The sequence below is a fragment of the Triturus cristatus genome, chromosome 12 (genome assembly GCF_964204655.1).
Source record: "Triturus cristatus chromosome 12, aTriCri1.1, whole genome shotgun sequence".
In the NCBI taxonomy this organism is placed as follows: Eukaryota; Metazoa; Chordata; class Amphibia; order Caudata; family Salamandridae; genus Triturus; species Triturus cristatus.
The window spans coordinates 173,432,107-173,502,499 of record NC_140595.1 but is presented as its reverse complement, the minus strand read 5'-3'; the positions used below and the strand labels follow the sequence as shown (position 1 = coordinate 173,502,499).

Here is a 70,393-nt window from a genome sequence, read left to right as displayed (position 1 = left end):
ATAACTAAGTCATTGGTTCCCAAATAATACAGGAGACTCAACCCTCTCCTATCCGATCGGTTATGGGCTGGCAACAAAATTTCAGGGATAAACCATACATCTTCCGAATCTCGGTTGCTAAAGAACAGTTTGAGATTTTAGCATTAAAGTTACCTACCACGATTATCAATGTGCAATCTTCAGAGTGACTGTATCTATGCACAAAAGAAAAGATGGAATCAACAAGAAAATTAGACTCTCTACCAGGAGGAAAATACACATTTACCATTAAAAGGTATGAATACTGACCTTGTGTTACATTATCTAAGGTCAATTTTAAACACATACAGAGTTTTGACGGGTGAACAAAAACCAAAGGGTTCCAATTTATACTGTTACTAAGTAGGCTAGGTAAACCCCCACTTGCGTGATTTTTTACTGAAGGTTTTGCTGCACAACAAAAGACAATAAAATGCCCAAAACTAAAATCTACGCAAGTTCATGTTTCCTGAAGACAGATTTTCTTTGGATCATAAATCATTAGGGTACGTAATTTAAAACTTGGTTTTCCTACACCTGCCGCATTCCAGGACAGGATCTTTCCCGGGGGCTACCTCTGCAACATGGGAAGTTTTTTATTTTTTAGGAGCATTCAAGGAACCCACTACTCAACTCCATTGTGCCAATCGAGCTTCCCCGCTAGATTTGGTAGCCCTTTGAGCCTCAAGTCCCGCAATATTAAGCACTCTTTCCCCAGTGTTGCTACCAACCGAGATTGTGATAATATCTTTCAGGTTTACGACCCCCTGCTATTCATAGTTGTTCTGTATAAGGCCTGGTGATCTCTTCTACAGGATTCAAACAGAACAGCTACTGGCTCCTCATGCAAAAATATATAAATCCCATTTTTCCTAAAATGATCGAAATTCGCCAAGACTAACATTGCAATTATCCCAGGGCTAAAAGTAACTTTGGAATTCGGGAGCCCATTTCAATGGAGCAATAAAACCTGCTGAATATCTCCACTTGTTTTCAATCTCAAGTCCTCAATTTCGGTTAGTAACTGCAGGATGCAACTTCTATTAAGTGGGCCCAGTTCTTTATGAAGGGAGGCAAAGATCAGGGTTCTAGATACTTGTCCTGACTTTCACCTTATTAATGCCTTTTTCACTATACTTTTGTTCTGCCCCCTGTTCCATTATCTTTGCTGATGGTGAAGGATAGGAGGAAAAAGAGGAAACGGAGGAAAAACCAGCCCCCTTTGTACATTTCTCCATGAATAGAGACTATCCGTCCATGGAGAGTATCTGTACGGGAAAGGTTTAAGGGAGGACTATCCACCATCTGCCCTACCTCTGACAATGTATTATATGATTTTACTCCTGTGTTCTCCTTAACTTCCGGATCTGACCCTGGCTTTTGTTTCTCCCGTTCAGATCTCTGTCCTCCTCCTTTATTATAGACCACTATTCTCAAATCCTTATAGCCCTCCACTTGTCCTACCCCCCCCCCCCCCAATATGGGCACTTCTATCATAATTGAGGAGGAGCTGGGAGGATTTTCATCCGGACAGTCCAATTCTCGGCCACCATAGGGCCCAACAGCCTTAGACTTGTCCAATCTTTTGGGCAAAATAGCATTATCAGGTTCTCCCAGGCCTCAAAAACCTCCATTGTTTGGGTTTATGATTTGTAATACGCTGGTACTTTTTCTTCTTTCCCTTCTGTGCTTTTACCCCTTTACACTCAGATTGAGAGGCACCCTACCCAGGGAGATCAAATACAGTTTCAGCCTTAGACTGTTTAATAAAAGAAGGGGAATATGTAAAGGCTTGGTCACCAGAGATACTGGAGTTTCCTTTTTTTAAATTGGGAAAATAGATGCGGAATTCTTAAGTGCTGAACCCTTTGAATTTTCACTTGCAACAACGAACGGGTAATTATCCTCAGATAACTGTTTTTGGGGGGCAGTGCAACACATAATATTTAATGCTATGATAGCCCCAACCTGTCCAACGGAGGGAACTCCTGTGTCCTCACAAGTTCCCACTTGGACTTCCATTTCCCTCACCACTATGTTAGTCTAGGAAGCCTGAGCATTCAAATCAATACCCATTTTGACTTTTCCTAGGCGGCTACTGGTAGAAGTAAAGTGCTGCACACCTACCAAAATTGAGGACAGTACATCCAGCACTTGATCAGCGTTAATAGTACATTTTTCTAATAAAGTTAAAATTGATGACAGAATCCTCGCTAAGGCACTTAATGTATCAGAATTGTCCCTCCCTCCCCTAATCTCATTTACACCCTCATTTCCATTTACACCCTTGGTCATTAGCTGCCATATGTCATGTGCTCCTTTACTTAGGGTCGACTCAGAATTCGATAGCCCAAATGAACGACAGAGAAAAACACTTGGAGTACTGCTATACAAGGTTGGCATTCTTGGGCAACTAGCAGGACAATCCATTGACAGTCTCAAAGCTAATTCTTGAGCAGTCAGTGATTTTAAGTTGGCATCCATTACTTGGTCTTTCCCAATGGGTATAGCAATATCCGGTAGTGTAATGTCGTCTAAATCCCCAGGGTCCAAACTGCATTCAACCTCACAGTGGTCGTTCTGGGGCATCTGAGACAACTCTGAGTGAAGACAATCCTGAATTTGCGTGCCAGATTTGGCAGGTATAACCACCGAGCTCATTGGCTTCAGCAAAACCGCAGATTCAGGCAATGGCTTTTTACCAGCGTCTCTTATTTCAAAATTAGTCTTCGCATCTTCCATGTCCGATTCCATATCTTAAACCAATGTATTTGATGGATGGTGTTCAATAGGCTGGATTTGTTGAATTAAAATGGAGGCTTCTACCAAGTTCAAGCAATAAACTCTGGTGCGTAACTAACTATTGTGAGATGACCATATCTGTGCTCAACTCATCCACATTAGCCACACTAGGGGACATCCCCTCTTCGTTAGTCCGTAATGTTTTGCTCCTCAAACCCTTGGTGAACATAGCTAATACTATAGGATGAGATTTCAAAAGGGACTGATGGTTTTGGGGCTTCTTTCACTTGATGTTTTTAAATAATGTAGGGGATCTAAAGCGATATGCTTCTAACTAATCCAGAGGTAGGCTTTAATTCTGGCCCTGTGGATGTAATTCGCCGACCAGATCGCAAGCATCTAGATGGCATCTTCAGTCTATGAAGACTATTCTTAATCACACTCCAGTCCAGGAGAAATGAACATTTGGCGCAGGCTTCTGATGTGTCAAAAAAACAATGGGAGCAAGTAACATGATAACACAAGAGCTCTGTTAAACAAAGACCTGGACCTGTATGAGGTCAACACAGGAGGGTGCAAAACTCCGGTCGTGGATGCAAATGGGGCCAAATATCATACTCCGCAAGCTGCACCCAGTGGGCTACTTAAGTGGGGTCACAGGTTACGCTCCCTGCAACCAGCTGCGATTGCAATGCTCATGCCAATCTGGAGATGATTACAGTAGGTCAAGGTCAGGATTAGAGCTCGAATTCAAGGCCAGGAACGAGGCCACTTACGCACTTTTGCACCTCTTTTGCCCAGTTTGGCCAACTATTTTCAGATTAAAACTGTGGTGAAAGAGCTGCTATGCTTAAACAGCAGTAGTGAATCATGGGCTATGGCTGAGGCTGTAAACTGTGAATGTATTGGCTGTAGCCGATGAATGCTGTAAAAAAAATGAATAAATAAATAGGTCTAGATTAGGGCTGAGGCACTTTGATTCTGAGGCAGTTCTAAGGTAGTTCTAAGGCTGTTCTGAGGAAGAGGGACAGAGGAACAGTGGACTGAGCGGGAGCGCACTAGGACACCCACAAGCTGCACTCCGACTTAGCTGGGCCACCTCTGCCGGAGCCCGTGCTAGCACTCGGTGTGCGGTATCTACCACCGCTGTGCTTGGCCCCCACTCTGGGCAGGAGGAAAAGTAAAATCTTGCTGGAACTCACCTGGACCAGTCCAGGCCGAGATGCAATGAAGCGCTGTTAGAAATGGGATTTCTGGTTGGCTAAGGCTTGCGCCAAAGTCAGGCAGAAACCACCACTCTAGTCAGGGCAAGGGAGTTACACGCCAAAGATAACCCCTGCTCACCCCCCTGGTAGCTTGGCACGAGCAGTCAGGCTTATCTCTGAGGCGATGTGTAAAGCGTTTGCGCGCGCACCCAGCAACAACACCCAAGGCCCACCACAAAGGAAACTCCACACAAGGTATTATATAAAAATAGCCTTTGTATTATAGGAAAACACATTAGATAATAAATACACACTTTACAATGTGCCACTGGCATGGGGAGAATTTACAAGGGAATTATTAACAGGGGACAGGGCCTCATGGACCACTGTCGGGAATAAGCACTTGTAGAACTAGCACTTTTGTAGGAATAATACTTTAGAGCCTAGCACATACAATCACTGTAGCACCAACTTAGAAGATATAGCACACAACCAGGAACTACTGGTAACAGGTAAGTACCACCTACGCAACCCTAACCACCTTAGGAAAATATCACGCAGGGAAACATGAACACACTAGCATGACTACTACTAGTAAAACAATCTCCAATGTATAAACACCGTTAGGAAGGAAAATATCATGAAGACATTGCGCAGGCGCAAAAGTACATATATGCAAATCACCAGGTACCCTAGGGGAGGGCACAATACAGAAAACTGTCCCCGGGCCAACTGGCCTCTCAGGGGTGCAGAAATAACCAATCCAATAATGTCAGGGCGCGACTGCGCAGGCTGCGCAAGCCAGGCGCACAATGTACAACCTAAACGTTGCAGCTGCCCACTAAGTGCTGGGCAGCTGGACAAAATGAGGGAGGGCACTACTGTGCCTTTGGAGCCCTCTCTGAGCTACGACAATGGGGCTGCCTTGTGGGCTTCAATCAAACAAATACGGCGTTGTTGGAGACCTGCTCAGGGGCTCAAGATCATCAAAGAAATGCCCCCGTCGTCGGAGCCTTTGTGCTCTACACAACCTCTGCCCCCGTGGAGCCTCGTGGGCTCGTGAACAAGGAATGTCGCCCAACGATGGAGTTCCGCTTTGGGGGGAACTCGTGAGCCTCGCCGGCTTTAAAAGAGCGACGTGCCCCTTCGTTGGAGCCTCTCGGGGCTCAAGGACAAGGCCCCCTAGGTTGGAGTGCACCAGCGCTTGAAGAAAACAATGAGGGGTGTCGAAGCCCCATGAGCGCTCTAAAATAATATGCCCCCACGATGGAGCACGCAGGCTCTCTTGACCACGAAATGCGGGCCACGTTGGAGCCTCTCGGGGCTCGGAAATACTCACGGCGCCGCGTGGGAGCCTCGTGGGTTCAACCCACAACAGAAAATGCCCCCGGACCTTTGAGAGCTGAGCGAGGCTTTCACTACAACGGGCCCGCGCTGGAGGCGGGGGCCGCGTGAAGAATCAGCCGGTCTGGGACCGGCACCCACAGTACCCGTGCGGAGTCCCCAGCCCTTCCCTACTCACCGGGCTGTTCTGTGGGGACTCCGCTCCTCTGCCGCACTCCTCTCTTCGGTCCAGCGCGGGGTGGGCTCCCGCCTGGATCTTCACTCTTGGGCAGAGTGCCCCGGGGCGCAGGGTAGGCTCCTGCCTGCTCTGGGGCTCGGAGCAGCCGCGACGCTGCAGTAGGAGGCAGGGTAGGCTCCCGCCCTCCTTCCCTAAGTTCCGGTTGTCCCGGAGGCCCGCCCTCAGCCGCCTGACTTCCGGCTGACGCCCGGCCGCGGCGGTGAATTCCTCGGCAATGAGAGGGGTAGGCTCTCTCGCCAACGAGCACAACGGCGGGGTGGGCACCCGCCGAACCTGGCAGATATCAGCGGAATCGCGGGGTGGGCACCCGCTATAGAAATCCAAGCGCACACAGGGCTATAAAGTCAGACAGCGCTCACAGCGCTATAAAGCCCATAAAAGCGCACCCAGGCGCTTTAGAAATAGCAGGTCCAGCAAAACAGTGCTCCCCGCGCTCTAAAGCCCATAAAGCGCTCCCAGGCGCTGCAAGTCAAAAAAAAGGTCCAGCAGAAAGTCCTCCAAGAGCAGGGGGGGCAAAAGACTGGGCCCAGAGCCAGCTCACAGGGCCCTCCAGCAGGGAGGCAGTCCCCAGTGGCGGTCTCTCCTGGTGCCCAGCAGCAGCAGGCCCCCCTCAAGTTGATCCTAGAAGAGAGAACAACATGTAAGGGGACACAGCTCCTTTTTATACAGTAAATTCTTTGTCTGCAAGGTGCAGGGAAGGGGCGAACCAGTTACATCTGGTTCCTGAGCACTTTGTTTTGCTCAGCCCCTCTCCCTATTCACTGGCAGGCCAGGGTCATCAGACGCACCACAATCAATCAATCAATCAGTGACACTTATAGAGCGCGCTACATACCCGTAGGGTCTCAAGGCGCTGGGGGAGGGGGGTGCCGCTACTGCTCGAACAGCCAGGTCTTCAGCTTCTTCCTGAAGGAGAGGTGGTCTTGGGTCAGGCGCAGGTCGGCCGGGAGGGAGTTCCAGGTCTTGGCGGCCAGGTAGGAGAAGGACCTTCCTCCTGTAGTCGCTCTTCGGATGCGGGGGACGGCGGCGAGGGCGTGGTTGGCTGATCGGAGGTGGCTTTTGGGAGCGTAGAAGTTGATCCGGCTGTTGAGGTAGCTCGGGCCTTGGTCGTGTAGGGCTTTGTGTGCGTGGGTGAGGAGGCGGAAGGTGATTCTTTTGTTGACGGGGAGCCAGTGAAGGTCTCTCAGATGTCCGGAGATGTGGCTGGTTCGTGGGATGTCGAGGATGAGTCTGGCTGAGGCGTTCTGGATCCGCTGGAGTCTCTTCTGGAGCTTGGCGGTGGTACCGGCGTAGAGGGCGTTGCCGTAGTCCAGTCGGCTGGTGACGAGGGCCTGGCTGACGGTCTTCCTGGTCTCGGTGGGGATCCACCAGAAGATCTTCCGTAGCATGCGTAGGATGTTGAAGCACGCCGAGGAGACGTTGTTGACTTGCCTGGTCATGGAGAGGGAGGAGTCCAGGATGAAGCCCAGGTTGCGTGCATGGTCTGTCGGTTTGGGTGCGGTGCCCAGGGCGGGAGGCCACCAGGAGTCGTCCCAGGCGGAGGGTGAAGAGCCCAGGATGAGGACCTCCGTCTTGTCAGAGTTCAGTTTCAGGCGGCTGGTCGTCATCCACTCGGCTACCTCTTTCATCCCTTCGTGTAGGTTGGCTCTGGCGGTGGCGGGGTCGTTGGTCAGGGAGAGGATCAGCTGGGTGTCGTCGGCGTAGGAGATTATGCTGAGGTTGTGTTGGCGTGCGATGGCCGCGAGGGGGCTCATGTAGACGTTGAAGAGGGTGGGGGCTCAGAGAGGATCCTTGAGGGACGCCGCAGATGACTTCGGAGGCCTCTGACTTGTACGGTGGTAGGCGGACTCTCTGAGTTCTTCCGTCGAGGAAGGAGATGATCCATTCCAGCGCCTTGTCCTGGATTCCGATGTTGCTGAGGCGCTGTACTAGGGTGCGGTGGCAGACAGTGTCGAATGCCGCGGAGAGGTCTAGGAGGATGAGGGCCGCTGTTTCTCCGTTGTCCATCAGGGCTCGGATGTCATCGGTGGCGGCGATGAGGGCGGTCTCGGTGCTGTGATTGGCTCGGAAGCCGGACTGTGAGGGGTCGAGGGATCCATTCGTCTCGAGGAAGGCGGCCATCTGCTTGTTGACGGTCTTCTCGATGACTTTGGCTGGAAACGGGAGGAGCGAGATGGGGCGGTAGTTCTTGAGTTCGGTGGGGTCTGCTGTTGGTTTTTTGAGTAGAGCGCTGAGTTCGGCGTGCTTCCAGCTCTCAGGGAAGGTGGCGGTGTCGAAGGATGTGTTGATGATGTCTCGCAGGTGGGGTGCGATGACAGCGTCGGCCTTGTTGAAGACGTGGTGAGGGCAGGGGTCGGTTGGTGATCCGGAGTGGATGGAGTTCATCGTGCGGATGGTGTCTTCGGTGCTGATCGGGGTCCAGGCGTGGAGGGTGGTGGTGGGGGGTGGTTGTTCGGTCATGGTGTGCGTTGGTTGGTTGTTGAAGCTGTTGTGTATGTCCGCGATCTTGTTGTGGAAGTATGAAGCGAGGGAGTTGCAGAGGTCTTGCGATGGGGTGATGTCGTTGTTTCCTGCGCTGGGGTTGGATAGCTCTTTCACGATGTTGAAGAGTTCCTTGCTGTTGTGTGCGTTGTTGTCCAGCCGGTCCTTGAATGCAGTTTTCTTGGCGGCGCGGATCAGCTGGTGGTGCTTCCGGGTGGCCCGCTTGAGGGTGGTCCTGTTGTCCGGTGTAGGTTCCCTTCTCCAGACTTTCTCGAGGGCTCGGCAGTTCTTCTTGGAGCTCTTGAGTTCGTCGGTGAACCACGGGGCTTTCTTGCTGCCGGGTCTGCTGGGCGGGGTCCTCAGCGGGGCGAGCTCGTCCGCGCAGTTGCTGATCCACTTCGTGAGGTTGTTGGCGGTCTGGCTGGGGTTCGCTGAGCTGGCAGGAGGGTGCTGGCTCAGGGAGGTGGCGAGCTGGTCTGCTGTGATCTTGTTCCAGCTTCTGCGGGCGGCCTGTTGCTGGTGGTGGTGGGTCGTCGTTCTCTTGAAGGTGAAGTGGACGCAGCTGTGGTCCGTCCATTGAAGCTCTGTGGCGTGGCTGAAGTTGATGTCTGTGCTGGAGGAGAAGACTGCGTCGAGTGTGTGTCCGGCGAGGTGGGTGGGGGTGGACACCAGCTGCTTGAGTCCAAGATTGGCGAGGTTGTCGAGCAGGGTGCTGGTGTTGCGGTCGTTGTTGTTCTCCAGATGGAAGTTGAGGTCTCCCAGGAGGATGTAGTCAGCGGAGGGGAGGGCATGCGGGCTGACGAAGTCGGCGATGTCCTCGCTGAATGGGGTGCGTGGTCCCGGGGGTCGGTAGATCAGGGTGCCTCTGAGGGTGGTGTTCGGGTTGGTGTGGATCTGGAAATGCAGGTGTTCGGCGCTGGTCAGGGTGTCGTCGGTGCTGGTCGTGAGACGGATGGTGTTCCTGTGGATGATGGCGATGCCTCCTCCCATCTGGTTGGCGTTGCGGTCCCTCCGGACGATCTTGTAGCCCTCTGGGATGGCGATGGCGATGTCGGGAGCTGAAGAGGCGTTCATCCAGGTCTCCGTGAGGAAGGCAACGTCAGGGGCTGTGGCATCTAGGAGGTTCCAGAGTTCGATGGCGTGTCTGTGGACGGAGCGGGTGTTGAGCAGGATGCACTTGAGGTGGGTGCTGCTGGTGTTTGACTTGGCGGGTGCTGGTGCGAGGCAGGTCCGGATGCAGGTGAATTTGCAGGCGTGGCAGCTGAAAGGTCCGTGGGTGCGTCGTGGTGTGGCTTGGTGGCATTCTGGGAGTCGGCCGGTGTTGAGTGCGATGAGGGTGGCGGCGGAGTACGTCAGGCGGGTAGGTCGGGGTCTTCGTGGGCCAGGGGTCCTGGCGCTGGGCGCGGTCCGGTCGCGGACGGGCGCAGACGGGCTTACCTTTGGCGCGCCTTCGGCGCACAATCGGCGCGCCCGCTGCGCGTGACCGCTGCGCGTTCGCACGGTCGCCATTTAAGGCCAAGTGCGCGGGTGGGCGGAGCTGCTGGGAGGCGGGAGCGGGGAGGGAACAGAAGAGAAAAGGGGCGGGGCAAATGGCGGTGGCGGGAAGCGGGGAGGGAGAGCGGAGGGCGGCGAGGTAGGCGGACAAACAGGAAGGAAACTGAAACACGGTACAGAGATTACATTAAATGAAACCGGCACAAATGGAGGGCAAAATAAATGGCAAAAACAGGAAGGAAAACGATGTCACGGCACAAAAAATACAAGCACAAATGGAGGGCAAAACAATGGCGAAAACAGCAAGAGAAACGATCACACGGCACAAAAAATACAAGCACAAATGTAGGGCAAAACAAATGGCGAAAACCAATGGGGAGCGACCAAGGCGGCAGCGAGGCCGGCGGCGAGGCAGTAAGGCAGGCAATGGGGCACACGCAGCAGCTGGTGGCCGTGCGGCGCGGGGGTGTCCCACAAGTGGGTCACACTCACCTGCGTCGCACGGTCGCCATTTAAGGCCAAGTGCACGGGTGGGCGGAGCAGCTGGGAGGCGGGAGCGGGGAGGGAACAGAAGAGAAAAGGGGCGGGGCAAATGGCGATGGCGGGAAGCGGGAAGCGGGGAGGGAGAGCGGAGGGCGGCGAGGTAGGCGGGCAAACAGGAAGGAAACTGAAACACGGTACAGAGATTACATTAAATGAAACAGGCACAAATGGAGGGCAAAATAAATGGCAAACACAGGAAGGAAAACGATGTCACGGCACAAAAAATACAAGCACAAATGGAGGGCAAAACAATGGCGAAAACAGCAAGAGAAATGATCACACGGCACAAAAAATACAAGCACAAATGTAGGGCAAAACAAATGGCGAAAACCAATGGGGAGCGACCAAGGCGGCAGCGAGGCCGGCGGCGAGGCAGTAAGGCAGGCAATGGGGCACACGCAGCAGCTGGTGGCCGTGCGGCGCGGGGGTGTCCCACAAGTGGGTCACACTCACCTGCGTCGCACGGTCGCCATTTAAGGCCAAGTGCGCGGGTGGGCGGAGCAGCTGGGAGGCGGGAGCGGGGAGGGAACAGAAGAGAAAAGGGGCGGGGCAAATGGCAGTGGCGGGAAGCGGGAAGCGGGGAGGGAGAGCGGAGGGCGGCGAGGTAGGCGGGCAAACAGGAAGGAAACTGAAACACGGTACAGAGATTACATTAAATGAAACAGGCACAAATGGAGGGCAAAATAAATGGCAAAAACAGGAAGGAAAACGATGTCACGGCACAAAAAATACAAGCACAAATGGAGGGCAAAACAATGGCGAAAACAGCAAGAGAAACGATCACACGGCACAAAAAATACAAGCACAAATGTAGGGCAAAACAAATGGCGAAAACCAATGGGGAGCGACCAAGGCGGCAGCGAGGCCGGCGGCGAGGCAGTAAGGCAGGCAATGGGGCACACGCAGCAGCTGGTGGCCGTGCGGCGCGGGGGTGTCCCACAGGGGCCGGAGCCAGCAGTGTGTGGGGAAAGCCCTGTCCTATTCAGGACCCAGGTATACTCCTCCCCAGCCATCAGTATGCTAAACTCCCATTCACCACTGGGTGACTCCTCCTGACTCTGGGGATTTCCCTAGTCCGTCACATGACCTCCACCAGCCAATCGCCAGACAACCCACCCATTTCATACTGCACACTGAAGTGCCCACTTCTAGAAGTGGCACTTCCACACTAGGTACATGCACGCCACACACATCATCGCGCAGCATTCAATCACACGAGTCCGCACATACCAAACTCGGGCCTGCACACCCCACGCATCAGGAACTACCAGGACACATACATTCCCCCATGCATTCCTATGGGAGGGCAGGCCAACCTCACAACACGCACGCACTTTACCCTGGGACACAGCGGTAAAGTGCGCAGAACCCAAAAACCATTACACCAAGTCACCAATAAAAAGCAAAAAGTCTTGGGGGTGAACCTGCCAGAAGGGCCAAGTCCACACAACCCCCTTCCAGCCAAAACGCAGGGTAGACCAATCACCACCGTGATGGTCTTCCCTGCTTGGGGCGATAAAACACGGACGCAGGCCCGCAACGGCAGGGACACTCTCCGGTTTTATCCCATTCTGAACTCACATGGTATCCTCTGAAAAAACTTGGCGGACCAACTGGGCTACCCCCCGGGTACTCCTCAGCTGTCCGTGACCAGGACCAGGCCCTAGACCACCTAGGCCCCACTGGTCCTTGCCTAACCACAGAGTGGGGGGTAGTAACCCCTGGCACATAGTGACCATTCTCCACTCGACCCCTCATCAGGGCAGTTCTAAACTGCCACTGATCCTCCAGCCTAGGGTCCGTACCCTCAGGCTGACCAAAAGTCACGGGTGAGGCTCTCCTCCCCCTACCTCTTCTCCTAGGGTTCCGCCCTCTCTTCCTCTGAGAGGCGACCCCGTAACATAACTCACCAACCAGCTCAGGACCCTTCCCTGAGAACTGGTCTCCCAACCTAGGGTTTAACCCCTTAGGTTGCACCGGGGTCAGAGGTGGGCTCTCCCACCCTCTGCACCCCCTTCCAGAGTCCTGCTCCCTACCAACTGGGGCGGTACCTCTGGAAGAAGAACCGGTCAGGATACTGGTTACAGTAGTCCGACCCTTCAGGTCAGGCTGCTCCTGAACCTGGCCTCCCAACCTCTGGTCTAGAACCTTCGGTGGAATAATTGCTTGGCACTCCAGGACTTCTGGGGACTTACACACCATCCCCCTGAGGCTGACACATGACCCATGTGTCGTGTGACTGTCTGTCTGGCGCAGATCTCCCGTCCCCTGTCCACCTGACAGTGCGTGAAGATCCCCCAGAGCAGAAGTGGCGCCACCCGGGTCCCCCCAAGAAGATCTAGCCCAACTGGCTAGTCCCTGGTCCACTGGTGCATCCACTGCGAAACTCATCCCCCAATCACTCCTCAGGCTGGACTTCCGTCCCCTCCCTACTGGAGCGGTACTGCCTGACACCAGAACCACTGGAGCTCTATTTACAGAGACTCCAGGTTCGCCATACACTAGGCGATTCTCCTCAAGTGGCCTAACAGGACAGCCTAGGCCCCCAACCTGGTGTTCCCAGAAGAAACCATCCAGGCCCTGAGACTGGGTTTCGGGCCTCTGGGGACTCAAAGTCACCCACTCACTCCTACTCCACTGAGATAGGCCGTGAGTCCCTACACCCCTCTCACTACTCTGGGACCTAGCTGGGCTACTCTGAGCCTCTTCCCCAATACTGGACGGGAAGATACCTGAGCCACTACTATTGGACGTACTCTCCCATGCTTCATCAGAACCTTGGGCACTTTCCCAACGGTCCGCTTCTACTACCAATGGCCATATATCAGAAAACCCACACTCCAACAGGTGTTGGCGCAACTCCGGCACACAACAACTGAGCAGGTGCTCTTTTAGAATCAGATCAAACATTTCGGAATAATCAGGTTCCGTGTTAACCGTCACCCAATTAGTCAGTGCCTCCTCACATTCTTCTGAAAAATCATCCCAAGTCTGGTGAGACAGTTTCCTACTGCTCCTAAACTTTAACCTGTACTCCTCCTCTCTGGAACAAGGTACCATACTTGGGGAACTGGGAATGGGACGTCCTGCACTGGACTCTATCTCGCTGCCACCACTGGACTCTACCCTCCCTGGGGAATCCAGACAACTACAACTGCGCCCCGGGGACAACTTACCCTCCAGAGCTAATTTCTCCCTGGCGAAGGCCCTCTCAGCCTCCGCCATCCTCTCCTGCGCTAAGACCCTCTCGGCCTCCAGCTTGGCATGCTCTAACCTGAGCTTCTCCATGGCCAGCTGATGCTCCCTTTCTTCCCTCCTATCCTCCCACTCCTCTGGGGACAGGGAAAGGGATTGGGTGCTGCTCCTGACACTGGACCCAGCAAGGGACTCCCTATCTATGGGGTCTTCTCTCTCTACTGGCGTCCCTGTCAGGTCACATTCTTCCTCCTCTTCAGATTCCTCAGGGCTTCCCTCAGACCCACCACCCTCTTGGCGTGCGGCCCGGGCCCTATCTTCCTCACTGCGCTCACGTTCCCATTCATCCTTCTGCCAATGGATCAAGTTTTCCTTGAGTTTTGACTGGGAGTCTGACACACTCACTGCTATGTCTCTCTCCTCACAAAACTCAACCAACTCCCCCATACTGTATCTAAACAGACCACAGAAATTAAAAGCAGACTCCATATTGGCAGGACGCTCAGGGACACGTGTAACACAAGGGACCTAGGTATCTGAGCTGAACAGAAGTACACAATTCACAAAGGTTTCAGCAAGCTCTCTATCCCAGAGAACTCACTCACTTGCCTAGTGCCACACACCATCCATCCACACACAACCCTCCCCTCGGACCGGTAAGGCAGTTTCTACCACCCCTGATTCCTCAACCTGACCACCACGTGACACAGGTACCAACTCTGGGCGCAGGGCGGGGGACAAATGTACTGGACACTATTACGCTGCCACCACTGGATCCCACCCTCTGGTGAATCCAGAAAACACAATGCACTTGGGGGGATGATCTACCCTCCAGAGCTAGGGACACCTAACTCACAGTGCACAAAAACACATTTCCAAAGAAATGACAATTAAAAACAAACTTAGAACAATAATCCCTATACCGTGTGATTTATCTAAATGCAGAGTTTTATAGTGCGGCCAGTTGCCGCTGCGGTACAGCGCAAACGCAAGTCCAAATCCCACCGCTGATCACCAATGTTAGAAATGGGATTTCTGGTTGGCTAAGGCTTGCGCCAAAGTCAGGCAGAAACCACCACTCTAGTCAGGGCAAGGGAGTTACACGCCAAAGATAACCCCTGCTCACCCCCCTGGTAGCTTGGCACGAGCAGTCAGGCTTATCTCTGAGGCGATGTGTAAAGCGTTTGCGCGCGCACCCAGCAACAACACCCAAGGCCCACCACAAAGGAAACTCCACACAAGGTATTATATAAAAATAGCCTTTGTATTATAGGAAAACACATTAGATAATAAATACACACTTTACAATGTGCCACTGGCACGGGGAGAATTTAAAAGGGAATTATTTACAGGGGATAGGGCCTCATGGACCACTGTCGGGAATAAGCACTTGTAGAACTAGCACTTTTGTAGGAATAATACTTTAGAGCCTAGCACATAAAATCACTGTAGCACCAACTTAGAAGATATAGCGCACAACCAGGAACTACTGGTAACAGGTAAGTACCACCTACGCAACCCTAACCACCTTAGGAAAATATCACGCAGGGAAACATGAACACACTAGCATGACTACTACTAGTAAAACAATCTCCAATGTATAAACACCGTTAGGAAGGAAAATATCATGAAGACATTGCGCAGGCGCAAAAGTACATATATGCAAATCACCAGGTACCCTAGGGGAGGGCACAATACAGAAAACTGTCCCCGGGCCAACTGGCCTCTCAGGGGTGCAGAAATAACCAATCCAATAATGTCAGGGCGCGACTGCGCAGGCTGCGCAAGCCAGGCGCACAATGTACAACCTAAACGTTGCAGCTGCCCACTAAGTGCTGGGCAGCTGGACAAAATGAGGGAGGGCACTACTGTGCCTTTGGAGCCCTCTCTGAGCTACGACAATGGGGCTGCCTTGTGGGCTTCAATCAAACAAATACGGCGTTGTTGGAGTCCTGCTCAGGGGCTCAAGATCATCAAAGAAATGCCCCCGTCGTCGGAGCCTTTGTGCTCTACACAACCTCTGCCCCCGTGGAGCCTCGTGGGCTCGTGAACAAGGAATGTCGCCCAACGATGGAGTTCCGCTTTGGGGGGAACTCGTGAGCCTCGCCGGCTTTAAAAGAGTGACGTGCCCCTTCGTTGGAGCCTCTCGGGGCTCAAGGACAATGCCCCCTAGGTTGGAGTGCACCAGCGCTTGAAGAAAACAATGCGGGGTGTCGAAGCCCCATGAGCGCTCTAAAATAATATGCCCCCACGATGGAGCACGCAGGCTCTCTTGACCACGAAATGCGGGCCACGTTGGAGCCTCTCGGGGCTCGGAAATACTCGCGGCACCGCGTGGGAGCCTCGTGGGTTCAACCCACAACAGAAAATGCCCCCGGACCTTTGAGAGCTGAGCGAGGCTTTCACCACAACGGGCCCGCGCTGGAGGCGGGGGCGGCGTGAAGAATCAGCCGGTCTGGGACCGGCACCCACAGTACCCGTGCGGAGTCCCCAGCCCTTCCCTACTCACCGGGCTGTTCTGTGGGGACTCCGCTCCTCTGCCGCACTCCTCTCTTCGGTCCAGCGCGGGGTGGGCTCCCGCCTGGATCTTCACTCTTGGGCAGAGTGCCCCGGGGCGCAGGGTAGGCTCCTGCCTGCTCCGGGGCTCGGAGCTGCCGCTGCAGTAGGAGGCGGGGTAGGCTCCCGCCCTCCTTCCCTAAGTTCCGGTTGTCCCGGAGGCCCGCCCTCAGCCGCCTGACTTCCGGCTGACGCCCGGCCGCGGCGGTGAATTCCACGGCAATGAGAGGGGTAGGCTCCCTCGCCAACGAGCACAACGGCGGGGTGGGCACCCGCCGAACCTGGCAGATATCAGCGGAATCGCGGGGTGGGCACCCGCTATCGAAATCCAAGCGCACACAGCGCTATAAAGTCAGACAGCGCTCACAGCGCTATAAAGCCCATAAAAGCGCTCCCAGGCGCTTTAGAAATAGCAGGTCGAGCAAAACAGCGCTCCCCGCGCTCTAAAGCCCATAAAGCGCTCCCAGGTGCTGCAAGTCAAAAAAAAGGTCCAGCAGAAAGTCCTCCAAGAGCAGGGGGGGCAAAAGACTGGGCCCAGAGCCAGCTCACAGGGCCCTCCAGCAGGGAGGCAGTCCCCAGTGGCGGTCTCTCCTGGTGCCCAGCAGCAGCAGGCCCCCCTCAAGTTGATCCTAGAAGAGAGAACAACATGTAAGGGGACACAGCCCCTTTTTATACAGTAAATTCTTTGTCTGCAAGGTACAGGGAAGGGGCGAACCAGTTACATCTGGTTCCTGAGCACTTTGTTTTGCTCAGCCCCTCTCCCTATTCACTGGCAGGCCAGGGTCATCAGACGCACCACAGGGGCCGGAGCCAGCAGTGTGTGGGGAAAGCCCTGTCCTATTCAGGACCCAGGTATACTCCTCCCCAGCCATCAGTATGCTAAACTCCCATTCACCACTGGGTGACTCCTCCTGACTCTTGGGATTTCCCTAGTCCGTCACATGACCTCCACCAGCCAATCGCCAGACAAGCCACACATTTCATACTGCACACTGAAGTGCCCACTTCTAGAAGTGGCCCTTCCACACTAGGTACATGCACGCCGCACACATCATCGCGCAGCATTCAATCACACGAGTCCGCACATACCAAACTCCGGCCTGCACACCCCACGCATCAGGAACTACCAGGACACATACATTCCCCCATGCATTCCTATGGGAGGGCAGGCCAACCTCACAACACGCACGCACTTTACCCTGGGACACAGCGGTAAAGTGCGCAGAAACCAAAAACCATTACACCAAGTCACCAATAAAAAGCAAAAAGTCTCGGGGGTGAACCTGCCAGAAGGGCCAAGTCCAACAAGCGCCAGGTTCGCAAATTACAACTGAGGTTGATCCGCTGAACCAATACTCCAATGCAGCCTCGTCCTCGTCCAGTGCCAGCGTTCCCAGCAGACATGGAATGTTTGCGTTCACATTCCACATCCATTCACATCTCAAGCCCTCCTTTGCAATGGACACTTTCCCTGAAGACAACGCTGAAATGGAAGTCTGCTCCTTGAAGCACACGCTCCACCCCACTCCTTTGTGTGGTGATGAATGTTGAATAGCATTTGGAGCAGAAGCACAATTACAGAAATAGAGAACAAGTCCCAATGCGCTAGGAAGATTATTTCTGCAGCAGCATAGAGGATAAAATGTGGACAGGACAAAATGGGCTCGAATATAACAGGTACCAGCTCTCCCAAGATGCGAGTCACACCGACCTTGCCCCGGCCTCCTCTGTAGGCCCGAAAAGCACTGCGGCTTCGCCCGCCCACTCCCTGCCATCTGCACTTGCCTTAAGGAACCTATGATGGTCCTTATAAGCTTCCCCTACCTCTGCCTTGCCTCAACGTGGCCCGCGAGCGCAGCTGCTCTCAGCTCCGCTTGGGCTCAAGCCGCGTCTGTAGCATTTAGGCTAAAATATGAATCTCACATTACATAGAACAGTGCAATATTCCTCTAAATAGCATATTAATATCACTTCAATATAATTTGCAATTAATTGAGGTAAGTATAGGGTATTCATAACATTTGTTTTCATACTCACTATCATTTCACATATAAGTTTGTGAGTCTCTTCCACGTTATTTGTTAAAACATCATACAGGATTTAAAGCACACCAGAAATTAACTTTTTTGAAGAGCAAATCATCACATAACTTTGTATAACACCTACTTATCTTGTCCATGTCAGTGCTCAAGTTACACATTCTAGTGTTATCTCTTTTCCTAACACATGAAGCAACTTTATTCTTACATAGAAATGGTTTGTGTTATCGTTTATTTGTCTCATTTATCTAAGCATAAGAACACTTGTCAGTGAAATGTCAAATTGCACATTAACTGTTAGGTTTGATTGGATTTTGAGTTAAATAAAGCGCAAACAATTACCCGGAGGCATATTGGCACTAAAGAAGGGAGCACAGAAGGAAGGAGAGTACATTTTATTAAAAAGCCAAGTCTTTAGAAGCTTGCGGGAACTCCTGAGAGAGGTGTTTGATTAATTGCCAAAGGAACATTTTATCACAAATCTACTACTAACATTCCGCATGCAGTATGTAAATCAGAACTTCATCTGTGTGTTTCTTGAAACATGGAAACCTAATACACACATTGTCATTATCATGTATCACAATCCATTTTCTGTGTAGAATTGTCATGAATAGATGAATGATAACATCTCTGCCCCTACTGTATAGACTCCCAAGGAGAGAGAAAAAGGAGATACACAACTGCGGTTAATGTGGTTCAACCAAAGCATAGCCTTTTTTTCACAAAGCCACACAGTATAATTGAGAAATGATAACTACAGTTAAGCAGACATTATTGTCAATAGAATACAGGATGAAAGATCAGCAAAACAGCTCAAAGATTGTACAAGCAATACAGCAGTTGTCTCCACTTTCCATCACAGTACAACAGTCAGGATGCAAAGTGTCAGAAGGTCCCTTTTCGTTAACCATCTCCCATGCCGCCCATGTCCTTACCAAGGTCATCTTGAAAATTATTGACAAGCATACCTTAGTATTAACTTCCCTCCATCACACAGGGGGATGACCAATACCCACAGTTCCTTACCAACACATACACCAGGGCACCGCATAGCGCTCCTTCCCTGCTGGGGTACCTGTCACCAGGCAACTCCCCACAAAATGCATCATGGGGTTAGGGCATTAAGGTCCAGGACCACCAGCAGGTTAGTCGTCCTCCCCTTCTTGCCTGCCCACTGCCCACACAAATCAATGCCCCTTCAAGGGTCAGATCAGGAAATCAGTACAAACTTGTGAGTAGCCCCCTTAATCTGCAGCTAGAAATGTTTCTGTATTTCTTCGGGGTTGGGTCGGTGGGTGTGTGATCCAGTAGCTGAGAGATGGTGTGTGGTGGAGACACAAAGAGGCAAATGACCCAACTCTTGAAGCCTTAAATAATGTCCCAGGCACCTCTTGACATCACAGCCCTCCTTCACTCTGTGGCAAAACAGACGACGATTTCCACACCATGACTCCTGCCCATGGAGCGACTAATGGCACTCCTTCGCTATTTGTGGGGGGCACATGGCCAAGATCCCAAGTTCACCATTTCCATCACTAGGGTTTGGTGTGTGATGACCAGGAGGGTTTGTTCTAGGTCAGCACTGGGCAGGCTTTATGAAATGATTCAAGAATCCAGAAAGAACCTGGAAAGAGCAAATGAGAATCTGTTTTTTGTAAGTAGGATTGAAAGTAGATTCTCCAACATTTTTGTGTGGAATTAACTGATGAATCTTGGGAGAATCAAAACACCATTAAATACCTGAGAGTCAGAATCACTAACGAAATGTGATTCCATTTGAATCATATGCCACAAGCTGAATAGTTAAACAAATAATACTATCACACAAGACGTGGTCAATGGTTAGAAAATATAATTTTTTTTCCTCAGTATTCAAGTACCCCAGATTCATGGCTGTGGTCAGAATCAGCGGTAAAACATCAGTACCGCTGCCTCCGTCAGCTCCTTGCTGGCACTCCAGCCCACATGAGTTCCATGGCCATCCCAGTCGAAAGCAGAAAAGTCCCCGCACTGCCTTGGATCACCTTCGGGAACATACCCTCCACTGCCAATGCAATACTGCAAAAAGAAAGCGATGAGGCAAAAATGGTGTTCAGAACTAAAATAAAGTAAATCACATGGAGTAGTCTCATCAATAAATGTCGAGTATTCATATAATGTTTATCGGTGAACATGGACATAAAGCAGTTGACCTAGACTCACACAGTTGTCTCTTAGAGAAGCTAAGATTACATCTCTAGGCTCCTAGATCCAGAATCAGCAACTTCCTCACTAGACTAAAACTCCTGAAAACACCACATGGTCCTTCATCAAACTATTGGTTCTTACTATAAATGAAGTTGTTCATTAACCCTTTTATTGGATATGTTATTGATTCTACATGATGTCTGCATAGGTGTTATTTACCGTTTAAGTGATCTCTTCGGCTCAGTAAGTATTAACTGGGCTTTTGATTTCGGAATGCACAGGCTCTTTTGGACACCGTATAGCTTATTATATGCTTCTTCTTTCTCTCTTTCTTTCCCTATTTTTTACTATCTTTGCATTAGGATTGTGCCTATTTATGCACAATTTTTCCTATTATAAATCCCCATCATTGAATGGGTGAATTATTGACATCAATATTGCAGTCTCTTCTTACTCTCTGGTTGGTATTTTTTGATCAATGCTTTTTGCATATTCTATTCCCTGTTTGTGATTTAAAAAACCTTTTAACTCTGGATCATTTTATTCCTTTCCATTTGAGCACTTTTTCTTTTTATCCTTCATTTTGTGTACTTGGTCCTACTGGCACCTTGGTTTGTTGGGAACCTTCGGGACACCTATTGTTTTTTATGGTTCGGTTGGTCGTTTTGGTGTATTGTTTGCACTCTCAGGTGTCTTAAGGTACTACTAGGGGCTTGTGGTATTATTCTGCATCTTTGGGATCATCATGATAGTCACATATGATATTATACTTTTTGTTCCTGTGTTCAATGTATTTAATTTGATGTCCCTTGGTACATTGGTTTTAAGATGCTCTGTACGTTCACTATTGTTTAGTGATATAAACTTTTGTAAATATACACAACGTGTGTACACATGCTGTTTGGTTTGTTTCATGATTTTTGTATCCCTTTTGTTTGTCTTGACGGTCTGTATATGTCACTAGTTGAATATCAGTAGTTGAACATATTGTTTAATGTGTCCGGTTTTTCGTAAAGATTATTGTGCTTTAATGTATACATATGGTATCTAATGTTACAGGATGGTATGTCTTTTGTTCTGTTTTCATGTATATGTATTTTTTATTTATATATGTGTATTTACGTTACTTTGCAGCCCTGAGAAGTCCAGTGTTTTGGACAAAACTTGTTGGCTTTTTTTTCACTGTATATACATCCCACATCTGAAATAGTTCTGAATAAAGAGAAGATTTTAAATACAACTTTGGAAACTGAATTGTACTTCCTGGTCATTGAAATGTATAATTACTACGTGGTGCACAGGATGAACTTTGTGTAGTCCTGTCTGGACCGCACCTTGACAGTAGGTGCTTGATCTGCGAGCACGTAGCTATTGCTTTAATTAGAAAAATGTTAGGGAAATCATTATAGGTGCGATTGTTGACAAGGGTTTTCACTGTCGTTTTTAGATTTGTATTAACCCTAAAGCAGAAGAGAAGTGATCACCTTACAATGCAAGACTAAAACTGGTTCTCAGCCCCCTTCTGGACCGCTCTTGTTGGTATCAGTGAATGAAGGAGCCATTCTCAAAGGGTAATGCCAGCCTTTTGTCACAGCTTCGAATCTTCTTGGTAACTGACTTAAACACACATCAATCATCTCATCACAACAACCATGCTAACTTCAGACCCCTGGCCCATCCCTTCTCTCAAGTCCCTCTTCATTGCAAGCATTGCTCCACTCTGAACACTGAACAGGCGCCCCCCTCGTTTAGAGGAGGGGCGCGTTTAGTCGTGCCATGAAAACCGAAGCCCGTGGGGGTGCCAGTGGGGGATGGTCCTTCCTCCCGATGACGTAGGGGGGCATGTTGGAAAACCGAAACTGAAAGTGGTCGGTTACATAAGGCAGCGCCCCTGGGGTGGTCTCCTCTTTGTCTCCTGGGACCCCGGGGAAGCCGCGAGAACGTCTGAAGCAGCGAGGCGTGTGGCACGGTGGGTCTAGGGAGGCCTGGCGTAGCTTTTCTTGGGGCTGTTAGCTCACCGCGATGAGCGCTACTCTCGTGTGTTCTAGTCTCTGCAGTGGGGGGGGGTTCGATCCTCACGTTTTCTTAAAATAAATAAATAATTGAATAATAGTTAAGTTACGTTATACGGTGCTATGTAAAGCGCTCCAATACCTTCCATACGTTTTGTAGAGGGTTCATCAGCGGGATACAAGTTGCTCTTTTGCTAAAGCTTTCAGCGCTAGGTATCGCGGGTGGGCGTTGGGCTCGGGCGAACGCCTCAGCGTGCCCGTCTCGTAAAAGCTGTCGGGGGAAGGTGGCTCTGCGATGCTAGGGGCCGTTGCGGTAAGTGCTCTTGTTGGTATCAGTGAATGAAGGAGCCATTCTCAAAGGGTAATGCCAGGCTTTTGTCACAGCTTTGAATCTTCTTGGTAACTGACTTAAACACACATCAATCATCTCATCACAACAACCATGCTAACTTCAGACCCCTGGCCCATCCCTTCTCTCAAGTCCCTCTTCATTGCAAGCATTGCTCCACTCTGTTTTTCTCTGTCCCCACCTCTTTTCCTGTCTCCCACGTGCTGTTCAGTTTCAGAAAACTTAGTTAACTTCTTTCACAGCTTCTTTCCTATAAAAGATTGACTTGCCCCCCCCCCCCCACACACACACTTTACTCCACTCCCTTTAGGCCACAGATCCCGTAAACTAATTTATAGGTTTCCGGTGTTTATATGGTCCATTTCAAACACTGGGCTTTTCAATTAAACTAAGTCACGCTCTCGCGAAATAGGCAGAATAATTCACTAGAGTTTCCAAAACAATCTGAAGAACACATTTTTGAAACTTTGGTGAGGTTAGAACTTTGATGATATTGATTTGCTTAGGAGTATGTTTGGATTACTCAACCGAATGCATTCCCTCCAGTACTTACCGTCTCAGGGTTGCAGCCATTTGGTTTGACTCCAGAGCAGAGGGCAAATACAGCCTTCTCGTAGTTAAAGGCGCGGAATCCAACAAAGCCTGCAAAAATTTCCGCTGTTGAAATAATAGACAACAATGTGGTTAGACAGGAGAGTGCTGGAAAGCACGTGCTGCATTACTTACAATATATTCACACTCGTGCTCAACATGTGTTCTCTCAATTTCTCTTAAAGAAGCAATTATGAAAAGGGGTAAGCTTGCACCCTGTGCTGTTGCTGTACCCTGGCCATGCTGCCCTCTGAACTGGTCAGCCATTTTTCCCCTTTGCCCAGTACCATGCATTATTTTATCTGTATTTTTGTTTTTTATTGTTGTTCTTGTGGTCTGTCACTCTTTTTATCACACATGGTCATGTTTAGGAAAGACATCACTTTCAAGCAGACTACTGCACCAGAATATACGTTTTATACAGAAAATACATACTGGGTTCATAGATAGACGAGTAAAGTGTGCAATTGACAGTATCTCGTAGATTTCCAAAATCTAGTCCCAACCTGGGAGTAAAGGAATAGATTACAAACTCTTTCCAAAGCATGTCTAAGCAAATTAGGAACTCTGTGAAGAGTATGGTGAAGAAGCTGACGATGATGTGATCTAACCTTGGAATAAAGCCTTCCCAGCGACTAGAGCTGGGAGTTAATATATCGGAATGAATGACATCTCAGCAAGTGGTAAGAAAAATTTAAGCTAGATGTAGAGTTAATTCAAGATATTGTGGTATAGCCTGAAACTATGGGAAAACTGGTCTGGAAAGCCTACAAAATGAACTGAGTAGCTACTTCGAAAGAAATCCATTAAAAATAAGAATTGGCTACGGTCAATTCAGAGACAATTACTAAATTTAATTAAGGGTGACAGGATGAAAGAAAGAAAATACATAATCAGCCACACCCTCTTCCCAAGAACATACAGAGGTATATTTTCGAATTTTTCCCACAACACTGAAGTTTTTGTGCAGAAAGGGACACTTTCCTGCACAAAAATAATCCTTATTGGTGTTTTCCTATTTCTACGTGTGTTGAAAAATGCAGCACACATGGAAAAGGAAATAACGAAGTGAAATAAAGATATTTCTTCTCTTTACGCCTCACTGGGGAAGGCGTAGTATTTTAAAGTATTCCCAGTTTTATAAGTCTTTGTAAATCTAGGAATGCACCGAACATCCATGTATAGGACACCAAATATCTACCTTTGGAACGCCCCCAAGATGCAAGCTAACACAAGACAGCACAATGCTCTGGATTGCATTACTTTGCATTTACTAAACAACACACAGACATGAAAAGGGTCCCTGTGTAGCTTAGTAAATCTCAGATGAGGACTTGTGTTGCTTACGATGATTTGTGTCAAGGAAGAACAATGCAAGACCTTACTGAATCTGGGCCACGGTTACCTGCCATTTATTGTCTCAGTTAGTACCTGTACTTTTCTCAAGAGATGGTGAAACCTCAAAGCAGATGGGTATTTATGAGTCTGATAGACAGACCTTTAAAAACGTGGTATTAAATTAGGCTGCTTGTAAATATTGTGCTTGGTTACATTTCCAGTTTGATATGATTTTTTTGTTTTGGGAAAAAAAGATAATACATAGTTTACCTTTTATGGTTATATAATACTAACCTCCATAAAACAAAATTGTGAATTTATACAGCAATTAATTTTTCGTTTGCCAAAACATAAGCTCATCTTGTCATAGAAATGATTTTATATGCTTTAAAATGTAGATCTTAGTACAAATATTTATGAAGAGGATCAAAGTATGACATCGGAATCCTAATAACGACAACGCTGCATGTCTAATACTTAAAGCAATTTTATTTATCAAATTAGGAACTTTTTAAAATGCATTGCCTGGGGTGAAGAAGAGGGTAATGTTAAATGAACTTATCAGTCCTAGCGGCTAGGTTGGTAAATTGAGGGAAGCGTCACATTTAACCAGCAAACACTTACCTTTAGAATTTGGTGAATAAAGTTTTGTGGTGATCTCAGTATTGCCAAAGTCGTAGACAATAGGAATTGCTGGGCCATTGTCGTTTGGGCAGCTTCCACCGTTGTATTTTAATGGATATTTCTAAACAAATAAGCGCAAAGCTCTTTAAATACCTTGGGGAGTTTGCAGGAGGATATAAATAGTTGTTTAGAGTTAATTCAAATGGCTATTACCTTGTAAAGGGTCATGAGATTGCCACCTTCTGATGCCAAGAACCCGGTCTCCGTGTGGTATCGCAGTATCGATGCATTCCTCCAGTCATGCAGTGGAGTCTCGTTTGGTACATGCCAGATTGCCAAATTCTTGGCATGGATATCAAAATATCCAGGGTTCTATTTAAAAAAAGAAAACATGACCTGCTCAATACATTAAGCATGAAGCTTGTCAAATGTTCTATACTTGAAACTGAACACTGATAGAATCAATTCAGATATCACACAAAGAGCCCTCAAGTCCGGGGATTAATTCAAACCCAGAAAACAAAAAAAAGTTATTACTTGGATTTTGTCAGCAGGTGAACATGGAGATATAGTGGTAATTAAGTAGTCCATTCAACTAATCCAATAAAGATCATCAAGCACTGCTTCAGTCTTTTGTCCTCTGTTGTGTTGGTGCCTTATGGCAGGTATTTGCCTTGAATCTCAAATACAATCACCCACTTACATGAAGAGACCTTCTCTCACATATATCAAATTTCATACCATCACTTCCCTTCAAACACATTGTGGTACTGTTCATTCACGGTTACCTCAAAGTGCTACGATGCCCTACGATTCCATTAACAATCGGAGGGTCTCTAGAGAGCACGGCTTGAAATCATTGGTGCTGAGAGAATACATGAAGTCAAAACGGGGGACACTGTTCCTGAGGAGTGGTGCAGCGTGTCACCCACTCACTAAGAAAGGGGGCAGAAGGAAGGAAGGAAGGGATCCTAGGCCTAGAACCCAGTAGTAAGAGGGATGAGCAAGTCTTGCCTCTTGTTGCCCTCACACACCCCGAAGGCTGTCATGCTTCATCATCGGGCGTTTGCTCCTCGTCGGGCCGGCGCTGCAATGCCCTACGAGTCCCCCGAAGTGTCACTTAAGCAGAGATGTTTTGATAACTGCTGTTTGATGCATGCGGGTGTGTGGGGGGAGTCCTATGTGGAGGGTGTTGAAGTGCGTGCAATGGTTTAAAACTGACTAAGGGTTACCGGAAAAGGTGTGTTTAATGTGACTGTACCCTTGTCAGAGTAAAAAACTTGTAGGTTAAATGTTACCCCAATAGGCGTAATGTGCCCAGGTAACTAGAAGGTCAACATGTTTCGCACCTGTGTGGGCACAGAGATCCGTGGCACTTCATCAGGACCAGGAAAACATGGTGAGGTGTGATGTGCACTTGAGTAGTGAGTAAAAGGGATAAAAAAACTTTCGGGCAGGAGTATGGCCGGGTTATGTACTAATGAGCCGGCACCCGAGGTAAACTCCCAATAAGGTGTGGGTACCCTGCGCAACTAGCCCTTGGAGCACTTCTCCTCCTCTCATTAAGTCATGATCAGGAGCGTTATCAACTAATTAGTTGTAGCCTAACTGTAGGGTTCACAGTTTTGGCCTGCCCTGATATTATAGAGGGGTTTATCCCTTTTAGTCACTACTGACGGGCACATCATACCACACCATGTTTACCCGGTCCTGATGAAGCGCCACGGATCCCTGTGACCACACAGGCGCAAAACATGTTGACCTTCTAGTTACCTGGGCACACACATTACGCCTATTGGGGTAACATTTAACATAGAGGATTTTTACTCTGACAAGGGTACCGTCACATTAAACACACCTTTTCTGGTAACCCTTAGTTTTAAACCACTGCATGCACTTCAACACCCTCCACATAGGACTCACCCCACACACCGGCATGCATCAAACGGCAGTCCTTCGGGGGACCTGTAGGGCATTGCAGCGCCGGCCCTACAAGGAGCAAACGCCCGATGATGAAGCACAACATCCTTCGGGGTCTGTGAGGGCAACAAGAGGCAAGACTTGCTCTTCCCTCTTACTAGTGGGTGGGTTCTAGGCCTAGGATCCCTTCCTTCCTTCTTCCCCCTTTCTAAGTGAGTGGGTGACACGCTGCACCACTCCTCAGGAACAGTGTCCCCCGTTTTGACTTCAAGTCTAGCGCTTGGAGCTCGGGCATTGGACCATAACTGGCTCCTGTTCCCCCCTCTCTTTATTGATATAGCTGAGAGGATACAGACAACATTGTGGAATGATGTTTCTTTTTTCGTATAACTTTGTTTGTCCAACATCATTCTTCACCACATCATGTGACTAAGATGAAGGAATGATGAGGGACTCTGAAAGCATTGCTTGATGTCATAATTCTTGCTGATCTGATACGTTATGTTATTTCTACCCACAGTAATTTCACATTTGGTTTGCACGGTAGTGTGAAATAGTTCATATAAGTGACTACTGATGTTGGATTCACCTATAGTAATCCTTGTATACGTTTAAGAAAGGATAGAGTTCAGCAACCTGAAGTATTTGTGGAAAGGTATCTTTATCAAGAAAGAGAATACCCAGCTTGGGAGTGGGAACACCGGTCCTTGCAATTAAATTCCAATTAAACTGTGACAGGATGCACCAGAACATATACTGTTGGTATGCAATAAAAATTATTTCAGGATGTGGATGAGTTGTGCAACACTGTTTGTTTTCAGAGGAGTTGGGGAAGGTCAAAGGCTTTATTCAAAAAAGTAAAGTACGTTTGGGAGTTACCTTATAGTACAAAAAGTAAGAAATATACCTGCAAGTATCCTATTTGCTGCTGGTATGGAATCTGTCAGGCATCAATGTGGTCACCACTGCTAGCCATTGTCTTGAAACTTGATGGCTCAGCCATCATATGTGTTGACTTAGGAAGCTGAATGCAAACATATGGGTTTATAAGATCCCTTACTGAATACAATTGCAAATCCTGCAATAATGGGGATAGTGAAATGGTTCTGCATCTATGATCTCTACCCAGCCCATTATCAGATTCAGCGGCAACCATCATCTGGTACTTTCTTGGTGTTTGGCACAACATATAGGGCCTGGCATTTCTCTTTGCCATATACACTGCCACTCAGTTCCTTGACATCAACTTGTATTCCCTTTTTTATTATTCCTCATTAGTGGTTAAAATATCCTTGTTGCAACATTAAGAGTTATTTATCATCAGTGAACTTTGTAGCCTTTGTTTTAAGTGTTGGTCTTTCTAACTGAATGATGATTCGTTCCATAGATCATTTTCTGTATCAAAGGAATACATTAGCTGAAACACTCAAATGAATCATAGGTTTGCCCTAGAGAATCTATTTGAATTTAATATTACTTTCATGAACCACTGTTTTTCCCCGAAATCGATGCAAAAGAAGTGCACAATAACTTACCTTGTAGTCATCACTGGTTGCGCCTTCAGGGGCCCCAAATGTGGCATAGTTCTCCCAGCTGCGATCACCGTCTGGGTTTTTAGGGTTGTTGCCCTGCTGGCTACTCCAGCGATCCCCCACGGTACATTTTCCAGCCATGTTGTTTTCATGCACGCTGCCCACCAAGGTCCAGCCACCTCCATTAGTGGTCATGTCACAGAAGGTCTGGTACACCACTCCATTTTCAGTGATGAGAGAGTATATTCCATCTAGTCATAAACAAAGCCAAACGTCTATTAGCCGACTAAGAAGATGAGCCATAGCAGCAGCAGACAGAAGGCTATTGGCCAGCAGCAAAGCTATTGATATAGGTAAAATAATATAAAGAAGGCTACACAATCAAGTGCTTACATGTTTGAATTAGAAGGCAGTCTTGAATATATTACTCATTCTATGAAGTCTTACAATGTGACACTTATGACGCACCATCAATTATAGTTTTCTCATAGATACACTACTATTTCGTCTTCAACTGTTAATAAATCTTGAAACTGCTACATTTACCTGCTATCGCTACATCTACTAATTCCACTGACATTTCTATTGCACACACTACCAGGCTAGTAACACGTTTTGGCATCTTTCTCCTTTGAAATTAGTTTTGGTGGTGCTATATCCACTGAGTTGTCTCTTCACCAAGGACTAGATTCTGTTATAGTTATCAATTAGCGAAAATAAAGCCGCAACAAACCACACAATAACGAAAGGTAGCAGGCCCTGTAAGGCTACAAGTAAAATTCTATCCAACGATTGTACTGTACTAGAAAACCTTCCTTATTTGCTCACTTTCAGGAAACTGCATTATAGTCCAACATGGAAGGTACATTTAAAGAAGGCTGGGTTTAGAATGGTGCCCAGAAAAGGACCTAGTTGTTTGTGTCAAAGTAGCACACTTAATTACTCATTAATAAGTAAATAACTCATAAAAAAGTGAATCTTAGCTGACTGATTTTCCTTTATTGGGATTTTGGTGCTCCTCTAGGACAAGGCAGATGGTCTCCGAAATACCCTGTAAAAACTGAATACAAGTTCATGAAGTAACTGAGGGGTTGAGGGCAGGTCATCATTTTTGCCTCCTCTCACTCGATTTCGACATGTTTTCAATAAAATTAAATTGATAATATTTGTTCGGTTGTTAGAGTTTTAGAAACAAGATCTCATCACTCTACTCCAATCAAAAGGAAAATCATTAGGTTTTATCTACACCATTCTTCCTGCTGAGAGATATACAACAAGGCTGTCCTTCAGCTACCATGCTTCCTATCACACGAGAATCCCTTGCAGCAACCATCAAAAACACCAAAGCCCTAATGGTCTAGACAAGCAAAATCATACTGTCTGCTTAGTCTGACAATGTCTTCTTATCCATTACAGAGCCATTCACTTCCCCTGAATAGTGTTATTTTCTTTGGCCTAAGAGAGAGTAGAGACTCTAAACTACTTGTGGATGTTCTTTGCCAGGGTTATAGCCCAACCATCTCATTGATCTTGAGCCTTCGTCCTCTCAATGTTGGACTAAGATAATGTAATAAAATAATATAATCTATTTTGGGCTCCCAAAAGTTCTATTCAATGGATTGTCAAATTAAAGATTTAGGGTCCAGGAGGTATCTCATCCCCAGAAAGTTTGAGCCCTTCACCCCTGCCTAAAGGACTTGTGTTTGCTTACTGTACAGCAGAGGAGCAGGCCCAAGGTTTTATGTGACATGCACAAGGGATTCATGCGAAAACCACCTTTATTTATGAAATCGGCTCATATATTAGTGCTCGAAGAGGAACTTGAGATCTTGTAATTCATCATGCATCTGCCCAAGCGAACACTGTAACTTAAAGGTTGGCGGCGACCCGTTGATGAGTTGAGCACTTGCCTCTAGAAATGAACTTGATTCATATTGAAGAGGTGATCAATTTTATTCTCAATTTAAACTAGGTGGTTTCAGAGTTGCTTAACGCACATTGTTGCTTTCACTTGACTGAACCCGGTCTCACAAGGACCAGGCCCTAGCTCCCACTAAGTTCTCCCGAGCTTACCTTACATCTCCTGGGTAGACCTAGATTCCTTGCTTTGATGTGTGCCTGTACCTGAAAGGCAACTAACGTTTTCCCGATCTGTTATGCTTCACAGATTCAGAATCTGTACTTACCTTAACTATTACCATCACCACCTACTGCTTTGAAGTGTTCCCAAGCTGGCGCATCAATGGTATTTAAGACACTAATTGCATCGTTTAATACCTAAACGATGAAATGTAATGCTAGTTATAATTATCTTTATTCAATGTTGTTTTTGCATTTTGTAGAATAGGTCACATTATTTACATCATCCCCTTGGAGCAATAAAATGATGCACCTTGAGTAGAATCTGCTTTAGAGCCAGAATGTTTAATGCTACAAAGAGTTGCTTTATATTGGGTTAGAGGAGTACATCACCCCTGTCTATGTCTATTAATGTCCTCCTCTTCTGGTGCAATGGATGCTTGAGCCTGAGTTTCTTCTTCTGAGTGGCCTTGCTTAAGCTGTTTCAAAGCCTTCTTCTAATTCCCCTTTAAGCCTAATTGTTGTACAAAGTGTTCACAGGGCCCTTCTCTTAGCCCTATCTTGTTTAATCTCTGTGTTGCCCCCCTGTGGATCCTGTTGCATCCTTTGTCCAGGCATTTTTTGCTGATGCTAACAACACACAAGTTATTAAAGTCAAAGGCTCCATTCCTGTTTCGAAGACACATGGTCAAAAGTGTCTACAATCGTTAGCCACTTGTATGAAAACCAACTCTCTATGTATAAACGGGGAGAAAATGAAGGTTTTCATTTTCTGCAAACCCGATATCTGTTCCTTTTGCTGGTGTCCCACCTCTTTACATGTCTTCTACCCCAGTTGCAGCTACTGGCAATTTGGGAGTGATTTTTGACCATGGCGTAGGTATAAAATTCATACACCTCCACTCGTCATCCTGTTTTTTCAAGCTTCAGGTTTTAAGAAAAATAACCCCTCTTTCCTCCTGTTACTAGGAAGATATAAGTTCAGTCTCTCATCTTGAGCAGATTGGACTATTGCACTTCACTATATGTTGGCTGTTAGAAATTGGGCTATTATGTGCGAAGGATGTGAGCCCTTTACAAGTAATACGTCTATAATTGGCTCTTTACTGGGAACCCAGTACACCCCGTTGTAGCAGTTGACTCTGAGTAGTGAAGCTGAGCAGTTCAAGTCCTATTTACATGAGGTGCTGTGGGCTAGCAATTCCAATTTCCTGCCATACAATACCCAATACTTCATTGTCCATTCAGCGATTTTCTCTTAAAAAGGGAAAGTACGTTTATCACACACACAATACTCAATACTACGCACAAATTAATTAAATACTACTACGCTAGTTATCAAAAGTAGATTTTCTCCCTACTCCTTAGTTTCCTAGGAAGTTGGCGCATCACCGTTAATTGTCCTTTTCTGTGGGGCAGCCTTTGGTCCTTCTGCTTGGGAGCAAAGTAATTAACTTGCATCATTAGGATAGGCAAAGGCCTGCAAACCCCTCCCAAGGGTGAGTCTCCCTCTCCCCCCTTTGCCCATTCAACTGCGTCCCTTTACCTTCAATTACCCCATGAACAACATGATTTGGTGCCTTAAAAGGTTGCAGTTTATTAAACATATATATAACATGGCTGTACATTTCGCAATTAACTTGGTCATTCGTAAACATCCATGTTATTACATACTTTATTGTCTTTATCATTGTCTTTGTACCCACACTACTTGTGGTCATGTGTTCCCGGACAGTGTCTTTCTGCGGGGTGCCACATTGTCCGGGCCTCTGTGTTTGCGGATCCAGGCATCAACTTGCTGCTAAATTTGGTGGGTGTCCGTCAGGAGCTGCCTGGGATGCAAGTGCCGTTCTGCTTGCCCTGGATCCTTTGTTGGCCCCTCCCTGCTCCTCAGGGGTCTGCCTTGTGGCATCCCAAGGCCCCCTATGTGAGCATTTCATCTGCTCTGCCTGTTGCTGTGTCCAGCCATTTCGCTCCCTCAGTGCCCCTGCCGTGAGGCATCCCAAGGGCCCTGTGGGAGCATCACATCTAATCTGTTTGTGGCTGTGTGCCGTCCTTAGCTCCCTTAGTGCCCCTGCAGTGAGGCATCCAAAGGACACTGTGTGAGCCTTCCATCTACCTCTAGTGTTTTTTCTCTTTTATCTATCTTTCCTGGGTTTCTTCCGACCCCCCCCTTCCACTTTACGGCTGCGACGCCTGCGTCCTTTGGTGTGGGTGGGATTTCACTTTCTCCTGGCGGGGGGGGGGGGGGAGGGGGGTAAATGTGATTGCTCAGGGCCCTGTGCCCTATTTAACCCCCCGCTGCTTGTCAACTCTCCGCCTGATTGGGGTGGGCAGTTGGCTACCTTGGGCGGCCAATCCCATTTCGTGGGCTTCGCAACGGGGGGGGGGGCGGTTTCCCGCCTCTGGGCGGCATTTGCCTCGGGCCCCTATCGGGTCCGACTGTGCCTTCACCTGCCCAGGCTTCATCTGATCATGAGCTCACCAGGCAAAGATGACCAATGCAGAAGTGACATGAGGGGTTTGTGTTGATTTTTGGGGACTGTAAATTCAAAATCAAAGTCATGTTTCTTCCCAAATAGAGATTTTGCTGAACTTTTTAGGCCTATGTGTGGGTGAAAGTCTACTTTTGGGAAGATTTTGATTATAATGTGCAAACAGTGAAAGCACTAGAGAACTTGAAACACATCCTTGGTATGAACTATTGGATGACTAACTTTTGACATTGCCACTGGTACAGGTATCCTTTCCCCAAAGAAGGTCGCAAAATATTCAGAAAAAATGGAGTTAGGCCAAAAGTAACTTCCTGCTCTTGCTCTTAGTGGAAGCAAATGCACGCAAGACCCTTACAGTATTCACCACACTCATATTTGTTTCCCTTCACCCAATCTATGGATATGCGAGAAAGAAAAAAGACCTCTCTCCAAGCAACATGTTATTTGTAAATTAATGACTTTGTCTAACAGTTAAAATAATTTCTCACTTTACATTTGACAGGAGACAAATCTTCATTGCAGGCCACAGCAGGCCTTACAGAGGCAGGGTTACTTCTCAAATAACCACCAAGAATATTTCCCACCTAAAAATGGTGGATCCACCCCATGATCTTCTGCGCATTTTAAAATGGAGGCTTCTTCGTGTTGAATGAGACCCTAAGCTGGAACATCCAAACCACTCCATGGTCTTCCCACAGCAGTGGGATATGACATCTGTGTCTCAGGCCAGTGCCAGAGTTACCTCCCTTTGTCACTAGCCAGTCCAAGTGTCAACTCCAAAAGGTATTCCGTGTTGGCATTGCCTGGAAGCTAAAGTCTTCACCAGCTCGCAGATTCATGGTCAAATTCCTATGGGAATTATAAAGCAAATTCCTATGGGAATAATAAAAAAGCAAATTCCTATAGGAATAATTAAAAAAAGCAAATTCCTATGGGAATAATAAAAAAAACACTGCGTAGTTAACTACTCCCTGAAGCTCCAGCAAGTAATAAATACATAATAATAATTCTGCATTTGTAAAGCACAAACTTGTCGCCCCTGAGGGTATGCAGGCGCTGGGGGCCATCGTGAGCTATTGCCCAGAGTCACAAGTTGCTGAGCTGGTGCCGGGGATGAACTGTGAGCCCAGTGCTCCTGAGTCAGTCGCTCTCGCCACTGCGCCACACCTCTCCCTCACTCTCCCTCATTTGACAATCTGCTGAATCCATTTGGAAGACAATGCAATGATCTTTGGCATAAGGGAAAAGTCGCACCAATAGTAGCATTGTCTACACACAGGGAAAACGAGGAGGCTGATCAGGCAATGTGTTGAAAAAGATTGAACGATTTATTATTAACACTGACAATATTAGATTGATAAACACAGGAAAGAAAAGTATTGTGAAACGACTTGTGATTGAGTAACCCTCTTCGATAAAGAACACGCTCGCAGGCAAATTTCAAACTAAAATGTGAGAGGTTCAGAACCCTGAAAGCCGAATTGTGGCGGAGAAGACTGCTCAGAAAAGAGCATGCTGACTGCTGGGTATGTGGAGGGAGAGAGACCCCGTTGATAGCGAATCGTGATTGCTTTATGAAGAGGCAGCTGAGGAAGCGAACACACGTCATAACCTGCAGAGTCATTTGCCTGTGCAGTTCATACTATGAGTGAAGTTTATGTTACGTTCTTAGGCCCTGCCCATAGAGTTTTGTGTTTATTTGAAGTTTATTTTCCTGCTTTGGAACGCCCACCCTGCATACAGTATACCTGTCGCAGGTATAATGTGACTCAGGGCTTTAGAGCGAGTCACGTTGTAAATTGGCCGCATTTTTTACGCCACCGCTGAGTCACAAAAGTGTCTCAAGAGGCTTGTAAATCTGCCCCTTAGTCTTAGTTTTTCTGAGTTAATGTGTGTGCTAACAGCAACAGAGTTTCAGCAAAACCAGTTAATGAACCTCTTCTGGGCCTACGCACAGGCACATTGATTTTGAAGGCAGTTGTATGCACAGTGATCTTTGTTGCCACACTACTGACACCAGAGTTTTCAAAAAACAAAACTCACTAACCATCTCAGTGAAGGAGGATGACACCATGGAGGTGCCGTTCATCCTGGTCTGAGACAGTGTTCAGAGCTCAACTGCCTAACCTGCTAGCTAGTACATAGCAAAAAACACAGAATTGATGGGCGGAATGCAGAACAAATCAAAACATTCACCCCCAATCAAGAGATATGGGTTAAATCCATCATTCTTTTGCTCCGCATGCCACCCCAGTTCAAACCCAGCCTCTATGCAAATCAGTCTTGACCTTGTTCCTTATGGGAACAGCCCAGCCCGAGCTGCCAAGCCAGGTCCTCCTTGGACCAGAAACAAGCTTCCTAGGACCGGTTTCAGGGTTTCACCCCTCATCAGCCAGGATAGCTTGATTCCAGTGGCACATAGCAACTACTACATAGCAACATGCAGCGAACAGTGAGCTGAAGCCACATGAAGTGAGCCAGGCTCCCAAAATAGGAGTGAAATAGGTCCTAGGGGTCCCAGTACCTTGCAGATGGTCACATGGTTTATCATGGCCCAGCTGGATCACAGTAGGAGCACTCAACACAGAAAAGAGCTTAGAGGTAGAAGCTGCAGTTATACTGTTTGGCACCAGAGAGCACCAAAGCAGTAAAAGTGCAACAAAATCCAGTGTTTTCCAGTTTCTACTGTAAATCAAATACTTTGATACTGTTTTATCTGTTACAATCAGTCTTCAATAAAAACGGGAAACTATAAAAATAATACTAATCAAAGAGATCCTTAGAGGCCGTGTTGCACCTACCTGATCCTGCTTGTAGAAACCATCGGCCACTGAAATGCTCCATACTTTTAAAGTGTCACCTCCTCTTGTCCTGCGTGTTTTTGAGCTTTGCCTTTGCTTCTTCGAAATATTGGCAACAAACTACTTTGGATTATATTCAAGTTTGCCCTTTACTTTTATGGTTTTCAAATTGGACCAAGAAGGAATTAGAGTTTAACAGAAGGATTTTAGGTGATTTTCTTGCCCTGGATCATGCGCTTTACATTCCCTGGTTACATTATGTGAAATGTTCTTTGAGTATTCTAGGTAAACCAGAGCTATACTCTCATCCAAGGTCAATTTCTAAGGCTGATATTACCTGGGTTAAGAAAGCATTTTTTCAACGTGCCCAGGGAAAAAGGACTACAATGGGTTTGCTAAAAAATCTCTAATATGGTCAAATCCCCGAACCCTATTGAATTATATTTGCTGCTTGATATGCCAGTTCACCATAGGCGACTTTTGACCTATTTGCGCTTGATCCTTTTTTCCCGGCTGGTAGCGGGCTGAGACATGCCTTCTGGGTCTCCACCTTGTTTGTGTGATTTTGCTGCTATGTTTGATACTTTGCACATTGTTTTTATATGCCCTAAATTCTCTAATTTGCGTTTTAAAGTATATTTGTCCATTGTTTTTAGCACAGAATTTTAGGCAAGTTCACCCAGCCTTACTCTATCTTCAATTCTTAAGGACACCTACTGTCTGTTCTGTTTCGTGGTTTTTATCGGGGGGCTTCATTCCTGTGTATGAATTGCTATATGTTTTTCTCCTCTTATCGAGGGTGAATGTTGCTCAGATATTATTGTAAATTGTGTTTCGATTAACTTTTGTGATTTGTTTTATTCAAATCGAATAAAAATTAATGATGATGAACAAACGATTGGTTTAATCTCATCAGTTCTATGGGAGGACATTGTGGGCAGGTGAAACTTTAAATCCACCCAATAGACAATGAAGGGTGTGCCTGAGAAAGTATAGGGCAGGAATGTGGAAGAATTTGTTGAAAATGTGCTCCAGTACTTTCTCCAACCACAGCCCCTTTCAGGCCATTTTGCAGTAGAGAAAGCCCATCTGGTTCCGGGTGTGCTGCCTAGGCCATCGCAAGACTTTTGAACTATATGGACCGGGAGGCAGTATTGTGAGTTTCCAAAATGCATGGGACACTCCGGGTGGGACAATACTGTCTTGATATTTTCAGATTTCACACAGGGGGTACAGGCACAACACAAAACTTTTGACAATGCTTAAGCAGAGCTGTGGAAAAGGAATCTACAATAAATGATGCTCTTCCCCGCAAAGCTGAAAGTCGCGGCCGAAGGGAAATCCTGTTTTTTCCAAACTCCGAGTGACATGTGGGATTGGCTGGGGGGCTGGAGACCAGGCATCTGGAACCGGAGAGTAGCAGAGATGCCCGGGAGAGACCAGATCAACAGCACCCAATCCCAAACCATGGACATTAAGGACCAGCAGAGGCAGTCAGGGGATGGAGAGACGAAGACTGGTGCCCTTGAGGCAGGCACTTAAGACAGCTCGCCAAATGGGGAGACAGAAAGGAGGGTTCCATGGAGGTGGGGGACTCTAAGCAGGTGACACACAAACCCCACACACTAACACACCTAAAGGGTTAGAGTTTGTTCACTTTGTTATTGTTCTTTAGTAGTTTATGGGAAAGGGGTGACAGACACCTCAAGCATTGGGGGTGGGTAATTCAGAATGCACCGCATGAGGTAGTAGGAAGAGGGGAGTTTGGTGGGGATAGATGTTTGTAATGGTATCTGAGGGAAGATCAATAGTTGTGATGGGCACAGGTGGGTTGGCTCATATGGGATGACAGGCACAACAGATAGGCCAGAATGGTCAGTGGGAGAGACTGGGTCTTTTGGCTTGTCCTTTTCTATCCTGGAATGTGAATGAATTGGGCAACAATGGCCAACAAGGTATGGTGCGTAGATTTGTTAATAGCGCAACCCTGATGTACTGCTCCTACAAGAAACACATCTGAAGGGCAACAATTGAGTGTTCCTGGGTCAGGGTCAATACAGGACTGTGGCCCGCTCTGGATTTCATCTGATGCCAGGGGAGTGGGTATCCATGTCTTTCCATATCTGGGTATTCATGTCTTTCCACATCTGTGTCACCCTAACGGTGACACAGATATGGAAAGACATGGAGGGTTGCTATGCAGCACCCCTGGGGAGGTGGAATGGGGAGATAATTTTGATGGTGTCCAGGTTCCCAGGTATAGTGACACCACGTTCCTGCCGAGAGGGATAACTGATCATGCACCACTCTATATGCGACTGACAACGCAGACCAAGGTCTGCCGATCCCCGTTGCACCTAGATCCCTGGTATCTCAAGGATTGGGACACTAGAGAGGGCTCGTGGACGGCTATGGAGAATTACTTTACAGACAACAGGGACTCTGTGGCGTCAGAGGCAACGATGTGTGATACGGGAAGTTACTTGATTTCGAGGATCTCAGGGAGTAGAAAGGAGGCAACGAAAAAAACTGGAGGACATGGAGTAATGCTTGCTGTTTTCAGAGGAGGACTACCTGGCCACTCCGAGTCATGTGCAGGTGCATTGCCCTGCACTCATGTGGGAGGAATTCAGGCAGCTAGAGGAGGAGGCAGCGTGGAAACAGCTTAGGGCCATGCAACATAGATTATACAAGGTCGAATTAAGGAAGGGAAGCTCCTGGCTTTGTTAGCTCATCAGGAGGAGTGTCAGAGTTGGGTTCGTGAGGTGGTCTTGGCAACTGGGCACACTGTAGACATGGCCCTGGAAATCTCTGAGAGGATTGCAGAGTATTTGGAGGCCCTATACTCTCCCAGGCGGCAATGCGCACATGAGGAACTGCTGAGTTCTGTAGGTGATATCCCTACTCCGCTCCTGACAGGTATCTTGAGGTGACAGAGATTTTGGATGCCATACGCCCCCCATACGCACACATGGCCTGTCAGCAGAATGTTTCAAATGTTTAGGGGGACAGTTGGGGAGTCGCTCCTTGGAATGTATCATGTGCCTTGGTGGTAGAGTCTGGCAGCATGGACTCTACCACCTGACATTTGAACGCCCCACATTGCTCCCCATACACATGGTGGGGAAGAAGCTGGAAGACTGTGCCTCTTATAGACCTATCTTGTTATTAAATGTAGAGGCAAAATGATTGCCAAGGGTACTTTTAACCCACCTATACGAGGTGAGCGACCAATTGATACATACGGACCAGTCTGGGTTTATGCCGCTTCGAGCTACAGACACAATCTGAGACATCTGAATGGCGTTCTTGCAAGAGTGAGCAGTATTTGGGAGCTGGTGGTGCTCTTGTCCCTAGCTTCCGAAAATACATTTGATTCTCGTGAATGGCCATACCTCATTGTGGTGCTGGAAAAGAAAGGATTTTAGACTGTGTTTCTGGCTTGGGTACGCCTGCTTTACACAGCACCTTTGGCTAAGGTGCGTGTTAATGGGACATTGTCTGGAGAATTTCAGCTGGGGAGGGGTACCAGGCAGGGATGCCAGCTATTGCCCCTGCTGTTTGCCTTGGCTATCGAGCCACTAGCGCAGTGGTCCAGGAGGGCTGCCCTGCTGTGGGGCCTGCATTGGGACCCTGACTAAGAGGATGTGATTGCCCTTTAGGCTGATGACCTGTTGTTATACCTGGCTGACTCACTACAATCCGTTATCTGAGTATTGAGAATCCTCAATGTCTTTGAAAGGTACTCTGGGATGAAGATAAATTGCCATGAGTCAGTGGCATATTCGCCTACAGGTTGGCGTCTGCCTGAGAATTAGGATTGCACCCCTCAGTGGTCCCAGTCTGGTTTTTAGTATTTGGACATCTTTATTACTAAAGACTCTAGCGACTTCTATGCTCGGAATCTGGAGGGGTTATTTGGTTGCTAAAGAGATAATGTGGCCAGATGCAGGAAGCTGCCCTGATTCTTGATGGGTAAAGCAGCGTGCTACAAAATGATCTATTTACCTAAATTCCTCTATGTCTTACAGAGTACACCGTACAATATGCCTGATGGTTTTCTTTGGGCTGTGCAATCGACTACTAAGACATTGTTAAGGGACGGGGGTTGCCCTAGGATAACGTTGAACACCCTCATGCAAGTTTATTGTGTCTTAGTGGCATATTTCAGCTCTAGTCATGTCTACAAGGCTTTATGTAACATTCTCAGTGCCTACATGTATCAATTAATAATATTGCTTACCCACTTCAATCAATCAAACATTTGTGAAGCGCGCTACTCACCCGCGAGGGTCTCAAGGCGCTGGGGGGGTGGGGGGAAGGAGCAGCTACTGATCAAACAGCCAGGTCTTGAGGAGTCTCCTGAAGGACAGCAGATCCTGGGTCTGTCTAAGGTGGATGGGGAGGGTGTTCCATGTCTTGGCGGCGAGGTGGGAGAAGGATCTGCCGCCGGTGGATGCGCGGGACTGTGGCAAGGGCCAGGTCGGCAGAGCGGAGCTGGTGGTTGGGGGTGTAGAAGGTGAGTCGCTAGTTGAGGTATGCTGGTCCGGCATGGTGGAGTGCTTTATGAGCGTGGGTGAGGAGCTTGAAGGTGATTCTCTTATTGACGGAAAGCCAGTGCAGGTCCTTCAGGTGGGCGGTGATGTGGCTGTTGCGGGGGATGTCGAGGATGAGGCGTGCGGAGGCATTTTGTATGCGTTGGAGTCTCTTCTGGAGTTTGGCCGTGGTTCCCGCATAGAGGGCATTGCTGTAGTCCATCCTGCTGGTGACGAGGGCCTGGGCGACCGTTCTTCTGGTTTCGGAGGGGATCCATCTGTAGATCTTGCAAAGCATGTGGAGGGTGTTGAAGCAGGAGGAGGAGACGGCGTTGACTTGTTGGGTCATTGACAGGGAAGAGTCCAGGATGAAACCCAGGTTCGCGTGCGTGGTCAGTGGGTGTCGGCGCAGTTCCCAGCGAGGCTGGCCAGAGTTGTCCCAGTCCGAAGGGGTGGAGCCGAGAATGAGGACCTCCGTCTTGTCCGAGTTCAGTTTCAGGCGACTGCTCTTCATCCATTCGGCGACGGCCTTCATCCCTGCGTGGAAGTTGGTTTTGGCGGTGGCGGGTCTTTGGTGAGGGAGAGGATCAGCTGGGTGTTGTCGGCGTATGAGATGATGTTGAGGTTGTGTGATCGGATGATGTTGGCGAACGGTGTCATGTAGACGTTGAAGAGGGTCAGGCTGAGGGATGATCCTTGGGATACGTCGCAGGTGATCTTGGTGGCTTCGGATAGGAATGGAGGGAGGCGGACTCTCTGGGTTCTGTCGATGAGGAAGGAGGTGATCCAGTCCAGGGCTATGTCATGGATCCCCGCGTTGTAGAGGCATGTGTGTAGGGTGTGGTGGCAGACGGTGTCGAAGGTGGCTGAGAGGTCCAGGGGGGTGAAGGCTGCGGTTTTGCCGTTGTCCAGCAGGGTCCTGATGTTGTCGGTGGCGGCGATGAGGGCGGTTTCGGTGCTGTGGTTGCTGTGGAATCCGGATTGGGACGTGTCCAGGGTGTTGTTCTCTGCGAGGAATTGGGTCAGTTGTCTGTTGACGATCTTCTCAATGACTTTCTCCGGGAACGGGAGCAGGGAGATGGGCCGGACGTTTTTGAGGTCCTTTGGGTCTGCTTTGGGTTTCTTGAGTAGGGCGTTGATCTCTGCGTGTTTCCAGTCTCCCGGGAAGGTGGCGGTCTCGAATGAGCTGTTGAAGATCTTACGGAGTTGGGGTGCGATGACGGAGCTCGCTTTGTTGAAGATGTGGTGGGGGCAGGGGTCTGATGGTGAGCCGGAGTTCATGGTCTTGATGGTGTCTTCATCGTTGACTTGGTTCTAGGAGCTCAGGTGGCCGGTGTGACTGGGGGGCGGTGATTCTGGGGTGTCGGCGGCTGACGGAGAGGTCTGGGTGTTGAAGCTGTCGTGGATATCTGCGATCTTGCGGTGAAAGAAGGAGGCTAGGGAGTCGCAGAGGTCTTGTGTCGATGGGATGTCGTTGGAGCTGGAGCTGGGGTTGGTGAGTTCCTTCACGATGTTGAAGAGCTCTTTGCTATTGTGTTCGTTGTTCTCGATGCGTTCCTTGAAGGAGGTCCTTTTGGTCGTTTGGATGAGTTGGTGGTGTCCGCGGCTGGCGCCATTTCTTCTCTAGTCTCCGGCAGGTGTGCTTGAATGTCTGGAGGTCGGCGGTGAACCAGATGGCTCTTCTGTCGGTGCGTCTGTTTGTGGGTTTCATGATCGGGGCGAGAGTGTTGGCGCAGTCGTTGATCCATTGCTGGAGGTTGCGGGCGGCTGTGTCAGTGTTGGTGTGGTCGGTCGGTGGGTCTCGGGCGAGGGTGGTGATTAGCTGGAATATACACACTGATTTATCCTATAGTCCAGGCTAAGAATTGATTACTGTGTGACACTGAAAATATATGGAATCCTAGATGTCACCTACTGCTATGTCAGTGTTTGCCACTCATCCGTTTCAGTGCTCTTGAAGGGGTATTTTCCACCTTCACTCGAGGAGTGGAGGCTGGTGTCTTCACTCTGGATATCCGAGTGACTCCAGCAGAGAATTACTTCTGAAATGTCCTTCCTTGTGGCATCTCTTCAGAGAAAAGCCTCAATATGCCTGGTCTGGTCATGTGTTGCTGCTCCTGAGAACAGCTGAAACTGAACACCTCTATATATGTCAATAGCAGAGATTAATTTCCTCCCCTGTGTTAGACAAGTTTTGTCTTCCCAGAATGATTGCCCGGGGTGTTGTACCACAGTACCTCAGCTGAAATATTGACCCACAGATATATCAAGGCCATAATATTGACTCCCAAGACCCACAAAGGAAAGTACACCGGGTGGATGGGCCGGGAAATTATGGAATGGGCAGGTTAGCACAAGCTAGATGCATAGATGAGGCTGCAGGCAAAAATCCAAAGGTAAAAAGTGACTGTAATACAACAGTTTCGAAATAAGCGAATCTCCAATGCTCTGATTCAAAGGACAGTCAAGAACTCCTAGAGTTTATGGATCACTTCCATTGAAAATAATATAACCCTACGTGGACAGACTGATAAGCGTTCCCAGGGGGCACTGACTGGCAAAGTATAAGTAAATTACAACATAGTTAAGACATCTTTATGCACTGCAACCACAAAGAAATTGGTTTTGGAGCAGCACAAATATAAGACCACACTCAGTAGGGATTTCCAGTTCAGATCCAGTGGAGTGGTATTCATCACACTTGAACCCCAGGAGTATTATACTTTCTCTTGACACTTTTCAGTCTTAAGGCCAGGCTACTGTCACATGGGGTTGTTGAGGCCCAGTTAAGACATCACCGTTTACACGTGCACTTTCTTAAGTTACCTTCTCTCCTGAAACGCAATGACTTTTAAAACACATTCATTTGCATGCGCATATAGGATGACTTTCTTCGAACTCGGTTTGTGTACAACGCCGTTTTATAGGCACTATCAATACACCTTGAACATTCTGTGCAAGGGCTAGGTTCAGCATGCACGATGTTCTTTGTCCTCGGCCTCTCAGTGACATAATTATCATGATAGAATAAACAAATACTGGCCAAACTGGGGCTTTCAGCATGACAACGTGGAGGATGTTATAACGTATATGACATCAAGCCTTTGTTTATTTAGAGGAGCATTTAGCTGACACTGCGAGGTCAGTACATGCCAGAATTCCAGCTCAGCTGATTCCTGTCATCTCATGCGAGGGATGCTGTCCAACTCTACACCAAGACGGGCAGCTCACGGACATTGTCCCACAGGTAATGAGGAGTTAGACCACTGGGCAGGGATTTGTCACATTGTCCACCCTACACAAGACTAGGTTAGGGAAGTGCTAGGTAGGAATACACAATTATACAGTGCTTATATGCCTGTATATATTCACTGGTATGGCACAATGGGTGAGCTATTCATTTTATTCACCATAAGCCCGCAACCGATTAATGCAGTCATGGGTAATGTTCCATCCGATGGGAGGAATTTCCGTTCTGGCTTCCACTAAAAACAAGTGAGCTTGAAGCAGTGTTTCCCATATGGGACCACAGTAAAAGCACAGGATTCTTACAATATGCTTGCCGATGGGGATGGCTTCTTCTTTGGAAGACTGCACAACTGGGAGTAAAGTTTTTTGCTGCAGTATATGACAGAACTCACGGTGCTTCTTTATTAGCTGTTTTGCCAGAGGTGCTTAAACAGATTTAAAATTAGTACGGGGGAGCCCCTGCCCTGGATTTGGGGATGAAACTGATGGGCAACTTGGCTGCAGTGTCTTACATAATGATGAGTAAGATTTAAAGGGAAGCAGCAGAGTTTGCGGTACACCAATGACTCACCAACTTGACCTAGTAAACAACAAATTAAGAGCAATTCTCAAAAGGATAACTCAAAGTGAGCACCTGAATCTAAAAAGAAGTTGGATTATACGAAACATAAAGAAAAGACTAAGTCACAGGGTAGATCTCCGCCTCACAAGGCCACCGAAAAGCGCTACAACCTGTGCAATCGTGACAATGTCAAGATACCCGACGGGTATCAGGAAACTGATATATGTTCATTTTGTTCCTTTCAGGATTCATTCAAAAAATGCTCGGAGGGAGGAGGACGGTCAGAGCGCAGATCAGAGGAGTACATGAAACAAAGAAGGACTAACCACGCTCTTCTGTCTACATAGTAAAAAAACAGAAGCTAAACCTAAACAGTCAAAACCTCAATTCACAAAGAAGAAGGTGGCTGGACTGAAAGTCATACATGCCACGGATATTGAGGAAACTGCTTCTGAGTGGGGGACTGGACTCTGTCCATGCTGGACAACATGGCAGAAGTTACAATAGCTGGCCAGAACCTGATGAATTGTCTGGTGGAAGTAGCATTGAGTGACTATATCCCGATGGAAACACCAGATATTAGGGGGAGTGCGCTTCATCGTTTATACGAGATGCAAGTCCAATTGGAGGGGGACATACCAAGATACATTAATGTTCTCTTTTGGAAGAACTTGCCATTCGGCTATGACATTCTCTTGGATGAAAAAGATTGGCCACCTGAATTTGTGATGGATTGCCCAGAGGGGAAATGGTAATTTTACCAGCTTTTTCCGACCTCACTCGATAATCAGTAAAAGATTCATATGCAAAGAGTGAGCATTAGTGCTGGCTCCTGTGTTATCTGCAACCATGTAAGATGGGATGATTGTTCCCCCCCTTATCATGTAATACCAGTGAGATCAACGCACAACCTCAAAGACAATAACCCATTACAAATTAGGCTAAAAACCAAGTTAGAGAGAGACTCACGCATCTTGAATACCAAAGTGTAATAGAAAGTTGCACACCCCCTATGAATAATCCTTAGTTTCCAGTAATGAAACCCGACCATTCATATTGTCTAGTATTTAATTACAGACACCTGAACACAACTACACGTACATTTGCTGTACAAAACATACATAGCTCGGGGGTAATGAACAACATAGTGAGAAAGAAATACAAAACAACACTGCATATCTCGAATAGATTTTTCTGCCAAACTATAGCACCTGAAAGCAGAAACTTGACCACATTTAGCATGATGAGTTCTCAAAGCAGGACTGTTTTTGAGAACCCAGCGTGCTAAATGCGGTCAAGATCCCCAGGGGTATAAGAACAGTCCAGGTCTGTTTTAAGCTTGGGTTACTGAACTCTTACAACATTTTGATGACCAGGCATTGTCCTACGTTAATGACATTTACTTAACAGATGATTATCTTTCTATGCACTTGACAAGAGGGGATCGCATTGTTTTGGGATTCGCTCACATGGGCAACAAATTGAATTTAAAAACAAAACAAAAATTACCCACCTCAGTATCCTGTTTCTATGATACAAGCTGTCAAGTGAAGGCAAAAGCCTGCAGCACATTTCTAAGAGAGGTGTACACTCTTACAACCACCAAACACATTGAAGAAACTTGTGTTCATATGGGGATTCCAACATTTTGGCAGAATTTACATTCCAGATTATGCAGAACGAATTAAACTGTTCTACGACTTAATACATACAAATTTTTCAAGCATACACTGGACAGCTGAACTCACACATCTTACGTTCAGTACAAGCTGACATGCTGGCCTGAAAACACTTACACACACGTGTAAACACCACCAAACTGGTGATATGTATCTTTGCGGGTGCATCAGGCTATACGTATGTCACACTAATGGAGTTGACTCTTTACCTATTGCATTCAAATCACATTTAAACACCAATGCTGAGATGCGTTCTGCCCAACAGAGAAGATTCTGATGGTGGTACAAACGGCATTAGTGAGAGAAAGATCTTTGGCTCAGCGGAAATGCATTATTGTTGTGACTCCAGTTCCAGCCCTTGACTCTGTCACGAAGGCCCGCATTCTTAACGATAACGCTTTACATTCACGATGGATACAGTGGGACAACTCTCTCACCGCAACAGATGTAGACTACAGATTAGACTCTAGACTACAGACACAAGCATATCTGCAATACAAAAATGAATATCCACTGCCTAATGAAGTTATGCCTCTTGAATAGTATGATACACCATCTATTTTGATAGTTCTGTACAGCCTGTCATATGGACAAAACACCAATACTTGGCAGCATGCGCCGCTGTTAAGGATAGAATTGAGGATGGTGAATTCCACCAGCACAAGACCTGCACACAGTCACTACTTGGTTGCACAGCACAGCTTGCAGAACTCAGGGCTCTAATACTGGCACTGGAGTATACAGATCCCAGATTTCCAATACAATTGTGTGTGATTTGTATTATTGTGTCCAGTCTTACAATGGGTACTTACCCTAATGGAGCCAGAATGGATTTAGAGATTCCAAAGGGTACACCATAACGCACAAAAACGCTTTGGGGGTAGGTGTTAAAACTCAGAGAGTTAGCCACAGACTCATCTGTGACTGGGGGTGAGGTTCTGAAAAGTTTCAGCGCACCGTTCATCATCTCCTTGTGTTTGCTTTGTCATATAGCATTCCCATGTAACCCTGGAACTGGACTGAAGTCTCCCCTTTCCTCGAGGGCCCTTGTTGTGTACCTGGCCACAGGTCAAGTTGTTCCACTGCACATTCATGCGCGTACTTCCCCCATACCGAGGTGTTTGGCCTCATCTGTGTCAGGTCTGAGTCTGTGTGTGTTGTCTCTCCAGAGGTGCGGGCTAGGAGCTTATCTCCCAGAGCACGTTATGTATTTATCGTGCCGTCTACCTTGTCGTCCTTTCTACTCATGCGTATGTGTACCTCTTCTGCTAGGGCCCACTCAGCTATGTCCCTGTGCCAGAGTTCCATCATTGGGGTGTGTGGGGCCAGCCACGTGATAACTCTAAGCCGGGCCAGTAGCATTGCCAATTGGCCAAATTTATAAGTCATTTTTAGGGCCACTCTGGCATCTAAAACCCCCCCAAAAAGCAGCATTGGGAGGGCCAGCTCAATATGCACCCATCTGGCTTGCATCGATTCACCAACTACCAGCTGCCAGAAGGAATGTATTGTGTTGTGTGACGAGGCCAAATGTAGGAAATTCGCCCCACTTGTGTTACATCGTGTACATGTGTCTGGGCGAGACCAATCCATTCTGTGAAGTTTCATGGGTGTTAAATAGGTTCTTTTCAGGAAATTATTGTTTATCAGCTGAAAGATGGCAATGCCCGAGACTGTGTGTGTGTGTGAGTTTGCATGCTCACTGCCAATCCGCATCCCCAATTGGAGTATCAGGGTCTAAGTTCCATGCCTCTGGATACCGATGGTGGACGTCTATTGCATCTGAGCGCATTGCCCTGTAAAAATGTGTAATTAAATGTCTGCTTGCACCGCATGTGAGAAGTATCTTGAGAGTGCGGGTAGTCAGCGGGACCGCTGGATAGCTTGGCCAGGCTTGCTTAGCTATTTCTGCTAACCCTGTGTGTTGTAAAAATTGCCTTTGACCCGGATCGAATGCTTCTCGAGCATTTTCAATAGTCCAACTCATTGCTTGCAATTCCCCTCCCTCCAGGCCTGGAAGCACAAACTGAGTGCCATCTCCCTGACTGGTTTGAGATTCCAGACTGGGAGCTCTCTATGTAACAGTGCGTGCTTAAGGACTGTGGTTACAAACCACTGTTATAGATCTGTCTGTCACACAATGTAAGAGTTGTCCCTCAGTGTGCCCTTACCCTCCATTAATAACTGGGAGATATTCTGCATCCACCCTTCCCTTCAATAGATGCGTATTTTAGTTAGGGTCTGTGTCAAGCCATCAAGCTGCGTGCTGCAGCTGGCTAGCATAGTAATAGAAGTCCAAACATGGGACCTCCAATCCTCCCAAAGAATAGGGTCTAGTTACCGTGGTCAAAGCTACTGTGCTGCTCCTACAAGCCCAAAAGAGAACTGTAAGGAGTGAGTTAAGGTGACAAAACATTTGTGTTGGAATGGAGCATAGGGTATTTTGCAACGTGTACAGTCATCTGCACAAATGTACTATCTTAGAGATGGCCAGCCTGCCCATCTAAGGACAAGGGTAATGTGTCCTAGAAATGTATTGACTTTTTAAGAGAGTCAAGTACTCTGCCCATATTGAGTCTCAGTTGTTGTGCCCCACTGTGAGCTATCTCTATTCACAGGTATCGCAATGCTACCAGTTCCCATCGTAACCCCAAGAGAGGGAGGCTGTCTATCTGGGTCCCAACCAAGGAGGAAAGCGGGAATATAAGATTTTGTTTGATTAATGCGGAGGCCAGAGATGCTGCTGAATTACTCTAGGAGATTCAGGAGCTCTGGCAATGCTGTGCAAGGCGACGAGATATAAAATAGCACGCCATCTGCATACAACAATATGACGTGGTGTATGTCACCTAAATGGATACTATATGGCCACAATTGCTGTCTGGCTTTGATGACTAATGGTTCGATCACCAGGGCAAACAGTGGGTATAGTGGGCAACCTTGTCTAGTGCCGCTGCCCAATGCCCAGGTGTCCAAGTGAACCTGACCCACCCTGACCCTGGCTACAGGGTCCAAGTAAAGCAGTTTGATCCATTCCCAATATTGAGGGCCAAAACCTATTAGTCGGAGAACCTCCAACAGGTATCCCCAGTCGACTGTGTCAAATGCATTGGCTAGGTCGAAAGAGACCAATGCCATCTCATCATCCAGATCTCCGGTTTCATGTAATACATGTGCAAGTCTCCTAAGGTTCATTCCTGTATGTCTGCCTGGAATTAAATCACACTGGTCTTCATGGACTAGGGTAGACATATGAGGGGCCAGTCGGTTTGCTAGTAATTTACATAAGATTTTAACATCGGAGTTGATTATCGTAATTGGCCAGTATGCTGCTGGGTTCAATTTGTCTGCCCCCCCCTTGTTTCAGGAGCATACAGATCTCCCCCTTCCGTATAATTGGTGGGAGGGTCTCTGCATCTGTTGCTTAAAGAAAGACTTCAAGCAAGTACTGGGTCGTCTCCGCCAGGTAGTCCTGGTAGAATTCAACCGGAAATCCATCACCTCCTGGAGATTTCAGATGAGGGAGCATGCCCAAAGCTGCTCTTAGTTCCTCGAGTGTCAGGTGAGACTCCAGCTTCTCTATGGCCTCCTATGACAACTGCGGGACATCCATACTATCCAGGAATGCGATTTATCTGGCTGGGAGACGACAGGGTCCATTGTATACACTTCCTGCAAGTGAGATCTAAACGTTTCTGCTAAACCTTGTCGTGTGGCCACTGACCTGCCATCCGGGGTGAGTAAGTGCTTTATTGTTTGGGAGGGGAGGGGGCTCCCTGCTCAATATCCAGGCAAAGAGGTGCCCTGTTTTGTCTTTCTCCCTTTGTAGCCGCTGTCTGCACTGTTTCAGGGTGTACCTGTTGAAACGGGCCCAGGGATCCTCTATGCGCCTACAGAGATCTAATTCTGCTTGCTGTATGTCCAGGGGTGTCATGTACCCAGACTGTACCAAGGCCAAACTAGTTTCCTCCCTTTGCAGATCTAGCTGTAATTGGTAGCTTACTCCGCATGTCAGCCCTATACAGGTTCTTAGAGAAATGTGCGCTGCTTCAACCTCCAACGACATTGAAAAGACTACAATCCATATTGGTATTCTTACATGTTGGCAGAACATACATTCCAGATTAAGCAAAATGGGTTAAACCATTCTATGACTTGAAATGTCCGGACTTCTAAAGCACACATTGGACACAGGAACACACAAATAGTTTACATTCCGTACAAGTTTACATGATAGCTTCCAAACATTTACACACACAAACCTGGTGATCCACGTCATTGCGGGACCATCAAAGTACACATGTCATATGTTTAATAAAAGTGACACAGTACCAATTACATATCAATCGCATTTGTACACTAATGCTGAAATGCTTTTTGCACCTACTGAAAAAATGCTCACAGCAGTGCAGGGTGCTGTGGTGAGATAGCGAGCCCTGATTCAGGATAAACGTATAATTCTTGTGACCCCGGTGCCGACCTTAGAGGCCATCACCAAAGCAAGCGTTCCAAATGCTAAAGCTCTACATCCATGATTGATAAAATAGGATAACTCACTCACCGCAACAGATGTAGACTACAGATTTGATTCTACACTATAAACACAAGTGTTTCTACAGTACAAACAAGAATATCCTCTGCCTAATGAAATAAGGCCTTTAGATTGCTATGAATATATCATATGTACTGGTGGTTCTGACCAGCCTGCCGTAGGACCTAAGCACCAATACTCAGAAGTGTGCGCAATTGTGAAAGGGCGCATACACAATGGAGAATTCCATCCTGAGAAAACCTACACACAGTCACTTGGTGACTGCACAGCACAGCTGGCAGAACAGGAGGCTCTAATTTTGGCACTAGGAAATACTGATTTTGTAGTCCTCACACTTATAGAGTGCTATTCATATTACTGTGTCCAGTCCTATAATGAATACCTCATCTATTGTAGGCGGAATGGATTCAGATATTCAAAGGGTTGCACAATAAAGCACAAGATGCTTTGGGAACAGGCGGCAAAGCTGAAAGACTGCTTTCCATGGACTCATGTACTCTACACATTGAGGCATCAACGTGCTGGGTTTCATATAGCAGGGAATTCCATGGCTGATGAAGCCACAAAAGGAGCAGTTCGCACTGCTGCGTTAGCTGCACTCACTCGTTCTAGCACGAGGATAGACCGAGACATTATGGTGGCCATCAATGCTGCTCGCAAACACACCTATCTGCCGAAAGGCTTTCAACTCAAGTACTCATACAACTTAGATGCACAAAACATACCATATGCTCACATTCCTGTAGTGGGGGATAGAGTAATACCAAAGACTAATCACAGATTGAAGCTAATACTAGCTGAATATGAGGGTCTGCCTTCTGCACATGCGGGGTGGCTGCTACAATTTAAGTACTGCAGCAGCGCTATTGGTGGCCAGGTCTTTATAAACAGACCAAGGATTTTGTCCTTAGATGCAACATCTGCCAGCAGATTAGAAGCTTCACCATAGTACGCCCACCCCGGACACCTCTACTGATTTCAAACAAGCCTCAGGCTTGTGTCAATTTGGACCAATCCAGCCTCTGTCATCTGATGGGGCTTACAAGTACGTCTTGGTACCAATTGATTCCTGCTCTCAATTCCTGTGGGTATGGCCACAGCAGTCGGCTGACTCCCGAACTGTTACAAAGGATCTGCAAGTCTTTATCAGGACTTGCGCAGTTGCCACAGTACATTCCGACCAGGGTCTGACATTTAGCACTAGGGCTCACAAAGAGGCCATGGGAAGTTTTGGGGTGACCCTGCGTCTCTTATCTCCATATCATCATGAAGGAAATGTGGATGTGGAGAGGAAAAACCATGACTTAAAGCAGTCTTTAATAGCGAGAGTACTAGGCTAAGGTCACAGTTGGGTCCATCGCCTATATAGGAACCAGAGGGAACTCAATAACATGTCAAGAAAATGCCTGGGTGGTCAGATTCCCTATGAAATTCTGGTTGGGTTTAAGGTGTGGGTTCCAGACCTCGACAATCCCAGCACAGTGGTGCCAGAAACACCATTTGACATCAATGAATGTTTGGCTGTTTTACAGGAAAGGAACAGCTTCTGGACGAACAAAGCAACGGTCAAGTAAAATGCACCTCCACAAAGGTATTCCCGATGAGGCATGGCTGGATCCCAAGGTTGGGGATCTGGTCAGAGAAAACATTTGGACAAGAAAGAGTTTGAGCATCCTTCAGAGCACCTGTACCTGTCCTGGCTGTTGAAAGTACCAGAACCGTACTTCTTCCACCCCTTGCCGGTCGCAAAGACAAAATATTTGTCGCCATTGATCTGATCAAACCACACTATGTGGCCAATTCTGAACAGTAAGCCTTGTGGGCTCCTAGGTAGTTTCCTACCTCCTCTCACTACCGTACAGAAAGTCCAGATGGAAGCTTTAAAAACTGAAGAAGCATCCTCTCTCCAATGATAAACAACAATAAACTACAATGAAGTATGTCTTCTACCTGTTACAACTACAACAACTGTACAATCAGCTAGTACAGAAACACAGATTTCAATTAAGAAACCTGAAAAGAACACAGTCTACATCAATATATCACAGATCTAGTCATCTCCCAGTTCTACAAAAACTGCTGAGCTGCCAAAAATAGATTGGATGGACTTTGGCTGCTTCATCAACTTTGATGACTTCTCATCAGATTCAACTGATCCACCACCACCTCCTCCACTGCCTCTTCCTTTTAAGCTGAAAGTTTGTGTTTTCTATCTTTGGCTGAAAAGGACATATTTCATGTCTCCATGGATACATCTTTTGATTACAATTGCGTTATTTTTCCTAGTCCTTTGGATTGGTTTTGTGACAGTACTTTTTCGGCTTCTGAATGGAAATTCCCTCCCAGAACGCTCTGCAGTGTAACTGGTGAACTTGGTTCTTAAATCACATTCGACATCACACCAAGAACGAAGAGACCTTTCCCTAGTGAACATTATAGCTGTTCCACTTCCAGATGGGATTGTTTGGGATAGGGCATTGTATGATGTGTATGGCCCCACTGAGCCTTTACAAATATCACATTTGTTCAAAATTTGCTTGAATGATGTAATTACCTCTAGTACGGTTTCTGATGATTGGGAAATTGATACAGTGCATGAACTGCTAGAAGATCTAAAGCATTCAACAGTTTTTCTTCTGATGAATTGTATGACGGTACAACAAATTATGATAAGATGTTTTATTTTCAACATTACGGTTACCATTTTCTGCACAAAGCAAGTGTTCCATGTGCCGTTTGCAATTAAACCCAATGGGGAAATTGCCCTACACCTCCATGGGTTAGTTAAAAAACATTTGCAGAGAAGTTTGCTTATTTTTCTGCGTACAATACATATGACCCTGCCTCAATCTTTATTAGGCTTGCACCATCACCTGCAAAGAAAAATATGCTAACTGACACCAAACTTTCCAGCTGTCTGTACCGAGTTCCGACTTTGGGAAGGACACTAAAGATATAAAGTCCATATGGGAGACAAGAGACTGGCAGGTTCGGGGAACTGAGGCTTTGTTAGGAGCATGCCTGATACCAGAACAAATGAATTTCCTGAACAAAGCTGTACAAAAACATGTCTTGGACTCACCAAGATTAAAGATTTGAACACAGCACAAACTGCCACATTTGCACGTTTTGAAAACTGGCAACAAAATGCACACTACAGTGAGGATACATTATATACAATGCTGCGTAATGATACATACAATTAATCTGACCCCAATTGGAAGGGATGGTTAGTTTTGACACTAGACACGAATGGATGTCAGGCATGCTTCTTCGACAACACTGAGGGTTTTAAAACAAGTAGCCCTGATATGCGGTATGTGCTGTCTGAATACTCAACGGTGGTGACAACTTACAGTGTTGGGAAGTTGTACCTTGACTGGCTAAAAAATTCGACACTGTTCCAGGTGAAACAACACTTGTCCCTTTTATCTGATGACCTGGAACTTAGGAACTATTTGTTAGGTGCCCATTGACCATGTCAAAGCGCTTCTTGTATGCTATGTACAACAAAATATGGAAGGCCTCTCAGCAGTAGGCTGCTGAAAGATTGCGAGATATTGATAGGGCTAATTTAGAACAGGTTCTTGAAGTGGTAGACAACTGTATGACCACCTTATTATCTAGGATATACTCTTTGGGAAACATAGTATACTCAGTGATAGACATTGTGCAACAACAGATGTCCATGTTACAACATGGGCAGTCACAACTTAGGTCTATTATGCTATTGAGCTCGACATTACAAATACTACGTTCGGGCCACGTGCCATGGTGACATATCAACGTCACAAGTCTATTTTCCTCATACCATCTTACAGACCAGTGGTTACTTATGGCACACAAAGATGCTAAATACAGAAGTTACCTTTCACCTTTGCTGAAATGGCATCCGTGGATTGGATAATCCATGGTATATTACACTGCCAATCTCAACTTGTTATTTCCTGTACTGTCTAAAACATCACCAAGTGAGCAGATATGAAGTGTTAGGAGAAGGGTCTGTACACAAGTCTTGGGAACTGCCTTTTTAAGTTTTGTTGTTGAAATAAGGGAATGAAGTATTTCTTAGCGGTTCAGACGGCAAGAGTACTTTAAGTGGATCCTTAGTTTGCAAAGACATTTCATTACATGGGGCTTGTAATGCTTCTTTGGCAAACATTTCAGATTACTCTCTAATGGGAGTTACCTGATGTTGAATGGTCAAGGTTGCTGTAGAATGAAGCCGGGGGTTGCCTATCTGGTGACAGTTTCTTCTGTTGTTACTTGTTGCACTCAAGTACTGTTTCCACCTACCAGTACTGTTATGGAGGCGACTCTTTGGCCTTCAATTAATCTTACCACCATGTATTTTTAACACCCTGAACAAACTGAAAGCCATACTGTTTCAAAAGTATGTGGACTTAACTTCTGCTAAGGAGATTTTTGATCTTTGGTGGCAAGGTCTTCTTCAGAAATACAGGCACTACTCCACACTTACTTCCCACTACATTTTGGGGAGCTGGTGCATCGCATTTTTAATATGTATAATACAAAGGGAAGTATAGGCTATGGGTTGGTTGGCACCTTCCAGACAGGTTTCTGAGTCATTTAATCTTTTATTCACTCTGTCCTCTGGAGCATCTTTGGAGGTCTTCCACTGGTCCTGTTGCTGATTGCCAGGACAGTCATTTTAAGATGTGTGCTCTGCAATGCATGTCCTCTTCCAAGATCAAATGGTTCTGGAGCTACCTCATTTGCTACTGTGCCATGAGCACATAGTCTGTTGCTTTGGTGCTCCCTTGCATAAAGAACTAAATTAGCATTGGTTCTTATCATTTCGGCCTGTGTGGCTTCACTGCGTTCAGCCTGTGTTCCGCTGTCTGCTGTGCACTTTCAAGTGTGCCTTGGATTTATGCCTGGGATCGCAACTGGTTGCGCTTTCAGACATAAACATACTGGTGGACCCCTTAAAAGCCCATATGTATAGTTGTCTACTGTATGCTCCATTGATCCTAGTAGCATTGTACGAGCCTCCCTGGGATCCTTCTGCCCCAGATGGATTGGATCTTGGCTCTGGTTCGGCGGAACCCCGACTGGCTGTTTTTGCTCCCTTGGCCACTGCTGTGTGGGTTGGATGGGAACATATTTGCTCTATAAACTTGCGCTGAGGTGTCCCTCTGGGATCATCGTCTGCGGCTGCTGGGAACAGAAATGTTTTGTCTACCACTCGGAACATATAAACATCTGGCTATTCCGTTCAGTGGAACTTTCTGGTTTTAACATCCTAATTTGATTTTTCAAATTGACCCTTTAATGCGCTTATATTTTTCAAATTGGCATTCGTTGTGCTTTGGGCTTCTGAATCACAGTTTTTACCTTCATTTTTATGACTTTTAATTTCCTTTGCATATGCTGCTGCATTTTTAGCAATAGGGTTCTTCCATTTGGATAGCTTCTTAGTCGACGTATATCCTATGAGTGGGTGTCATGTGTTCCAGGTAGGCCTGGAGGGAAACACTGCCATTATATACACAGGTCTTTCTTGAAGATGCCTTCACTTTTACACAATGACGTCTGACAAACATTTGCATCTGTGACAGTCTGGATTAGTTTCTTGGAAACTATGCTTGCTTATAGAATCAACTCGCAAGAACACTATCATGCTACCTTGACATCATGTACAAGGTTTATACATATGTTGTGCAAACGTGATTGTTGTCTTCATACATATGGCTACATAGCTATCTATAACACACAAACAATGGCAGCCAGATCAAGATCTCGGCCCAAGGCAAGGACGCCTTTTATTATAAATAATATAGAAAACAGTTGGTACATTTTTTAATGTGTCTATACATTTTTTAATGTGTATAGACACTAGATCTTTAGGATGTTTGCTAGTCGATGGATAAGTACCATGTAAAGTATTCCGACTACGACAAGTAATCCATTATAGACTGGTGTTCCTATATGATGATATGAGCTTTTTGTCTGTTTTCTTCCGCTTTCTCTGTGTGTGTAAATTACGTACTCTATGTGTGTTGTGTTTGTGAGCCTCCTTTGATACAATATAGGTTTTTTATGCTCCTTGAATGTACAATTAACAATTGATTGTGTTTTATAAATGGAATGATTTATTTGAGGTTTTTATAACTTTCCCCCAAATTTTTTTTATAAATTGTCAAAACAAGTTTTAATAATAAAAATAATTCTTGATTACCTTGGATTTGCAAATTTATGTTCTGATGATACGGTATGTTTATAAGGTCTGGGCATAATTGAAGTGATTGATTCTACCAAAGAGGAAATTTGGTCCTTGACTTATCACTGCTTACTTACACTGTAGTTACTTTCCTTGTAACTCACTTCCAGATGTGATAAGAGAACCATTTCCATTGAAGTATTTATCATTTAATGCATTTCACCCACCTCTGCTTGAGGGGTTCTTTGCTTTGATTTCCTTGCAACTATGGCTGAACTTCTGGCAGTTGTTCACAGGGAAGGGATTCGGTTCATGCGTGTTGCCATGTATCTCATCTGTGTCATGGCTGTGACCATGTTCATCAGCTTTTGTGTCATCCCACCTGGCGACCAAGTCTAGAATGGCAAGCTTCTTCACGGTGAGAGGATCGTAGGTATCTGATCAAGAAGGGTATTGCAGGTCAGTGACAAAGACTCAGCCTATATACTGGTAAATACACATGAGGAATGAAATCCTGCTCAATACAAATCTAGTAAAACACATCTACTTAAAACAGATGTAGATATCAGTTAAAATAGTAGTTATTAAAAAGTTACTACAAAATTGGGATGCAATATAAGTGTTATATTCTTGCAATGCCTCTTTCCTTTATTTGTGTTTCTAATAGGACTTAACGGTTATAACTGGGCCGCAGCTTTTTGACAAACCTGTTACTTCAATGCGTCACAGTCATCATTATCCCTATTATTTCCAACAAGATAGTGCAGTTTAGGAAAAAAGTTTGTGTATATAAAATAATACTCAAGTAGTCTTTCAATAAGGAGGCGTTATGGTTGGCTAGTTGGACACAAAGGAAGACATGGAAGTGCATTCATTTGTGTAATGGCCAGACTTACATCAAAGTGGAAATTTGATTTATTTCATTTTTAGTTATCAACAAAATGTGGACATAAATATATACAAAATCTCAATATTCTAATATTGTATTAAAACCATATTTAGAAATCATAAAAAAGCTCTGTTTACACAGAAATCTAGTGCATTTACATAAAGTGTTTAATAAGATAGAACATTTGAAAACGGCTTATCCTTCCATCAAAAGACACAAATGTAAAACAGTCTCTGGCGGGACAGAAAATAATGAAAGACTATCCTTTCCAAAATTCCTTCAAGCATTTCCAATGTGCTGATGTGTGAAAGTCCACAAAAATGTGTGTAGTAAATTTACAAATGTAATTTGACTGATTAAGATCTGTTATACATATTGTTTGAGAATAGGTTGTCAACACTGTTATCTTGTCTTTATGGGGGCACAAATATACACAAAATGCTTTTAAAAAAGTACTATAGTGGCAGCAGAGTTTTTTTAAATCTTGCTCTTACCAGTATAAATACTTGCCATTACCAATTTTGGTTAACATTGCAAGAAGTAACTGGTACAAGTGGGGGGGACTTTCTAGTACCACACAAAGCATAACTTTGTTGGACAATTTTCTGTTTTATATTGTTTATTAACGTTTGAGGGAAAGATCCAACTGAGATTGTGACCTTTGGTGTTGGTGGGAATGCTCTTTGTTGGAAATCAATGAGACCTGTATCGAGACAAGGTCTTTGAACTGAGCTGGTGATTGAATCAATCATTCAACATCTAAAATTACCTTGTGAAAGGAGTATACTTTTTTACGGGATTTGGCGCAACTGAAGGTGAAGGAGTGAATGGTGTAAAATTTAGTGGAGTTTTCTTCTATTTCATATCAGGAGTCTTGTGGAGGGGTGTGTGAAATGTATGTATTTGATGATGTATAGTTATGCGAAATATAATGAAAGTTACATGAACTTATGCATTCCTCTATCATTTAGGGCTATATTGTGTTGCAAAATGCATTCCTGCCTCAATTTGTCGCAAGGACAACTTTTGAATTAAAAAATAGTGCAAAAAAAACGAAAGGCGCATCCAACAGTCACGCTCGTTTAGGCCGTTCAAGTTATTCTGGAGCTAGCCAAAGTCAAAGTCTGGAGCTAGCATGAAACTTTTACCTAAAAATATGCAAAATTCACACAAAAAGGTGTAATGGTGTAATTTGGGGATTTTGCTCAACAAGCGTGGTATGTTTGATAAGCGGGCGTAATTTAAATTCACCCAGGCCTCACCCTGTGGACAATGACAATTCTCTTTCATGTGTCTGTTGTACAAGTTCTGTTTGCCTTTTTAAGTTACTCAAATACTGATTATTGCTGAACAAGTGGTACAAAAGCACCAGAAATAGATGGATTAACGCAGAAATATTGATGTTGCGAGCTGGGCACAAGGAGTAGTGACCCTTATGCAACTACGCATTATGTAGAAATCCATGTACTTTGCATATGCCTGCTTATTTTTAATTTTCATCTCTGGATATTGGATGCATGACCTCTCATATGAGCTGCAGCCTGCACAACAGGTCCCTGCTCCATGTTGAGTGTAAAAACCAACACATCCAGATTCTGGTAATAGGTTGGCATGCCGTCAGCTTGCTCATTTGATCAGCTACCTTCGTCATTGAAACTTACTGCTTTTTGCTGAAGACATATGTACCTGCTTAGCACTACTGTTACTTCCCTGTTACTTTGGATCTCGGGATTGGTAATTCAACTTCACAACTATTATCTACATGTACTTTAGCTGAAATGTTCGAATTTGTATTCACATGTAAGATTTTATTATTGTCACTTCTCAGTCCTGGATTATCACATCCCTAATCCGACTGTAGTGGTCTACTACGTACTAGTTTCTGCTCACACCACAGGTGACTTTCTGAAAAACATCAATTTGTTCAAAAAAGACATGTCACAATTGATTATTTTAAGATCTAGGGCTTTGATGGACAAAGCGACTCCTGTGCACAGCAATTCTTCCTGAGACGGTGTTTGCAGATCATGCTGGAATCCCTGTAAAATTGACCGATCTGTACTGGATGGCAGCAGATAGGACTGGGAGAGGGGGTGCAACACCTTAACCCTAGAGTTGTCCCACTGGTGTCTTGAAAATTTAAGCCAAAGCACACAGGAAGATTCTTGGTGCTAGAAACAGGAACTGCATTTCTTGAAATAAAAGATGTGAAACTTTATTCAGCCTGAGGCAAATAACTATGTTCAATAGGGATTGGAAGAAATAATTTCCTTTTGCCTGCCCCTGGTCTACACTTGGGGGCATCTGTTTTTATTTAACATATGTCGGTCCAATAGAAGGAACTGAAGGCCATTTGGTAATATCAAATCCCCCTAAAATAGTTCATGTGTAGGAGAATTTATAGTGTAGTAAATGTACAAATGTTTTGTGAATTAGGACCAACAACTGCAAATAAATACAGTCTCAGAAACATAGACCGCTAAAATACTTATGTAAATATTTCCCTGCTAAATCGCAGTCTATTTTAACTTTCTAAATTCAGACAGACTCGCTTCCTGTCTCTCACAGAATAGGGTCCATTCACTATGCAAAACACAGTCCCAGCATCTTTAGGGACAAGTGCCTTGATACTGGGCCTAGGTGCATGGCAACATTTTTGTCAGGTTATATTTATGTACTGTTGATAATTTGGAAGCCAGTGGTTTGAACCTCTGTGTGAGCAATTGTATACTTTTACAGCCTATTTTACTTGCCACTGAAAGGAAAATCAAGGTGTCTATAATTTATCAACGGCTAAATTAATGGATACTCTGTAATGAGGGCTTTTATCCTTTAAAAAGGGAAAACATATTTCTTACAAAGAGAAAAACTTCAGACTAGGCAATATCAAAAGATAATTACTCACTATCCCCACCCTGGATCAATTTGCACATAACCAAGGTCTGTGTTTTCCTTAAACACATCTGCAAAGTGAACTTACCACAAACATAGTGCGCCAAAGTCAGTGGCAGGAGGATAGGCAGAAGCAGGCAGAGTTTCTCCATTTTCCTTCAAGGAAAAAAGGGTAGATATAGTCATTGGTGCATAGATAGCTAACAAGGGCAGCCATATCCTGCCCACTTCTACACATTACACTCCTTTAACTTATTTCTGTACACTGTCTACTAATATCTTCCTACTAAAGTTGTAGAATATCCTTGATTTTACAATGGTCCTTTGATGTTACTTCCTTTTTATGTCACTGAGGATTAATTGCATCACTAAACTCAAGTCCAACTGTTTCCAATGGGTAGACTTGGGTTTACCCAACCATGGAATCTGAAATGAGGGCCCCATCATAATATCCATTGCTGCAGTCCCCTGAGTGTCTCCTTTTCAATGCAACATCCCATTTCCCAGCTCCTTTCTATCGTGTATATTTTAATGTCAGAACACACCTCTGAAAGGAATTGGGGGAAAAGGAATTTAATGTTCTCTACTCTGAATTTCCTGACATATAATTAAGCATAGTTAGCAAAATACAGGTAATGCATCCTGCATGTGCCATAGTGATAACATTGATATCTGCATCTAATGACGTGTGATTATTTTTCAAGAGATTCACGACTTTTATGAATTCTCAGATTCTTCAAGTAATACAACATTTTCATCACATTGGTAGTATACGAAATACTTTGTGAATCCAAGTATATTAAAATGTGAATGCCTTTTGAATGTGAACATTTGTATATGCATATGTAAATGTTCCTCCCAAGTGTTACTGCACAGTTGCTAAATTTTTCTTTTTTTTGTGGGGAAACACGTAACATTGAGAAACCCCATACCCGCAGAAGCCACAATTGTAGGAATGTTTCCTTCTCCAAATTACCACGTTATGCGTCTGGATCAGCACTTCACAGGAGTAAATCCATGACCATCTCCAGGGACCCATTTGGATCCCAAATTGAGGTTGGTCCACTTAATTAGGTAAATTGTTTATCAAGTTTGTCATTTTAATGCATGTTCCAAAAGTCAGCTCACCAGTCAGGGAGCCAATGATAAGCTGATCATGCGCTGCACAATTCGGTGAATAGTCCCTTAGTAAACAGATGTAAGCACCCATAATGGTCTTGTCAATTTCTATTATATTAACTGAATACTTAAAATATTAAAACATCAATATTGTCTTGCAAAACATTTAATACTCTCATTCATTTATTTTATGTTTGTTCTTCTTTGTCAGATGATAAACCCACATCAAACCAATCTTGCAAGCAGACATATGTTTAAACACTACTAGCTGTTTAAACTCTTAAACGTCATCATTGCCTTTCATGTACCAACCATGCCCTTCATTATCAAGTAAAAAGTCTCTATTAATTAATAGAGGGTTATTGGTGAAATGAAAAGACATTAACGTTAAAATCAACAGTTCTCCACCCGTTTTGCTATGAGTTAATAATGTATTAAAATACTTGTTTTTCAGTGAAAGTAATAGAAACTGAAAAGCAAGAGTAAAGTTGAAGACCTTATAGGTGTATCAATATGAAAGGAGATGGCACATCAGATGAGCCTGGTGCTGCTCAGCTGCCATCACATTCCAGGAAGTAAGTACAAATGGAGCAAGAATAAGAAAATGTTCTCTCTTTTAATTATGTATCTTTACCTGTCACTTGTGGGGGATCTGAGATGGGCTACCAGATGCTGTAATCCGTTCACAGCCAGAAATATATTTCCTGTTTCATAGAGGCACGATTACTGCATCACACATTTGGTGGCACCATAGAAATTGAAATATCTCTTAAGAGCAAAATGTGAGGTGATGTGGCAACAGCAGATGTTTGGATTGGTATAGATTATCACCTCAAGAGACCAAAATGCACCCTAAAAAGTAGTTATTCTGTTAGATGCAAATCTTCCAAGTGTTCCGTGTCTCTGCCAACTTGCCGATTCTTGGCTTTTCATAGTTGCACCTCAAAGGATTCTGGTAGTTGTAGTCTTGGGAATCAGGCTGGATCGAGTCAAACCACTTGCAATGAGAATTCACTATTTTTATAACGTGTGCCTTTCACAAACGAAGTCGTGCTTGGTCGTTGTTATAATCTGTAGTTGTTTGAGGCTGTGTGTGTCCTTGTCAGCTTAGTGTGTGAGGCCATAGCATGTTGGTGAGAGACTGTGTGGCTCGGTTATCAGGAGTTTCTGAGCAGAGAGGATGCTGGTGCAGGTGAGAGGTTCTGCTTAGCACCTGCAACCCAATTCTCCCATAAACCTACGACCTTTTAACTTAAATGAGCTGTTAACTAACTCCTGGTTACCAAGAAGAAATCTTCACATATAATAGTTGAGTTATACCATGTCGGTATATTTTTTCATTGACACTGCAGCAGGCGCGTAACACCCATTGGACTCAAAGGGCTTCAGCCCCCCCCCCCGTCGTGTGTGGCAGCCCGGGATGAGACAGCTTCCTGGGCACACACACAGCCGCACCCGAGCACTTCACAGGTCTTCAAAAGACCATTTGCATGTTAATGAGGCCTCGCTGTTGTTTCACCCCTTCTAAGAGCTCCTGCAGCTCCACTCTGCCTATTAAAGATTCAGCCCCCCCCCGAAATTTGTTCTTAGACCCCCCCCCCACACCCCCCCCCCCCGAAATTTGGCTCTAGTTGCGCCTCTGCACTGCAGTGTGGTGTGCTGTAAAGTTCAATGTATAGATTGTGAAATCTGGAATCAAACCCGTACTATATGTAGAACATTTATTGTCACGTTACAGAAAATGGAACGAGAAGTGGCAAAATCTCAAATCAACGACACATAATGCTGATCAATCTGTTTCTAAAAAGCGCCATTAACACCTACCTCTCTTCACTTGCTCAGCTGTAGTTAGCTGGCTCCCTTGCTCCTTCCAGCTTTATACTCTTCTCTTCCTTGCCTCCCATCTTTTTTAAGGATCAAAGTCCAGCTGGTTCACACGTCGGTATTCCCCCCCCCCCCCTCCATTGTTTGAACGTCCGGGTTCCGGTTCAAGAGGAGATGTTGGCCAGGTTGCAACAGGTGACTGAAAAAGGCGAGATGCCACCTACATTTCGCAAGGGGATTATCAGAAATTGAATCTTTCCCTTTGGCAGTACAGATTTTACTTTCCTGTCAAAGCCACCCACGTTTCATAGATTGCGAAATTTAAAGTGTCTTTCCCAATAATATGTCCTTTCCCGTTCTTTGTTACAGTCTGTCACAGCCACTAGAACAGCTTTCACAATAAGGCACTGTCTGAAGCTGGGTTCTGGTTGGCAGAGTTATGCACCCTGTACAAGCAGGAACCACAATCCTAGTGAAGGTAAGTCAGATACACACTAAAAAATTACATGTGCTCGCCCTCTGGTAGCATGGTATAGAGCAGATAGGCTAATCTAAAGAGGCACAGTGTGAAATATTTGTGCAACACTACCCTCAGTAACATTATGAAAACATCCCAAAAAGACTCCTCCCAGGTCTAGAAAAATAGACAATAATGAATTTAATAAATCAAGACCAAAACAACAAATATCCGATAAGTAGAAGTTGAGTTATGAATTTTAAAGAATAAAAGGAGTTCTAGTGCTTTGAAGCAATAGTGCCAATGAGGGTTATCTGGTCATGCTGGTCTGGGCCAAAGTCAATGGATCTAGCTGACCGTGATGAAGCACTGGCTGTGGACAAGAGCCACTCAGGCCCGGTGAGTACCTTGATCCTGCTCACAACAGCGAGATGCATTGATTTTTCTCCATGCAGTGGTGGTGATGTGTCGATTCCAAAGATGAAGTGCCGACCCCGAGAGGTGCTGGTTCTAATACCATGGGCCAGTGTCTCCACGCAGTCGAGGGATGCATTTATCGTGCCTTCACTGCTGCAGCAGCGATGTGTGGTTTCATGATTTAGAAAGCGGTGCACTGGTTTATGATGCGAAGCACCGGGTTGTGCTCCTGACTCACGTTGATACTTTCAATCCTGCTTCGCGCAACCAAAGGATGCGTTGGGTGTCTGGAGCAAGTATGCAGGTCCACTTCCAGTGGATCAGGGGTAGAGACTTTGATTTCCCAGAATCTCAAGCAACAGGACGCAAGCCAACAAGCCCTTTGAGAATTCTTTGAGTACAAGGCAAAGCCCAGCTCTCCCTCAGCAGGGTTAGAGAGCAGCAGCAGAGCAGTGTAGTAGAAAAGCAGTCCCTCTAAAGCAGCAGTCTAGCAGAGGGATAGTCCTTTAAGCAGCACCGCAGGCCTTCTGAAAGAGATTGGTTACCGGGCCAGAAGTGTCTGATTAAGTGGAGTACTTATACCCAATTGTGCATTTGAAGTGGGGGTGACTTCAAAGAAGGTTCTTTGAAGTGCACATGTCCTTTCATCTCAGCCTTGGCTCCGGTCTATCTGTAGGGGGTAATGAGCCCTTTATGCGGGGTCAGGACACTGCCTATTCAGGTGTAATTGTCAGCACCCCCCTTCCTGCCCAGGAAGAGCCACCAGGATGCAGATGGGCACTCAGATACACCTAACCTCCCTTCATGCGCCGCTGTCTAGAGGGAATGCACAAAATCAAGCTGCCACCCACCCCAGATTTATATTGGAGACAGGCTGCAGGCCCACAGAGCTTTAAGAGCAGATACATGCTAACTTTCTAAAAGAGGATTTAGTATTGTCATTCCAAAGATATAAAACATGAGCTGCTTACTCCTTCCCAATCAGTAATTACAGCTTAAGAGTGGAATAAGGAATTCCCAATCTTAACCTATAAGAGGAGTAGGCCTCACAGTAGTGAAAAATACATTGGAGTGTTTGTCACTACCAGGTTATGCTAAGCTTATAAGCACATGGCCTATCTTTTACTTACACAACACCCTGCCCTATGTACTACTAGGGTTTATCTTAGGGGTGATTAATGTGCAATAGAAAGGGAGTTTAAGGATTGGCATAGGTTTTAAATGTCAAGTTGAAATGGCAGTAAACTGCACATGCATGCCCTGACGTGGCAGGCCTGAGAAAGGTTTGAAAGGCTCTTGTGTGGGTGGCACAATAAGTACTGCAGTCCCACAAGTAGCATTTAAATTCAATTAAATTTCAAGCACATTATTTCGGTCAAATACCTTAAAAGCAACAATATAATCAATTAACAATTTTGACCTGTACATATACACAATATGCCAAGCATTTGGAATTCATGATTCAAACCAAACAATGTATCCATTTATTCATTATTTAAAATATTTTTACATACGTACAGAAAAATTACAGAAGTAATACATAACAAACTGCTTTAGAAAGAACAGTCATACAGACGCCAATAAAATGGTTCTAGTTCATTACACTCAGTAGTCGAAAGCTCTCGTGTACTTCTGCTCTGAAGGGTTAATTTTACTTAAAGGTAAAGGAGTTAAAACTAGAAACAACCTTGGTTAAACATTTTTTAAAACATCGAACCCTTCTAACTCTTAATATCATACATCAACCTCAGAATGGCAACATTAGTAGGGTGCACTGTTAAAATTAATGGGCATACATTGATATAGTTGCTGCAGCATGGAATACCCTCCTCTACCATTGTCTTTGCACAGTTAGTTTGAAAACATAGGTCATGGTAAATCAGCAGGGGGCATAGAGGATAGGATTTTGGCCCGAGTAGGTCAGATAGACACTAGATATTTAGCTGTAGAGAATATTGTATGGGGTGTGGTATCAGGTCTACAGATTCCTAGTGTGACCCGAAGTTGGCGAGTTCCTAGGGTGTGACACGGAGGCGCAGTGCAATGTTTGCGCTGTCTAGAATACCTGGAGCAGAGGAGTAGACAATACTCTTCAGTTTCTTCTGCTTCACTGCACGCTGTGCAAAGTTTGTTCCCTTTCATTAGGCCTTTCCACTTTGCAATTAATGTTGCTAGTGGTAAAGGGCCAAGCCGAAATCTTATTTGGAGGGCTTTGGTAAAGGGTGGGTCAATGTCGTTCATATATTGTTCAAACAAGGTTGATTTTATTTCTATAAATCTATCTGTTAATGAACCTAAGTTAGTTGAGTGGAACAATTTCCTCTCCTCATAGTCCCAAAAATGAGTCTTCATGGCCTTAGCAGAAGAACAAGTGATAGAGGCTAGGATAGTCCAAAACTCCGACAAGCCCAGGGAGGTTAACATCTGCTTTATATATTCTTTGGCTATGTTAGGCCTCTCAGCTCCCCCTTGGCTATCCAGGTTGTCTCTAATGCATACTCTAAAGGGCTACAGCTTGATGGTTGCCAAATTCTCAACCAATACTTGATTGGCTTAAGTCTTACTTTCTGAACAATGGATATCATACCCAAATCTAATTTGAAGTCTAGTGGGGTAATTTGGGGGAGTTTTAGTGCTGCCCTCAAATGCTTGTTTTCTTCAACACCCAGTGGGTCAATAGTGCTCTATGTCCATAGCTCAGCCCCGTATATTGCTGCTTGCCCAGCTTGTTCTCTCCAGACTTCTGAGGGGAAACAGGATGAAGGGTGGTGTTCTTAGCAAATCTCAGAGTAGTAACCGCCCTATGTTTTAATACAAGCGTGCTGTTTGTAATCTGACTGTCCCAAAAATTACTGCTAGATAAGCGAATTCCTAGGTCATCGACTTGAAATCTGAAACGCGAGAGAGAGAGAGCCTCACCCTCCAATCTTAATGTACCTCTAAAACTCCTGTACGGGTGGATGACCATGAACTTGGTTTTGCTGGTATGAATGTCTAGACCATGGTTAGTTCAGAACAGTTTAAACCTAGCTAGTAGGGTTTCCAGTCCTCCTGGTGTATTTAAGACTACCAAGGCGCCGTCTGCAAACAATAAGGCAGGAGTTTTCATGTCACCTAGAACTGGGGAATCATTTTCACAAACTAAAAGAAAACCTGCACAACCATTTATGAAGAAAAGGAATAGTGTTTAGGCCAGAGCGCACCTCTGCCGGACCCCCTTGGAGACCTTTATTTGGTCGACTAGTTCCCTATAAAGTCTCCATCTGATTTGGGCATAATTATCGGTGTGAAGACGCACTACAAAATGCAGAAGAGTAATTGGGAGTCCTAGTTTGCTTATGGTATGCCAGAGCTTCGGTCTGGGTACCATATCAAAGGCCACCTTTAGGTCAATAAATGCCACGTAGAGGCTATTCCTGTTAAACTCTACCACTTTCCATCTCATAAGTTGGAATCTGAAAACTTGCTCCACTGTGCTTGTCTTAGAGTGGAACCCTGCTTGACATTGGGAGCAAATTTTATTGTCTTCAATCCACAATAAGAGACAGTCTAAATTTGCTTACAGAAAATCAATTAGGCTTATTGGTCGATAATTTGCTGGATCAGATTTTAGGCCCTTCTTGTAAATGGAAACTATCTGTGCTCCTTTCCATGTAGCACACATTTAGCCTCCAGCCAAGAGCCAAAATAGCGGGCTCTGATTTAAAAAGATCTGTAGGGATCTTGCTCGATCCGGGAGCCTTTCCCACTTTCTGCAGGCTAATAGCACATTCAGTTTCCACCGGGGAGAAAAAACAACCAGGGTCATTAGTTGGTTCAGGTTCAGGTGGGGAGGTTAGCGCTGGAGAATTGAGCTGGTCTTCTCAAGAGCCAGATCTGGAGCAGAGGAAGGACCAAAGGTGTCACTGCTATATAGGGTTTGAAAGTGTGCGGTCCAGTCTTGGGGAAGAATATTGTTTTCAGGTCCAATTGTGCATGTTTTTGCACCATGGCCAATCATATGCCAAAATGCTGGATGTCAGGATGTTCTCCCATATGGCTGTATCCCAGGTTATTCTTGCCACTAGTAGAAATTAATTTACAGGCCCGGGGTATATGGTACACCCCTTTACAAGGGACATACAAGTAAAATAAAAATACCAATTGTGGTTACACCAAGGTTACCATGCTTAGGGTAGAAGTACTAGCACTTTAGCAAGGGTCAGCAGTCCTAAGGCCAACAATACAAATCAGCAAAAAGAGGAAGTAAGCAGGCAAAAAGTCTGTCGGAAGACCACCCTAAGGCTGACAGGTCTAATGGGCACCAAGGGAATATTTGCAAAAATACACAGGGCAGCGCAGCAACTAATCTGCTGCACTACGTTGGACTTGGGAGAGAGAGTAGCATAGAGCTCTATTTATCAAATATACTCGCCTTGTGCAACACACACCTTCACACCGTAGTGTAAAGGTTTGTGTATGCTGCTAATCACAGGTTTTATCCTTGAATGGTACCTTCCAGTACAAAATCGTATGCCTAGATATGTACTAAAACATTTCCCACATTGGTTGAGAGCTGCACAGTGTATCATGTCTGCAATGTGTGAAATGTCATGTAATAAAAACATGTCTACTACTTTGCTCCTGCCTCAAGGAGGAGTTATCTTTTGACTTAAAGTACAGTCCAACAATTTTAGTAGATAGGGTTTTGGTTGACCAGGAATTATGGAAGTACCACTCATGAAACACCCCTTTGTTGTAAAGTAGCACAAATCATTGCAAAGTGCTATTTGCACAACAATAAGGGCACTTTTCCAGCAAAAGAAAACTTTTGTGCTTCAATGTAAAAACTATATAAAGACTTTGCACAACTTTGCATTACATTTGCAGTGGCTCAAAGACTTGATAAATCTACCCAAAGTTTCTGAGGCTGCTGGGTTCTAGCTACCACTGCACACCAACAAAATAATCTGGAAGGCTGAGCTCCAGGATTTGCTTAAAGTTTTGCTTCCAATGACATTTTCCAACAACTTCCTACTAAACAGAAGTAATAAGGGTACCCCCTTGTAGGATGAGGCTATCTCCTCATATTTCACATATACTCTAACTATTGAGTCCAATACATTTGGTCACTGACAGCTTCTTTGGTATGTGCATGTGCGGAAGGCGGATGCGTTTCCACAGAGGGCAGAAACAATGCATTAGACTGGTAATAATAATCTACCCTCCATGTACTGAGGAGTAGAAACACCTTTCTAGTTAATCCTTGTGTTCTAGAAAGAGATCACTACTCCCTCAGATGTTTATGCATGATTTCACTGTCATCCTGAGGAGTCCCTCAGAATAGTGCATACAATCCCACGGTAAAGTTTCCTCAGACTCATCTCCAAAGAGTCCCCGGGAGTTACATACTGTTCCCTTGTGTTGTCATGATTCACACCAAAATTGCTCTATTGCCCAGCTCCTTCCAGGGGTATGAGGCTTAACTTTGCCTTGTCGTACAAACCTGAATCACCCACATTTAATCAGACACATTGAATCAGTCACTCCAAGACCAGAATATCCTCTGTGCAGATACATATGCACAGCAGGACTCTCCAGTGCCAGGCTATTGCCACCATGGGACTACTAGGCTTTCTTCTCTCAACTACAACAGCCCCTGTAGTGGAGTCTGGTCGATACGCTGGTGGTATAAGTGCATGAGGAGCACTATAACTGCGACAAATATCCTGCCTGACCCTGCCTGGACCTGGCCTACCTATAACGGGGAACAGCCATTACAACGTGGTTTTTACCACGCAGTGCAGTTACATCGCATGTGTTACAACGCATGCGATGTCTTTACATCGACTTGCGCTAGATGGCGTGCTAACATTACAAATAGTGTAGTTTACTATCCCAACACCTTCCCTACTGTTAAGTGGACTGGAGTTGGAATAGTAAATTACACTTTTTTAATGTTAGCACGCCATCTAGCGCAAGTCGATGTAAAGACTTGCGTTGTAATGGCATAGCGTTGTAACATCGCATGCGTTGTAACGCATGCGATGTAACTGCACGCGTGGTAAAAACCCGCGTTGTAACGTCATACATCCACCTAGAACATAACAAGCTTGGATGCAGACTTAGAATGAAGCCTATCCCATACGAACAGAGAAGACATAGTGTTTGCTGCCCTTAAGTAATGACAAATACGTTTCCCACTTAATGGTTCTATAGGTAGCTTATTGCACCTTCTAGATCCCAGCTACAACAGAAAATTGGCGATG

The 70,393-nt window shown here is 45.8% G+C and overlaps 1 protein-coding gene across 1 annotated transcript; it reads right to left on the bottom strand.

Annotated features, from left to right (window-relative positions):
• Positions 1-18,070: 18,070 nt before the first annotated feature.
• On the bottom strand, positions 18,071-63,404 carry LOC146773010 (intelectin-1-like). The gene is made up of 8 exons (XM_085640041.1): positions 63,272-63,404; positions 60,417-60,484; positions 56,775-56,984; positions 28,415-28,662; positions 25,173-25,331; positions 24,960-25,080; positions 22,960-23,063; positions 18,071-19,916 (listed from the first exon to the last, which is right to left on the bottom strand). The coding sequence occupies exons 2-8, from the start codon at positions 60,478-60,480 to the stop codon at positions 19,764-19,766; spliced, it is 1,059 nt and encodes a 352-aa protein (XP_085496167.1). The 5' UTR covers positions 60,481-60,484; positions 63,272-63,404; the 3' UTR covers positions 18,071-19,763.
• Positions 63,405-70,393: the final 6,989 nt, after the last annotated feature.

Bases quoted from the DNA above. Each gene is read 5' to 3' on its own strand.
- LOC146773010 (XM_085640041.1), bottom strand. From the start codon at position 60,480: ATGGAGAAACTCTGCCTGCTTCTGCCTATCCTCCTGCCACTGACTTTG. The intron at 25,332-28,414 runs GTAAGTTATTGT...TTTTTTAAATAG, and splicing joins CAACCAGTGATGACTACAAG to AACCCTGGATATTTTGATAT. The intron at 19,917-22,959 runs GTAAGTACTGGA...TTCTTTTTGCAG, and splicing joins ATGGCTGCAACCCTGAGACG to TATTGCATTGGCAGTGGAGG.